Here is a 64,856-nt window from a genome sequence, read left to right on the forward strand (position 1 = left end):
GTGTTTTAGCTGAGTTCGTTATACTGGATGTTCAGTGCTGGACTGACCATAGGGCATAGCGGGCAACTGCCCGCTGGGCCGACCCTTTCATCTTTTATGGGCCGGTGTCTGTCTTTTTTTTTTTTTTTTCCTGGCCTCTAGTTGTTGCGGACAACTTGCCCGCGCCGCCCCACGCGACGCCTCGTAAAAGTTGGTGGATTGGCCAATTGGTAATAATACACTCTGGGCTGGACCAATAGCCAGAGGTCTGATGCACCCGCCAGTTGTTTGTGAATCTCAGTAAACAGACAGACGAGCTTAACAAAATGGAGAACAAAAAACGGAAAGGAGAAGCGGAGAAAATTCGACTAAAAAAGAAACTGGCCCTTCAGGCTGATGCTGGCACATGTGTTAAAATCTCACAGTTGTTTGGTAGTGAAGGTTCAAGTAAAATCCATTTAGGAAGTGATGGAGCCTCAGCCCAGCGACAGGTTGGAGAAGAAAAGAGGGAGGAGGAGGAGAAACCCGAGCCGGTGTTGTGCCATAAATTGACTCGCTGCCAAAAAATGATTAGCCACCGCGGGATCGCGCACGGTTAGGTAATTGCATTTCTAGACAAAATTCCCCAGGATTTCGCCCTAAAACTCAGCATATCTAGCAATATGGACATTCAGAAAGCAAAGATAACCTCTTCCGGTACTTAAACAGATGTTTATCGCGGACATTAGTGTGGCAGTGTTTGTGGCACCCTGCGCGGGAGCACGAGGACGTGCTTGTGGAAAGAGGGAGGAAGATGTGGCAGTGTGAGCATCCACGATGACCCGATAGATTGTGTGCCCTGGCTACTTGGCCACGGAGATGTTGCTTTGGCTGACTGGTTAGAGCGTATGACTTTCACCCGGGAGTCTGGGGATCGAATCCCGCCCGGGCACTCGTTTCTGCACCTTGCCACATTAGTTTTTCCAGTTCGGAAGTTGTTTTAAGTGTTGCTATTTGTCTTAAACGTTCACAATGAGGATATATTAATCCTTTTTGCAATATTTGCGATTGAAAGATGGTTTGTGCCACAAACTTTGTGGTAAGAACTGGCTTTCTTTATGTTGCAGCCTTGATACTAAAAAAATAAATAAACAATGTAAAATGGCACCCTGTATTGAATGTAAACGTTGTATAAATGGAAATAAACAATTCTCCAGCGATTAAATTTTTTCCCCTTCCTTTCTTTAGTCCACTTGACATGGAGCCACAGTTAACTAGTTTGGGGCACATTTTTACTTGAAAAAAAGTATTTAAAATGATCAAGCTTTGGCTTTACAATGACACTGTGTAGGTTACTATCTATACATTATGTTGCTCTATTTAAAAGTAAGATAAAAGCACTTCAGCACATAAAGTTAAGATTGTCACTTGCCAAATAGACTACACCCTCCCGTTTACCTATAAGAAATGCCTCAAAATATCTTTAAATTCTTTATTGATGATTTAATTGTAGACAACTAAAATGGCATTTTACTTGCCAAAAAGTGATTGAATCGCTAAGATGGAGGCTAAAATTGACCAAATAAGGGTTTTATGTATTATCTGTTGACGTTACTGTACTCATACTGTCTACTGTATCATCATAAACACCCCAAAAATGGCACAAAAAAAAAAAAGATAATTTCCCTTGCCAAAAATTGATTACAGTGTCCTGGTCACCTGTAAAGGGTTACATTTACCTAAATATTACTTTATTTATTATCTCTTGATGTTATTAGTGCCATCACAGGATGCCGGTGTCTTTCACATTCATAAACACCTCAAAAATGGCAACAAATGATCATTTCCCTTGCCAAAAATTGATTACAGTGTCCTGGTCACGTGTAAAGGGTTAAATTGACCTAAATATTACCTTATTTATTATCTCTTGATGTTATTAGTGCCATCACAGGATGCCGGTGTCTTTCACATTCATAAACACCTCAAAAATGGCAACAAATGATCATTTCACTTGCCAAAAATTGATTACAGTGTCCTGGTCACCTGTAAAGGGTTAAATTGACCTAAATATTACCTTATTTATTATCTCTTGATGTTATTAGTGCCATCACAGGATGCTGGGTGTCTTCCACATTCATAAACACAGAGTCCTGGTCACCCATAAAGGCTTAAATTGGCATGAATATTACTTCATTTATTATGATGCTGGGTGTGTTCCACAATCATATTCGAATAAACATGAAAATATTCTGTCCGAATATCTGTTTCTTGTTATAAATATAACAGCTAGAAGGATTTACAGTTAAAATAGGAGAAACACGTGACTCCCCAGGAAGGGTCGTAACACCACTCGCCTCATGCACATAAGTGAACAAAACAAAGCAGCATGGAGACACTCCGTCTCCAACCACCTCTCAGGCAGCAGCCTGCACTCCCAAGTTCTACACGTCACCAGAACATAAACAACCGCAACACAATAAAAGCAGTGTTATACAAAATGGAAGGCCTGTAGTGTTTATTCTCTTACAGTAACAACTTATCAATTTTTTGGAGGAATTTATTTGAGAATTTTTTGGTTTTTATTAATTGTACAATAGAAAAGTAATCGCTAGATTAATCATCTAAATAGTCATTAGAATAGTCGACTATTCAATAAAATAATCGTCAGAATAATCATTTTAAAAATAATCAGTTACCCCCAACCCTACTTTTTAGAATACCAGGATAGGAAGGATGGTGTAGGTTTACATTTATTAGATTGATACATAAATACTACCAATAAGAAAGTGTACGTTGGTGTGTGTCAGAAACAGCATAAGGCTTAATGTCTTTTCCAAAAAAAAACAGGTGATGGGCCGGTCTCCAGTCAAAATGCCCGGGCTGAATTTTTGTCCCAGTCCAGCCCTGTGGATGTTAAACATGTTTTTTTTGCCGCGTCAGTCTACGGTGTTTTACTTCTGATTGACTAGATGCCATCGTGAATCTCCTCCGTGTTGTGAATCATGCGCTTGCCAAATTCAGCACGTCTGTTTATAAGAATGTTCTCGTTAAGAGAAAAACGGCACAAACCCATAACTGTTCCTCATTCAAAAAAGGACAACTCCGCGGTGAAAAATATACAGACGAGCTGTGTCCAGGTGAATATAACGCGGCATAGTTGTACGCTTTCAATTTTTAAATACAGGAGAAATTCAGAAAAAGTCATTTTTTTACTATTAAAAGGCTGTTTTACTGTCTAACGCTGTAAAACGCCTCACAACACATTTTTATCATGTTTCTTAAACAGTATTACACAAAATAAACATTTTTCACATTTCTCTAGCTAATTTAAACACTCCCGACTCAAAGTAAAAACCTCATGAGCTTCTTACTTAGAGCTTTTTAATAGTAAAAAAATTAGAATTTTTTTCTGAATATCTCCTGTGGCGGGCTATTTTGTAGAACGTAACCCTCAAAATAAATGATCACTGTATATTGTTAATTAATTCAAATAATATAATATTGATTTAGTGTTGTAGTGTGTGTGCTGCTTTATTTTATATGTGTACTTATTTCAGTCTATTTGTGTTTCTTATGCAGAAAAAAAACAAGCAACGATGGACAACTACATGGGGAACAAGACACTCACCCCCCAGCAATTCATACCACTTACAAACTCTATTCTAAACATGCTGGTAAAAGACATGAGGCCACTATCCATGGTGGAAGGAGCAGGCTTCCAGCTAATGCTAAAAAATTATTCTGGACTGATATTTTGCACTGTTTAGCTCATTTTATACTGCTGACTGTGTTCATGTGCAATAAAATAGATTGCAGTCAACTGCACAATTCTCTTATGTTTTTTTTTCTTAACTGAAATGCATCCATCACTTGTATAGGTTAAATAGCTAAACAATAACAAACCGATTAATCGATTAATCGAAAAAATAATCGACAGATTAATCGATTATGAAAATAATCGTTAGTTGCAGCACTAGTTAGTTTTTTGTCTCACTGCAGATATAAAAACTAACTCTGCATCAGTCAGACGCAGCAAAGCTCACCGTCTGTATGAGCGTGAGCATCGGAAAGCTGATAAAATCGGCTGTAAAATAATTAAAACAAAAGTAGAAATGTTCCTTTGCTTTTTAGTCCACATCCAGAAGGCTGGAGCCGTGTTTCACTGACAGGCTGTCAGACTAAAGCCCTGATGAGCTCAGCTGGGACAAACTGGTCTGATGTTTAGGTAAGTGAAGATCTGCTTCTCCAAGGCCTTGAGATGCTAGTAAAAAATAATTTAGCCAGCTTGCTAATGTTACTTTTCTTCTCCTCTAAGGAACACAGAACGTTCAGATGTTGAAGCTTCACGTCACCTACTGAGGAAGGAGACCCACCAGTAAAGAGACGGTCTGGACCAGACCAAAGTGAGTGATGACACACTTCAGCCACCCTCATCATTAAGAACACCTCACCCCCTGAATCACTCCGACTGATGACAGCAGAGTGATTTATTTGATGTTTTACTTGTTTAGTCTGTTTAGAAATTGTTGAATTACATTATTTTCTGTAAACAACCATCTGATCTGGATGTGTACAGAATAACTTTCCCCAAATTCAGCAGCAGCTGGCCTACAAAAACAGCTGCAGCATGTAGTAAGTCTGTCTGCACTGCTCTCTAATGAGCTTTCTTTCATAAGGAGTCATCTGTATAATTTTAGTGTCACTAATTTATTACATTTGTAAGAATATGAAGTCACTGCAGCAAAGTGAACTTTTGAACAAACGTGACCATAAACATGAAAGCTAAAGAAACAACTTTCCTAAAGCTGCTTGTAAACAAAATATGTCACTAAAGTTATTGTCCATCATTGCAGAATATGGCGATGACATCATGGAACTGGTCTTTGGAAAAGTTTTCCCTGAACCAACTCCGTTTCTAGATGAGGTAGAGAAGATCTGCATCTCACCAACCCTCTGGTCTCAGTATTCAGACAACAGAGGTCTCCCACTGTTATCCAGGACCAGTTTGAAGCCCACATACTGCCCCTCCCTCATCATCAGGAAACATCAATCCGTATCCTGAGGACAACAGAAGACGGCAGGAGGACAGGAACTCTGAGACCTAGATACCACCAGCACAGAGACACAAAGCACCTGTGTGCACAACGCCTGTTTAACTACTAAAACCTGTTTATTATATTGTTCTACTTATTTGCTGTGAGGTTAATACTTAGAAAATTTGTATATTAATGTAAACAATTTAAAAAATCACTGATTGTATGTTTTCTTTTAGATGTAATTGTCCAAACTCAGCCTTGTAGACATTTATTGCATCCTGTAGGTAAATACACAGAACAGGCTCAGATCCAGGATGACCCAGCATGCTCTTCTTCCAATCTGGCTGTTAGGGATTGTATCAATAACTCAATGCCTACTGATGTTTTCACCTAACAGTATTTATTTAGAATGCAGGTAAGATTTAACTATATTTGTTAGCAAAGCAGACTGATCTTGGGAATTTCACTGCAGCACTGATGTCCACCTCTGTGTACACATCAGAGAGAATTACCACTTTACAGCAAAACACATATTTAATAAAGATTTAGGCTACGCATTGCAGACAATAAAAACAAAGTTCTAAGCATTAGAATTATAATGATCACATTAAAGAACACTTGGAGGAATGTTATTTATTTTTGACTAGAATCTCAAATCTTTAAATTAAAATATAACTGCTTTTTATCCATTTTCAGCCATTAAGACACCCAATATAAAAAAAGACTACTTATAAAATTATTTATAATTATATGTATGTATATATATAGATAGAGATTTTAATAAAATATATTCTTTTAATGGTGTTTTAATGAGCTGTATCATTTTTTAAAACTTTTTTATAGAAATAAATAAGCAAGCAGTATTCCTTGTGTATGTGTATGTACAGTCTATGGCCGTGACGGATGTGTGTGTGTGTGTGTGTGTGTGCGCGCGCGCGCACGTGCCTGCTCGCTTGTCCCTCCGTCGTCCGTGACGGGTGTGTGTGAGCGACTACAGACAAATGCATGAGAGAGTTAGCAGCCTTGAAACAGATTGATGAACTACTCTCCCCACATGTTTTAAAAATGCTTATCTGCTATGCTAAATCTGCTATACTAAATAATGATTTCTCTTTAGAACTACAAAGTCCGACTGGGGGAGGAGAGTACAGGTCTGTACAATGGAGGGGGGTGGAGTTTACAGCTCCTCCTCCAGTTTAAAGAGACAGTACCCAAAAACGGCTCGTTCTCAAGACTCTCCTCAGAACAGGGGTAGATGAGGGTCTGTAGAGCAACAATAATGAGGAAATCAGACCAAAGAACTGCAGTTCCACTGTATTTAGACCCCAACTGAAGGATTTAGATGTAAAAAGTAATAACTTAAAAGCATGTTATGTCTCCTCTAATGTGGGGATTCATCCCAATCACATGCAGTTCCTGTGCATCATGTTTGAAGGGAAAGCCAATGAGAAATTGGTTCTCCCACTCGGATTGGCCATAGCTCCCCGCACCTTTTCCAAATGTGTGGAAGTTGAGTATCCGCATTCGATTGGGCTCTGGTAGCAAGTTCTCAGGTCCATGCAGAGGCTCACATTTCCAAAGATCTTTCTCATGTGTGAGCCCTGGGCTTTCTCCGTAAATTACAAGAAGAGCTTCCTAGATCCGAGCCAGAGGGTTTCCTTCCTTGGACTAGAAATATGCTCTCAGTCGGCAAGAGCATGCTTCTCGGATCACGGGATAGCCACATTTTGCAGCAACATGACCCACTTCCAGCTGGGAGCCAATCCAACACTCCTCACAGCTTTAGAGCTGTTGAGCATAATGGCTTCCACTAGAGCCATGGTGCCTCTTGGTTGGTTATAGGTGGGGTGCGACACTTCCAGCATTGGGTAGGCTCTCCCTCATGTCATCTTCACCAGAAGTTGACCATTGACCTGCATAGTGGCTCTTCTCTTAAGTGGTGCTTCATTTAATGACATTTGCTCAGTTGCTAGATGGGCTGCACCCCACACTTTTGTGGAATTATACCGTCTGGCCACACAAGGGCGTGATGTCTGTAATGGAAAAAATGGCTGCCGAGGTGCTGACACACAGCTTGACGGGTCCTGTGTGTTTTCTGGAAAAGTCATCTAAAAAGTAATCTAAAAGTGTAAAGGACCTTGGATTGTACTATCAAAGTCCTGCTCTGTGGTGTGGATAACTCTCTATCTTCTGTTGACCTCAGCATGTCCAAGAAAAATTAGCAGTCAAACCCTGTAACCAGCCAGATGGAGTCAGCATGTCAGCAAGATACTGGACTATGGCCATGCCAGGCCACCCCAAGATGAACAGGAACAAGCCTTCACAGGTAGACTGCTTCTTGGTGTTTTTAATCTCATGCTGATGCTTCTCTTGGCTGGGGATGTTGAACTAAACCCTTGGCCTCAACCTTTAACTGGATTAGCCCCATGGCTAGCCGGACCAGTGCTGACTGGGCCACAACCTCTGCAAGTGGTATTGGCAACACTTGGTAAGATTTTAGCAAGTCTCGGGGTTAACTACCACTTTTATGCAGATGATTGCCAGATCTACCTTCAAATCAACCAACAGCACTCATTTTCTATAATGTCAGAATGCCTCTCCCAGGTCAGATCCTGGCTTTCTCAAAACTGCCTAAAGTTAAATGACAGCAAATCAGATGCCATACTTTTTAGCCCCACTAACATGAATGGTGCTTTAAATGTCTCAACTCTCCCACTCAATCTCAAATCACGTGCCACTAGCCTAGGTGTGAAACTGGACTCTGACCTTTCAATGTCTTCACAGGTCAACGCTACTGTCAAGTCCTGCTTTTTCCAACTCCGCCGCATCACTCGTCTTACGTCAATCCTCAAACGCCCGGATCTTGAGTCAGTCATTCAGGCTTTTATTACTTCACGTCTGGATTACGCAAATTCTGTCCTGATTGGGATTAATGCTTCAGCCTTAAGCAAACTGCAGAAGGTTCAAAATGCTGCGGCCAGATTTTTAACCAACACCGACAGACGCAGATTTACACTGGCTCCCAGTCAAATTTAGGATAAACTTCAAGGTCTTGTTATATGTTTACAAGGCTTTGTACTGCCCATCCCCATCCTATCTGACGGACCTGCTGACGCCACATGTTCCCACCCGTGCCCTTCGGTCAGCAGATCATCTGCTGCTTGTTGTTCCAAAGGTTCGGTACAAATCACGGGGGGAGCGTGCCTTCTCTTATGCAGCCCCAAAACTCTGGAACTCTCTGCCCCTCCGTGTGCGTCTGGCTCCCTCTGTTAGCAGTTTCAAGTCGGCCCTGAAAACACACTTCTTTAGCATTGCCTTCCCTCCGTGACACTTTTCATGACAATCTAGCACCGGATTTTAGTTTTTAATTCCATTTTTATGATTTAGTGGCTCACTTTTGGCACCTCGCACCATCTGGTATTTTATTTCATTTTATTTGTGCCATTTCAAATGTTTTTATCATTGGTTGCATTATTTTATTTTATAGTGCTGTTAACTGTTCTCCTATTTTATTGTTTTTAGTAGGAATTTTTATCTCCGGCTATTTATGCTTTGTTCTTATGTATTTTGCCTGTTCTTATTGTGTTTCTTGGTCAAGCGTTTGGCTTTTTATGTACAGCACTTTGGTTAGCTGCCATGCTATTTTGAAATGGTGCTTTATAAATAAATATGGTATGGTATGGTATGGTTTGGTACCAGCTAGGCCTCCACTTCCACTAGCTGGAACTCTACCTCTGCTTTCGGGTTATTTACATCTACTAGCCGGGCAATCACCATTGCCAGCTGGGCCACAGCCTCTGTTGGCTGGGTCTTCACCTTTGTTGGCTGGACTACAACTTCTGCTAGCTGGACCAGCACCCTGTTTGGCTGGACCTCCACCTCTGCTGCCTGGGCCCTCACCTTTGCTGCATGGGTCTCCACCGCTGTTGCATGGGCCTCCACTTCAGCTGCATAGGCTTCCACCGCTATTAAGTGGGCCTTCACCGCTGCTGTGTGGGTCCCCGCCTCAGCTGTATGGGCCTCCACCTCAGCTGCATGGTCCTCCACCACTACTGCATAGGCCTCCACTGCCGCTGCATGGGCTTTCGCCTCAGCTGCATGGGCCTCCACCTCAGCTGCATGGGCCCCCACCTCAGCTGCATGGGCCCCCACCTCAGCTGCATGGACCTCCACCACTACTGCATGGGCCTCCACCACTGCTGCATGGGCCTCCACCACTGCTGCATGGGCCTCCACCTCAGCTGCATGGGCCCTCACCACTGCTGCATGGGCCTCTACCAACACCAGCTAGACCCCAACCACCACCAGCTGGGCCTCAACCAATACCAGCTGGACCCCAATCACCACCAGCTGGACCCCACCCATTATTCGCTAGACCCCAACCAACATCAGCTAGCCCCCAACTAATACCAGCTGGCCCCAAACCACCACCTGCTGGACCTCAACCAACACCAGCTGGACCCCAACCATCACCAGCTAGACCCCAAGTACAGCAAGCTGGGCCCCAACTACCACCAGACGGACTTCATTCATTGCCAGCCGGGCCTCAATCAACATCTAGAAGGAATGCATTATTTAATAGGCACTGTATCACCAAAATAACTACTCTTGCCACCTATTGTGATGGTAGTAGACAGACATTCCCAAAAGGACACAGGAATCCAGTCCTCAAACAGCACAGGATCACCAAAATATTCTGCACTCTAAACCAGGCTAAGGTAGTCTGGGACCCGCAATCAAGGGTAAAAGGTTTATTAGGCGGACATTTGAACATTCGTAGTATGAGACCAAAACGTGAACAGTTGGAGCATCTATTGTGCAACTCCAATATTGACTTCCTCGGCCTGTCGGAAACATGGCTGAACTGTTCTTCCCCAGAAGTTATAGTAAAAATGCCTAATTATAATGTGTTTAGGAAGGATAGAGGGAGTGGGAGGGGTGGGGGTGTATTAATTTATATTAGAAATTCTCTCAAGTGCATAAAGATTGAATGGCCAAGTGACATAAATCTGGAATGTGTAGGTGTAGAAATATCACTTTCTGAAACAATGTCTTTTATTGTTGTGTGTGTATACAGAAAGCCCACAGCAAATAATTCTTTTTATGATCAACTTAAACTTCTTCTTAATCATTGTGCCAAAACCAAGGAAATAGTTTTATTAGGTGATTTTAATATTAAATGGGATGTAAAGAAAGAACGTTCAAACCTTAAACAAATAACCGATTACTTTAGTCTAACACAAATTATAAAAAACCCAACCAAAATAACAAATCACTCAGAAACTTTAATAGACCTTTTATTTACAAATCGGGCTGAGCGGATCACTCAAACATAAAACCTCATCACAGGCCTCTCTGATCATAACATTGTCCTTTTTTCTCACAAATTAAGCAAAAAGCGATTTAACTCTGTAAATTTTAAGAACTAAAAATTGATTCCAAAGCATCTACATCATAACCTTGAGGATATTTTAAATGAAGTTAAATGGTCCGAACTACTCTTTGGAAATGATGTTGAACTTAATACTCATTTATTCAACTCCAAAATTACAGGAGTAATGGAACCTTGTTTAAAAAAAAGAAAAGGAAAAAAGAGGAGAAACCATCTGCCCTGGCTAAATAATCATTGTAAAACATGTATGAAAGAAAGAGATATTCTAATCAAAACTTCTTTAAAAACTGGTCTTGCCACTGACGGGCACAAATTCACCTGTTTGAGAAATTAAACTAATAGTGCATTACGTAAAGCCAAAGCAAATTTCTTCTTTGACTTTATTAAAGACGCAAATGGTAATGGCAAAATCATCTGGCAAAATATACGTAAATTATTGGGTAAAGAAAAAATAAGGGACAGTGACAGACCAGAAATAACAGTTAATAATAAACGTCTAATTGATCCAAAGGAAATAGCAAATGAATTCAATACATTTTTTACTACTTCTGTTAATGAAATAACAAAAATGTTTAGTACTTCTGAAATAGATTGTAAGTCCCCTGACTTTGGACAGCCGATTTTTAATATAGATCAAATCACTGATCTGGAAGTGGCCAACATAATTCAATCAATTAAATCTTCCAAAGCCAAAGATGTATATGGTCTTGACACACACTTCCTGAAAATTCATAAAGACACTCTGGTGTGCCCAGTAACACACTTAATAAATGTATCCATCAGAATGGCAACAGTTCCATCAAGCTGGAAGGTGGCTAAAGTCTCACCAATTTTTAAATCAGGAAACAAAACAGTCATTTCCAACTATCGTCCCATCAGTATTCTCCCCATTGTGTCCAAGATTGCAGAAAAATGGATAGCTAAAATGCTGAATAAACACATCAGCAACCATTTTCTCTTGCACCCCATGTAGTTTGGGTTTCGGCAATATCATTCTACTGAGACGGCAAACTGTGTTTTTGTAGAGACAGTGAAATCCTTGCTTGATAAAACCACCTGTGCTGGCGCAGTCTTTTTGGATTTAAAGAAGGCATTCGATACAGTGAACCATCAAACACTTCTGACCAAACTGACTCATTATAATTTCTCAGAAAATGCATTAGCCTGGTTTAGATCTTACTTGTCTAACAGAGGGCAGTCTGTGTGTGCTGGGGACATGTCATCATACCTTCACTGTCCAGCAGGGGTCCCACAGGGCTCTATCTTAGGACGAGTGTTGTTTTCTTTATATGTAAATGACCTGCCGAAAGTGTGTAAAAATGTACACTTCCAAATGTATGCGGATGATGCGGTTATTTTTACACCTTCTAAAAGTACACCAGAAGCATCATCTATTCTCACATTAGCCTTGGAGAACATACAGCTTTGGCTCCATCAGTCATGCCTGTTACTGAAAAAAAAACAGTTGCAATGATATTCACAAAAAAATCCATAAATCTGGAGCGGTCCAACGTGTTCTTGGGGGAGGTAGAGCTGGACCTGGTGCAAGAGTTCAAGTACCTTGGAATCACCCTGAATCCGACACTATCCTTTAAAAAACATATTAAACATACAGTGAACACAATTAAATTCAATATAAGTAACTTTAAACAAATTAGATCTTCAATGACTACAATTTCAGCTACAATGTTTTTGCACTCCATGATTTTCTCTCATATAGACTACTGCATCACAACCTGGTCATTCACTGGGGACACTCTTTTAAAACCAATAGAAATATTATTCAAAAAGTCTATAAAAATCTTGGATCAAAAGCCTTTGTCAAATCACCATTGTAATATTCTGGCAAAGTACAACATGCTTAATTAAAATTTTTTTTATTACGTTCAAAAATAGTTGTTTAATCAACAGAGCACTTAATGGACTAGCTCCACCTCCACTTTCCGCATACATAAAATTAAGACCAGACAAAGGCTATGGTACTAGAGCCTCCACTAGAGGAGACCTTCAGACCCCCTACAGGAAAACAACGTTTGGACAAATGGTACTGTCTGTTAGAGGGAGTCAATTTTGGAACAACATCCCAGCGAATATCAGAGAGTTTCCCACTTATAGCACCTTTAAAAAGCACCTCAAACTACATCTTAAAGGTTCCCAGACATGTTTGCATCTTTAGTTATTCTTATTTTTTTGTTTGTCTATTTTAATGGAACGTTTATATCTGACTGTTTTTAAATTGTATAGTGTTACTTTTTTTACTTAGTTATCTTGTTGACGGACTACAGATGCAAATTAGCAACTTGCTATAATCTAGCCCATTTACGATCGATACAATGTATTTGATTGTTTATTAATGTGCATTGTCCTGAATAAAGAATTGAATTGAAATGTGTAATGTCCAGAAATGGTCAGTTTTTCATGTACAGTTTGACCCCTTCAGTATCTGGTCTACATGGAGACAGGAGTCTACATGTGTTGCCTTTAATCTGCCAGATCCTGCCATTCCATCAGCTGGAGTCTGGGCCTCTCTGCAGCTCAGAACACATGATAACATATTGTCAACAAACTGTTCCCCTCTCAAGGTCCTTCTGTGCCAAGTCTGCCTGGTTCTCTAGGCCGGACTGGACTAATATAAGAGTGACGGTTTTCAACTCATATGAGTTAATCATTTGTGAAATAATAATGTCTTCATTAATCTGTGCTTAAAGCAATGAGGTTGATTGATCTGTGCTTGAATTACTGAAAGTTTGAAATTAATTATTACATTGAATGATTTATTTATATGGTAATCAGTAATGTTTGATATGACAAGGCAATCATCACCCGCACTCAGACACAAGGACAAATTAAAGTTAAGTTAAACTCATGACACATAGATATTTCTTTACCCCAAATCAGAGCATCCGTATCTCAAAGAAGGCGTGATGTTCTGAGATTCTTGGTAATATCCCTTAACATGGCACGTTCCGATTAGACAAGAATTCATAATATGAGAATATTAAAACAGAGCTCACGAGACGGTGACTCCGTTCTAGAGAAAAGCTACGGAATGGCCGTCCGGAGCGAAACCTCTTTAACCCAGAGCATTTTTGGCAAGCTGTCAAGCCCTGCTAAAAGCTGCCTACCGCTGACACAGCAAACAGTTCCTGCTGAACAAAGCTGCTCCGACTCCCTAAGAGTCCTGACACAAACGGTTCCATCCCTCTGTTGTGACCCGGAAACATCTCTGGACTGGAGAGTCGGCGCTGCGGTTATTCTACAAACCTTTGTGCCCAGAGGTCATCCGACCTCCCTGACCTTCGGATCCACGAAGAGGGTCTTCCAAAGAGTGAGGTAGACACAACATGATCGCATCTGATGTGGCTTTGATAAGAATCAACTTCCTAGTTAATGCAAACCAAATTCTTTCCTTTTTCACCCAGAACTCAGTTCTTCTAGATACGAAAGTTCTGATAACCTCACATTCACATATGGTCACCATACATCACATTCCATCCACCTAGATCCATCCATCACAGTCAATATTAGTTAACTTGTTGTGTTTTTAATTGTTTGGAAAATAAATTCTTACTTTTTATTAACTTGACTCTCTTCTCGAATCAACACGAAGTGTTCTACAATCCCTGAATAAACAAAGAATTCTAAATCTTCTGGTTAAACATTAAAGACCAATCAGACTGGATTTCCATATTATATTCAAATTCAATTCATATTCAAAATACTTTGTTAATCCCAGAGGGAAATTGATTGCAGTAGTAGCTCAGAATAATAATAATAATCAAGTCATCAAAGAGTTGTTGTATATTACAATGGCTGTTGGCAGGAAGGATCTCCAGTAGCGGTCAGTGTTGCAGCGAAACTGAAGAAGCCTCTGACTGAAGACACTCTTCTGTTGTCGGACAGTCTTGTGAAGAGAATGTTCAGGGTTGTCCATCATTTTCTTGATTCTCTGGAGAATCCTTCTTTGCATTATCTCCTCCAGTGGTTCCACAGTCATCCCCAGAACAGAACCAGCCTTTTATATTAGGCTGTTGAGCCTTTTCAGGTCCCTGCTTCTGATGGAAATTCACATCGCATTGGTCAAAGTGTAGAGTAGTATATTAAGCTTTAAAAGCACCCAAATACATACCTAATTACCCTCTCTACATGTCCCATAGTACCTTCGTTGTACCTCGTTCCTCTCCTTCAGGGAACAGTGGTTATATGCATAACCTAATGATTCTGCTCCACCTGCAGCAGGTGTTTGTTAATTGTTGCTGTTTGAACTTTGCCTGTTTGAGCTGGATCTTTTACCCATTGTAATTTATTTGCTGCAAACATATAATAAAGACTTGTCATCTCTCTTTGTGTGTGTGTGGGGGGGGGGGGGGACAACACACCCATATAATTGGTTTTAGGGTTAGGAATGTAGTAACATTTAAGTCACAAAAATGAATGGAAGTAAATGACGGATCCTCACAGGTATAAATTTACCAATGTGTGTGTGTGTGTGTGTGTGTGTGTGTGTGTGTTCACAAGCATGTTGTGAACACCGTTTTTGTTCCTCCAACCCTCCCATCTGTGCCTGTCAATCAAGAAGCTCAGGAGTAGCTGGCTGTTTCTGAACTGGTAACCAGCAACATATGAACTTCTCGTCTGCAGGAGACACGACTGAGAGACCAAACCAGGTCAGGTTATTGTCTTTTCAGATTACGTATGAATCAAACTAACCTCTGAGCTCCTTTAAATGCATTTTTTAACATCACTGCATGTTTCTATTTCAGGCTCTGGCTCAGGGAGACGTCGGGAACTGAAATACAAACAACTGAAGCAGCAAAAGAAAATATATCACAAGTAAACGACTAGAAACAACCATCTAAGTGTGGGAAAACTACATAAGATGTCTAATTAGGGCATTTGTGTGCTTTTCTAGTGTCTTATGAACGGATTCTGTCCATTGAAAATTTAAGTGAAGTTTCAAACCCATGGAAAGGAATTACTATGAACCGCTGTTTGGTGGTGGCACTGGCTGTTCTACTGGTGAGCTCAGGAGTTAATGAAGTACACGGTGAGTGCTGGCTGTCATCAGTCTCTTTGTTCTCAGACGCAAAAACAGATGCATCTAAAAATACATATAATATTGAGAGAAACCTCTTGTGTCATTGTGTGAAACTCATGAACAGAGAGTGGACTGGTGCAGGCCTTTATTTCTGGTAATTTGATTATTGATACAGATTTGAAAATCCTAAATTCAGTTTCTCAGAAAATTTGAACAGTCGTGGTGTCTCACTCTAATCAGCTATTTAACTTCAAACACCTACAACTGGTCCCAGTCTGGGTCAGTAGGCTACACAATCATGGCGGCGCCTGTTGACTGGACAGATGTCCAGACGACAGTCACTGACAATGTCCACAAGGAAGGGATGCCACAGAAGGTCATTGGTAAGGAACTCTGCTGTTCACAGATTGCTGCAACCAATCACATGGAAGAAAACGCTGCACCAGGAAGAAGCCGATTGAGATGATGGTCAACACCTGAGCTTACCTGGGCTAAAGAGACAAAGTCCTGGGCTGTTGCTCAGTGGTCCAAAGTCTTCTTAAAGTCTGCAGGTCATTTGGAATTCAAGGTCCCAGAATGTGGAGGAGGTGTGGGCTGATGCACACTCGTGCAAAAGGAGACCCGACCAAGAGTCGATGCGTACAAATAAACACATTTGAAGACATTTCTGTTTAAAATCTCCTTTTTAGTGATTTCTTGTAATAGTCAAATTTTCTGAGACACTGGATTTTATATTTTATTGTCTGTAGCCAAAATAATCAAAATTAGGGGGAAAAAAAAGGCTTGAAATGTTTCAATTGTCATGTTGTGGTGTAGATGTCCAACCCACAACATACAGAATCAGCTTGAGACGAGGAAAGTGTTTAAATAAGAATTTATTAAAAGGGAAACCAAGGAAGCAGCTTGAAACGTAGCCGAGTTATTTCATAAAGGGAGCCGGTGCGGGAAATCTGTGGACAGATGGGAGTTAGATCCAATTCGAGGGGAAAAACAAGGAATCTGAATTGTGCGGAGGACTCACAGTCTGGAGAGAGGGGAAAGTAGCTCGAGGGAGGAGTGGTCCAGTCTGGGCTGAGAGGAGATTCCTGAGACTGAGATCCAGAAGGGGAGACGTGGAGGGAGCCGAGTTTGCTGAGATCCAGGTAGCTAGGTGGGCAGCTGGAGGTGGTTCTGGCCAGGGAGAAGCTGAGAGACAAGCAGGTTGGAGTTCCAGAGAATAGCCAGTCGGGGATGAAGGTGGAGGTTTGATCTGGTGAACGAGAGAGCAGGAAGGGTAAAATGCAAAATCCAAAATACATCTAAAATCTCAAAAGGTCCTAAGAGCTCAAAAATACTGTGAAGAGGTGGCTTAGAAGGTACCCGGGTAGAGTAATCATCCAGCGAAGTGTAGGAGTCTCTCAGCTGCTTAAATACCCCTGGCCAGCTGATGAGCAGATCTGCTGCAGCTTGGTCAACCTCCACATGTCCACCTGCAGAGGGAAAACTCAAAAGACAGGGAGTGACAGCAGGAATACACCTCAGACCGTGACATCAATCTATGTCATGAATTTAATATGTGAGGTTGTTTTCTGAAATGGGCGGTTAAACTGATTGAATTTATTCACAAATCTTCTGTGTAGTAACTGTAATCTCATGCTGCCAGACTGTGCAGTGCCAAACACTCATTTCTACTTCTGTTGTTATTATTGCACTGGATTACTTTATTGTGTTCAACTATATTTGATTCTGCACAGCTGAACTTTTACCTCCCAGAATAGTTTTTTGTTTGTTTGTTTTATGATTTTTTTTAGAAGCTCTGGATTATCTGGTGGAGGAGTCTGGAATTGTTCCGTTGTACAACAGTCTGCAGAGTGGCTCTTTACCACGGGTAGGCTCCGCCTCTGAATCATTCATTCATTTAAAGCTGCATCATTTAAAATGTTCAGTAACACGAACCCTGCAAGCCTTTGTAAAACATATTTACCCCTCGTGGATTTCTTGAGTTTTTGCTTTATTGTCTCCCTGACAAGGTTTCAGATCAGCACACAAATGTCAGTACCAGACAAAGAAAACCCAAATGATGATTCCCTTTATCACCGGAGAAAATCTAACCAAACCTGAAACGTGTGAAAAAGTAAATGTACCCTTGTTAAACCCAGAATAATCTGTGATTAAACAAATCAATACGTGAATCAAAAAGAAGCAGAAACAGAAGAAATCAGTGAGGAATAAAATAAAACACTTTTTAACGGCACTGATTTTCTTTACTTAGCTTTGCTGAGTCATGTTTATCTCAGGAGGTCACGGGCTGCATTTGTTTTCTTTTACCAGAGCTGTTGACTCACGCTTTAAAATAATGTAAATGATGGTTATGCTGGATTACATGAGATTATTACAGGATGTTACAGCTGACAGGGTTGAAGCTCTCATTTTACAGGAATTCATCTTTAGATTTATAAAAATATCAGAAAGCTTTCTGATGTGAATCAAGTTTATCTTTAGAAGACATCGCTACTGCCGCAGTTACTGTTGATTTAAATGTTAATGAATGATTTTCTCCTTCATGTGAAAATGTGTTTTTGCACACCAAGACATTTTAGTGCCACAGCATTGGTTCTTCGTTAATAATCTCCCTTTGTAAGTGCACGTTGTTTTTCCTGTTGACAGATTTCCTTATGGGACAGTCTGGTGAGCTGGTGGGGATCTGAGGAAGTTGGAGCAATAAGAAGACGGAGAAAGCCAATGGGCCACAAAGTCATCCTGAAACCAAAATCTAAAGAATAAAAGCACAAAATACACCTAAAAGATGACTAATCAGATCTCATCAGCTGTTTCTGACTCCTGACTAAAACATCACATTTAATCATTAAGTTATTTTTATTCTGCTTCATGTTTCGGTTCAATCGTCAAGAGCTCAGTTTGATTTATCTGACAGGAAAATGAACACAGAAAAACACTGTAATGAAAAACCTTGGATTGAGTGGTTTTAAAATTCTTTTATTGATCTTGTAATAATCAATGAAGGACTGAAGCTATCATTTAAAGAGAGTATGTTGCATCATTTCTGTGAAAATAAAGTCTAAAACGATCTTTCTAAGATGTCCCAGTAAGAAAATGTATGAATACTGCATGCTACAGATTACTGACATTAAAGTAGAAATGTGACAATTATGGAGGTTTAAAACCACACAAGTAAATAAAGTGAATATTCTGCAGAAGGGAGTCGGCGTTAGCGACATCCACACTCTTTGGCGATGATGTCGGGTTTAATGGAGAAAATGCTGCCAACATTGTCCCAGCCCAAGACCTCCAGGGAGTCGTAGGCCACGGGCACACAACATGGCTCCCGCACGCCCGCGCCGTTGCTCTGGGTGTGTTGCAAAAGCAGAACGGCGTGGTTGACGACGTTGGACTGCAGAGGGAATGAACACAGGCCTTGGCAGTTGTTTATGTTGGCCCTTTGTGGGCTCAGAAGATGCCTCTCAAAAGACACTATGAGACTCTGCAGCCCACAGTTTGGCCCCCCCTGGGACCCGCTGGAGCCTGCTCTGGTGGCCCGCAGCCTCTTCTGCATGTTGTAGGCATGGGTCACCGTCTGCAGGGCCTTCAGCAGAAGAAAGGCGTGGTACTGACTCCCACCTGTTCAGAGCAGAACAGAGAAGAATCAGGAATTGTTTGAAAGCATAAATATGCTCGTCATGTTCTACTCACCATCTGCTGCAGGTTCCTTCCTCTGGAAACCACTGAGATCTTTGAGCCTTTCCAGCTTCTCGGCAGTTCTCCTAGGGACTTTTTCCTGCGTCATCAACTCCATTATTTCCATCTCCCTATTTTCCAACTTCTGCCTCAGCTCCTCCAGCAGAGCCGGGGACAGAGCCAGCTGCTGCTGGTGAACGGGAAAGTTGGAGCTCCAGCTGTTGAAGGAGATGATGGTGGGAGCAGAAGAGTTGATGATCCCTGCCAACAGGGTCTCGCTGGAAGTCGGGCCGAGAGTCAGGGGCGGCAGAGACTGTAAGGAGTCCAGTTTAAAGAGCAGGGCCTCAGCGTGGCCCTGGGGCAGGACATCAGCCAGGAAACGCCTCAGCTCACACAGGAAGGAGGTCTGAGAAGACTGACCTGAACCACGTGACTGCCTGAAACAGGAACAGAGGTTATCCAGGATCACATTAACAAAACCTCACAGGAGAAACATGAAAGCGACCTAGCATCTGTTCCTTGTTCTGATGTGAGAGGCAGAAGTGGAGTCACAAGGACGTTATTCCCCGAGTTTCCACCAGTAAGGAGGTCTTTTAGGGTTTGTTCTGCAATGAGAATAAACATGAGAAGGTGCCTGTGATATGAGACGATGACAACAGAAAAAAAGGATCTCCTACTCATGTCAGGTGATTTTGTCTGAGCAGAAATCCTCCATTTCTGCTCCACACTGCCCTCTGGTGGTGTCCCTGTTAGTAGGATGTATTGTGTTCCTTCTGAAATGCACACAGACTAGAAAAAAAAAAACAGAAATTAGAAGACATCAGCAGTTCAAATACAATGTTTTCACCAGGTGTTATTGCTACCTGTGTGTTGGGCTGCAGAGACCGGCTACTGAATGTGACTTCCAGGTTTCCAACTGTTAAAGGGGTTTCAAAGGCTAAGATCAGCAACGGATTCAGGAAAAATGACTGCGGAAGGTCAAAGTTCAACATTATGCCTTCTTGATCCTCTTCTTCTGACACAAGAACTGAAGGAGGAGAAAAAGAGACGATGCATAAGAATAAAATAGATAAATGTTAAAACATGTTATTTCTAATTAATTAATTGCCCCATGGGGACCAATAAAGTTTTCTGATTCTGATTCTGATTCTAGTCTGTAATAAATACCTGCAGCTGGGTTCAGAACCTTCAGAATTTCTCTCTTGTTGCTTCTCGTTTCTTCTACAAGTTCCGATAGGAGCGACGAGCTGGATGTCCCGCAGAGCCCAAACAGAACTAAACTGCTGTTTGTGAGTTCTCCATCCTCTCCCACTGCTTCACGCAGCATTGCAACGGTGTCGTCCAAGATGCAAGGTGCACGGCGCGGGACTGCAACAGCTGGGTTTGCTGAACAGAAATACACCCAAAAAGAAACATGCAGTCATGCTGAAATATCCTAACTCCAAAATGGACAACACAATAACGCCTTTGAAAAAGGTGCAACAATCACAGGAAACAGCCTGACCTGTTACCATGGAGCTGTGAGGCTGGATCAGTCCGCCCCAGAGCTGCAGCATGGCACCAAACTGGCTCCAGAACAGCAGAAACATAACGGCAGAATGCATGCTTCGCTGTCTGCAACGAGGGAGCACCTGCGTTGTCAGACTTTCTCCTGTCAGTTGTTCTGTACAGCTTCAACTCTGAAGGAAACCTTCTGCACCCTCCCACCTCCCCTGCAGGGCAGGACATGTTGTTGATGAGACTTGCTGACCTTCGTCTCATCGAGAGAGAAAATATAATTCATGTCCAAGCACGAAACAAACTGCTTTCTGAAGAAAGATGGAGGATTTTTTAATCGGTCATGGCAGCAGATTCAAGTTAAACGCAATAGGTGAAAAACTTAACATAATGTAGGTAAGAAAAGATAAATACTCAAACACAAATATGTGGCTTTTAAAAATGTTTGGAGCCAGTTTTCAATGATAAATTATATTAAAGCAGTTTAAAAGCTCATTACGGGTTTCAAACCCTATGGTGTTGCAGCGCACCAGGCTAAAGACCAAAGGTGACAGATCATCTGCTGCTGTGGCCCCAGACTCTGGACCTCTCTCCCCGTGAGCCTGAGATCAGTGGACTCAGTGGTCTCCTTTAAAAAGCAGCTGAAGACTCACCTGTTCAGGCTGGCTTTGGTGTGAGCTTCATCACCATCCTCTCCGTATTCTGCTCTTTCTACTAACTCTACCCTTCCCGGGATGCACGGATTCATTTTCCCTTTCCTCGCATCAGTTTTATAATTTTTAAAATCCTTTTTCTTCTAAGTTTTGAAAAGTTTGTTCTTTTGAAGTGCCTCATGGTTTAATACCTAGAAAGGTGCTATATAAAAGATCATTTCTTCTTCTTTTATACCAGACTTGTTTTGTTGTTATTAAAATTCTGATCGTTTGCAGAGCATATTGATCATTGCTAGCCCTCCCACTGTCTTTATGGGTGACCCCGTGAGGAAAGTTGACCATTGAGCAGGATTGATGGTATCCCTTGAGGTCCAAATGGCAGGGGTGAGGTGGTGCTCACTCCTCACCCCGTCACATGGATCCAATGGATAAACCATCAACCCTGCTCAATGGTCAACTTTCCTCACGGGGTCACCCATAAAGACAGTGGGAGGGTTGTACAAAATAATTCAAATGAGGTTTTAGAGATATAGGTTTTAAATGGAGTCCCAATTGAACAAGTACATGAAACTAAATTCCTCGGTGTGATTATTGATAGTAAACTCAGTTGGAAACCACATATCGAATATATCAAACGGCAAGCGTCTAAATCTATTGCTATACTTTATAAAACTAGTGATGTACTAAATAAAAAAGCCTTGTTTTTGATTTATAGCTCTTTAGTTATGCCTTATTTGTCTTACTGTGCAGAAGTTTGGGGAAATGCAGGTAAAACGTGTGTTGAGACTGTATTTAAATTACAAAAAAAGGCGATTAGAATGGTTAATAAATTGGGATACCTCGAACCAACCCATAATCTATTTAGTCAAACTAAAACGCTAAAATTAGGAGATATTATTCAAGTAAAAATCTTAGAGATTCTTCATAAAGTAGTTAATAATAATATCCCAAATTGCATAAAAGTTTATTTCAAACCAAGAGATGATCATTATAATCTCAGAGGTGTATTTATGTTTAAATGTGTAAAAGCCAGAACTAATGTGAAATCAAGATGTGTTTCCGTTGTTGGTGTGAAATTGTGGAATGAGTTAGATGATGATTTGAAGAAATGTACTTCTTTACTAAAGTTTAAAGCAGGTGTAAAGTGTCACATATTTACAGGGTATGAAAAGTATGTATAGACATGAATGAATTTTCATTGTGGTTATTTATATTGGGGAAAATAAAAGAAATGTATACCGGTTATGTATCTTAGGTGGAAAATAGGGTAGGCTAAAATAAGCTTTGCTTCTGCCTGTTCCTTTGTTGGTTTAAATTCAAGTTGTTAATATTGTTTTGTTTGAAAAGAAAAATGTTAATGCTATAAAACTAAATAAAGACCGAAAGAAAGAAAGAGATCAGTTTCCAACTCAATGATCCACCATTATCGTGTTCAATCTTTATAGTATTTGTCGTGTTATCAGTTAATAACCTAATAATCCAGCTGCTCCTTTATGAGTTCTCATGGCCAAACTATAACAAGCTCCATTGTATTTGGCTCTGTGTGAATTTTAAGCCTTTAATGTCGTTTTGATACATTTCCTTCTGAAGACGTTCCTGAAAGCAACAGTATCATCTGAGCTTCTCCCCTAACCATAAGGCTGTTTTCTGGCAGCAGACTCGCTTCCATAACCGTCCTCCCTTCCCGTTCTCACAGCTCCAGCCGTGTTTTGCAGACAGTCAAGGTCTGAGGAGCAGAGCAGCTGTGGATCCCAGGAGATAAAAATGAAAACACTGCATCTATTCTAGCAAGGAATGGCAAGAATGACGATTAAAGCGTTCCAAATAAAAAACTGATATAATGTATAGTCTGATGTCACATCAACTTCCAGAGAGTTGATAACAGAGGGAGCTTTTAGGTTTACTGGGAAGTTTCCTTTTAGATGATTCTTATTCAAGAATAAGCCGTTTTACTCCTTTGAAGATGTTAGTCAACTATGCAGCACGTTTTAATCACCAGAAAAACAAAGTCTGAACAATAATACAGGGATTTACAGTTCAATGGTGGAAACAAAACCCAGTGCACACTGCTCCCAACTAGTGGTCGGCATTTGAATTGTACCCAAAGAAAAGAAAATCCACTCATCTTTGCACGCAAATTCTTCCAAATATTTGATACGCGGCTTTTAAATATCGATATATTGCAGGAAAAATATCGCCATATATTCCCAAATCAATATTTTCTTACATCCCTAGTAAACATTAAAGGTTAATGTGTTAGTTTTTAAATAAAGCAGCATTTTCCTCTAACGCTAAATAACAAACTGAACAGCAAAATATTTTTATATTATATGAAACATTTTATTAATAAACATAAAATGCAGAAAACACTCATTTCATTTGTTTCCTTATAACATCTTAGGATAAAAGCACCAACATCAAACAGTAACAAGGTGTTTGTTTGTTTTCCTTTTAATGAAAAAAACAAAAACAATAAAACTGAAACCAGGGACTTTTGGAAAGTAGGTTTGCCATTATTGCACCTCAAACCTGCCCTGGCTCCACCAATCACAGATCACCACACAAACAGCCCCTCCCCCACCCCCCACAAACCAAACAAGAGTTAAAGGGATCTGATAAGGGACACCGAACCTCCGGCTTTAGTGACAGAATCAGAGAGGAAGTGCTGCGTAAAGCTCCTGGACCTGAAGAGGGCTGAAGAGGTATGTGCCAGTAGAGCCAGTCTGAAGGGTTCTCATCCTTTTCCCTTAAAACTCACAGACGGGAGGTCATGAACCTGAGTTGGGTTTCTAAAAGGACTTCGTCATCATAAATAGGTTTTATAGAAATAGATTTATTGAAAGGTTCCTGAGTTATGACCTTTGGCAGCATTTAGAGTAAACAGCCTCCACTGCAGAGCTCACAGCTTAACAAATGTACCAGGTGTGGTGTGCTGGTGAACTTCCAATCCAAACAATACCCCCAAAGGACCCTTTGGACCAATCCAACCACTAAACTCATTATTTGTCCTTTTCCACAAACTAATCTTACTTGCACATACACCCTGTGGCCTCTTCAGGTGAGGACAACGCCTTAGGCTGCACCATTCTGGGTTGTTTATTTTTAAATTGTAAGTCGCTTTGGATAAAAGCATCTCCTAAATGAAATGAATAAACATAAACGATAAGACCCAGCAGCAAAACAGGAGAACAGAATGAACCAATAGCTGCGGTTTCCTTTTATTTCTATTTAACGTGAATGAGAGCACCGCGCTGTCTGTCTGAATAGCAATAGTATTAAAACCCGACGGGAACAAAAACAAGTAACTGCGATCGTATCAAACACCGAGGATAGGAAAAGCAACAAGAATTACAAAATACCTCTAACGAGTGCTGGTAACAAATAGACCAAAAACCACTTTCTTCTCTTCACTTAACACTCACAGACGAAGAAAGCGTTCGGGTTTGAGAGGGAGTGCACGTGACAGGAGGTTTTTACAGTAAAGCTTTCAATATTATTCTAAAAATCTCTTTAAGATATTAAACACCGACAAGTGGAGGAGAGGAGAAAGCACCACATAAGTGTATTTCCACTATCAACAGTTACTCTTATTCACACAGTTACACCACGACGAGCTTCAGTGTTCCAGCAGACAATGACGTCGTTTTTATGCACCAGTAGAAATTTAGTTTGTAAAAACTGAGCTTTGCATTGAAAGAAAAGCACCATTTTCATGTAAATAACAATAAAAAAACTGGTTAGTAGAACAAACTAAAACTCAAAAGATTTGAAAAGACCTGATTCAAGAGATAAAAGCTCTGGTGCTGGACTCTTGTGTGTGTGTTCGCGACTCAGCACCAGTGTGTGTGTTAAAAAAAATAAAAATAAATCGACAGCTTCTGAGATTTTAGTCCCGGTTCTGAATCCACGACGTGGATTTCCACCTATTAAGGTCCCGAGGTGGCAATGCTTTTGCTCTGCTTGGCTTCAAGCCTCCTGTTTAACAGGCTGGATTTAAGGGTCACGACACGAGCACCAAAACGCCCCCCATCACTTCTTATATATTTATACACACACATATATATATATATTTATTTATTTACTTATATAGATGAACTGTCTTTAGATACATACTTTATATACCTTTGATTATGATTGAGAAGTAAAACATAACAGGAAATGTACACAAACGGTGTGTGACGTTAGGAGACCGACCTCTACATCGACAGAAGCTCTCGCTCTTATTTACCAGGCAGCTACAGGAGAGAGCGTCTAGACCTACAACAGGCAGAGACCGGAGCACGTTAGACACGAGGAACTCCACAAACTCCGGCCCTAAAGGAGTCCCTATGAACAGCACCAAGTATTCTATCTGGTTTCTGATGTTCGTCATAAAATAAATACGATCAGGCACAGTCCTAACTTAGCACCGTGGTTTTCAGACTGTGAGTCAAGTGTACACACACACACACACACACACACTATTGCATTCTACCAAGTCAACACAATTCAGAATAAAAACAAAAAAGCTGAAAAAAATAATACAAAAGGCAGATGAAAAGTCTGACGGCATAAATAATATCAATCTAAATAATCCACAACTATACAGAGGATTCACATTCACAGTACAACCAACATCGTTTACAAAAACAAAAATCATGAACAAGCAAACACAGAGGTGTGACACCAGTCCAGTAGTTTGTTATGGTGACATGCGTTTTCCCAGTGTCACAATTTGCATGTCCGATTGTGTGTGTGTGTGTGTGTGTGTGTGTGTGTGTGTGTGTGTGTGTGTGTGTGGTTGGAATAATAAAGACACAAATGTTTGGGCCTGTGTTCTCAGACAGACATAAATAGGACATAATTCAGCTTATGACAAGTTTAAAAGTCGTGCTGTGAGAGAATCCAGATAGTAGTGTGATAAAGAAGAAGGCTGTAATAAATAGTTTTCCAGCTGTTTACCAACAGCTGTGGCTCTTTAACAACGAAAAGCTGACTCATCTGGTGGATTCCATTAGATTTTACTTATGAAGATTATACCTAGCGTTCCACTGGCACCCCCGCAAACATCTTAGCCTGGTTTTCAAACTCGGGCTGATTTCAAAACATTAATGCCACAATGTGGCAGACTGTTTTTTGTTTTACTCAAAATTTGAACACAATTCTGCATGATGCAGCTCCCATTTGTGTTAAATGAGTTTGTATTATTGTAAAATATCAGAAACTCATGAGTTTCCCGCCGTCTTAACGTCAGGAAACTGGGTCCATAATAAAGGGTGCCAGTGAAGCAGCCAGGACTCATGTCAGACACCAGAGTGGCTTTGCCTTATTTTCCAGTGTGAAGTCGACCAACGTTCCTCATCTTGTTTTCTGCACATTTTTGTGCTGCAATGTGAGGGAGGGAGGGAGGGAGGGAGGGAGGGAGAGATGGGAGGGCTGCATGATGCCTGAGCAGAGTTCACTGGACTGACTCTGTTGTGTTTCAGTGTCTACACACACACACACACACACACACACACACACACACACACACACACACACGCGCGCACACACACACACGCGCATGCGCACACACACGCTATCAGGACTAATTGGAAACGATTCATTATTATATCAAGAGTACCAGTAAATTCTGCTTAATAGTGGTGATTAGTGTGTGTGTGTGTGTGTGTGTGTGTGTTTGTGTGTGCGTGCGTCATGTGTCCCAGAACAGAAGCCGGTCTTGGAGGCAGTTGGGTAGTGCAGATGGTCTGAAGCACCATAGAATAGCCTTGGTCCACACCTGGACATTTGCATAGTTTATTTGAAGTAGAGGTAGATTTCATCAATTACCTGCAACATTCAAACATAAAGAAACAAGCTGTCAGTGACTGTAGCGTATGGCATTTTCACACCTGGTCTGGCCAGGTCTTGGTGTGGTCGGCCCGCCCACACGCAGCCAGGTTTGGGTCACACCATCACATCTGTGGTTCACATCCTTCTCAGGAATGTGGACGTCTCCGAGCATGAAGTCGGGGAAAAAAGACATGCAGAAAAGTCTGTGTTGTCCTCCTCACGTAAGTAAACTAAGGCGGCCATGAGCAGTGTTGCTTTTGGAGATGCTGACATGAAGCACACGGCTTCCTACTGTCTCGCTGAGCAGCACTGCACCTCATGCTGCTGCAGCAGGTCCAAGCTGCAGTCAGAGGAGATGTTTACCCCACTGCACCCAGACTGATAACCAATTGTGCATTTGGGAAGCCGCTGCTGGCTGATTTTGCACACCAGAGACTTCCTCTAGTAGGTAGGCGTGAATTTCAGCCAGCCAATCAGTTGGAAGGGATGTGTTGGGTTAGCATCGCACAAAGCAGATCGCCAGAGAGCAGGTCCGGGAAAAAAATGGTCAGTTGAGCATGGAAAACACACAGATTGAACCCAGATGTGAACACAATTAACCTACCGGGGCTCGGCCGGGCCGACCCAGATGTGAGGGCACCACTACGGACTTTAACACAACAAGCACTAAATGAGACAACCAGGAGAAACCCTGGAATGATTCAAAAACTCATCATCTGACCAGGATGGAGTTGGGTCTTCTTACCTTGCTCATTTAGAACAACAGCTTGTAGAAGCAGAGGAAAAACTGTCTCCCTATCTTCATCTATCCATCCTCTGATTGACCTCTGCCCTTCCCTTCCCTTCCCCTCTCCACCCCACCCCCCTTTCCCCCCATATCCTATCTAGGTCGGGAGCCAGGGAGCTGGGAGGTGGTGTGGGTACCATGCATGCTCTGAGTCCTCCACATGCTCCCACCACCACCCGAGCTGCTGGCTGGAGGTGGAGGGGGCAGCCGAGGCGAGTAGTGCACTGCAAATGGACGAGACGAGGAGGAGGACAGAGAAGAGGGGTGTGAGGCAGCAGCAGCAGCAGCAGGGGTAGAGACAGAAACTGAAGAGGATGAGGAAGAGATGGACAGTGTGAGGGACAGTTGTACTCTCTGGTGATGTAGAGAGGACTGGGACAGGCGGGGGGAGAGGAGGGAGTCTGAGCGGGAGGATGCTGGGGTGTCAGAGTGCGTGGGTGCAGATGGGGTGGAGGTGACGCTGTGCAGAGGGGGAGGAGGGGGCAGCGTGAGCGTGGGAGGAGAGGGGCTGTGAAGGACCGACTGTGTGCGGCTGTGTTGGGCCTGGAACAGGGGGAGGGGGGAGGTGACGGAGGTCAGGCGCGTGGAGGCTGGCTGGGAGGTGGCGTGTTGCTGGGTTTGGGAAGAGGTAGAGGAAGAGGAGGAGAGACTGAGCAGTGAGCTGAGGCCTCCAGAGGTGGGCAGCGTAGCCCCAAACTGATGAGAGGACACTGAGGGAACCACGTGGTGAAATATACCTGCAAATCATACAGCAGAAACGGACGGAGGGGGAGGGGGGTGGAGGAGTGGAGACAGAGAGCAGATAAAAGTAGCAAAGAGAACCAGAAGAGGGGGACAAAGAGAGAAGCAGAGACTGAGCTGAGTTGTGCACAGCGCCAAGCAAGTCTGAGACAAGCACACAGAAAGCAAACAGAGTCAGTCCACCGTTACCTCAGAAACCAAAATAAAAATAATAATAATAATAATAACTACCATTAAACGCAGCAGAGACTTCATCTCTTAATGTTTTAGCTGAACGGTGAAATGACTCTGACATCAACTCAGAACAGACACATCCTGGGAAAATGACAAACACCAGATCAATCAGTGTTTTGGGAAGAATGTCTATATTTTAGTGTGACTACAACATTTTCCCAGGGTGTTATCAAGCAGCCGGTCCATGTCAGAAGCATGGCAGCAGAGTGTGTCCATGGGGCGGACGAGACAAGCAAAACTGGGCCTCCACTTACCTCGCTGTATCAAACCACCCCAGAAGAAGACCTCATTCTAAGCTAACATCCGAATCATTCACCAGCTGATGATGCTCACCTCCTGCTGCTCCCCCCGCCAGTCCAGGAGACGAGAAACTTCCCAGGGTCGAGTGTCCGTTGACGAGCCTAGACGTCCCGCTCACGCTGGACACACCAGTCTGGGCCCCAAACAGGGACTGCAAGACTGAGGTCCCCCCAAGAGGGAACTGAGAGCCCAGGTACGGTCCCACAGATGGCCCGGTGGTAGAAGAAACTGCTACAGGACTGCCCCCCACCTTCCCACTCAGAATGCCCCCCCCACTGCTGGCGGCAGCAGAAATGAAGAGATTCTGACTGGCCATGCTGCTGCTGGTTTTCAGCTCCCAGTCACGAGAAGCCTTCTGCTTTAGGAGGGCTTGGCGTTGGTCGGATCCAGGTCCCCCCAGGACTCCACCAGCACCCCCGCTTCCAACTCGCGCCCCCATCTCCTGGCCGAGGAAAGGATTGGGGGTCACGTAGCTGGAAGAGTCCCCGTCGCTCCCTTTCCTCCCTAGCTGTTTGTGGTCTGAGTCCGAGTCCGTGCCCCGACTGGACCCCCCCGTGCTGAACGGAGAGCCCCCCTGTCTCAGGTCAGCGTTGGGCTGTTTGGGATCAGAAATGGGTGAAAAGGTGGATTTCCACTTGCTGGTGGAGGACAAGGAGGAGGAGGAGGAGGAGGCCTCACTTCCTGTGCTGTTCCCGCTGCTGCTACCTGATTTTCTGCCTAGAGACAGAAACATTCATCAAGTAAAACTGCAGGAATGAACCTCGTTTAGTCTTGTTTACGGTTGTTGTTTTCTTACCTCGTTCAATATCACCCAGTCTACCGTGGCCGTCTCTGCTCCCCAAAGATATAGTGGCTATTTTTCTTTCAATTCTAAACAAAAACGCGTTTTAAAAATAAAACGGTGTTAAATTCAAATACGAGTGAACAACAATCAGAAGATGCGTCTGACTAAAGAAAAACATCAAAGTTTAGCAGTTGAAGCGAGAAACCTTTTTGTTTTTAATAGGAAACATTTTCTAACTCCACATAAAAACTCCCAGGAACGAGTCAGACACACTTATTTACCGAGAACTCGAGCTGTCGGCGGGATACCCCGAGTCCTCGTCATCAGAACTTGGGGCTGTGGAGTACCGGCCCGTGCCGTTGAGCTCTAGGGGGCGCTCTCGTTTCAAAACCGGGGGTTGATCCAGGTCAGGACCATTGGGGCTGTGGTTTGATTGTTCTGGGGAGGAGATGGCAGAGATCTCCAGAGGCTGGTTGATGTTGTTTACCTGTTGAAGGACATAAAACCACTAGATGACACTTCAGTTTAAACTCTGAAGCTTTTATCTTTTATGTTAGTGACACGTTTACGTATCAGTGATCCGTAGAATCAATAACCAGCCATCACGTTCCCATGTGACCCACCATGGAGTTGATGTTGAGTGGAGATCCTGAGGAGTGGCTGCTGGAGCCAAGTCCAGGGAATGACCTCCTCTTGGGGGACGTAGTAGCCATGACAGCCCCTGTTGAGCTGCGCTTCCTCCTGCCTCGCTTGCGCCCCTCCTGAGCACCGAGCGAGTGCACAGATGACACGTGTGTGGGAGTGTGCGCGTGCTGCGTGCCCGGAGACGGGTGGTGGTGGTTCACGTGGTTGTTGTGATAGCCCTGCTTGGCGGAGTTGCCGGTGTGATGGTGGAGGCGTGATCCTCCGGCCACGCTGCCTGATGAAGAGGAAGACGAAGATGAAGAGGAGGAGAACATCCTCCTCTGCAGTTCATTGTCTTGATGCTCCGTGTCTGATTCCCCACCTTGGCGGTCTGCTCCATCTTCTGGAAGAATCCTGGGAGGTCCGTCGGCATACTGGAGCACCCCCCCGGTGCTCAGAGAGGGGCTCTGAATGGGACCTCCTCGTCCCATTGGTCCCATCAAGGGACTGTTGCCGTTAGTGGGAGGGGATGAAGAAGCACCGTTATGGTCCTCAGGATAGGGACCTCCATTCATTAGCCCTGAGCTGCATGGATATCCTACAGGAATGGACAGAGACAAAAAAAGATCAGGAAACTGCCACATGAATGAGACAATACTCAATAATATTAATATTTACCATTGGTCTGTCCTGCCACAGGACTCGGAGTACTTCTCTGAAAGGATAAAAACAAACAACAATAAAATTTAAAAACACTAAATACCCCGCATTAGAAATTATAATCAAAAACAACACACAGTAATTGTTTCTAAACAAATGTGGGTTCATTACACAGGAGGCAGGACAGTTGTGTAGAAGAAACTCACAAGTCTCTCAGCTCGGCTGGGCAGCACCACACTGGCCAGTGGGATGCTGACTGGTAGAACTGGTAGCTTACTGGGATGGACCGTGCTCAGAGGGATGCTGATTGGAAGGCTTGTGATGCTGTCCCCCTGAACCGATGGACTCCTGTCCTTAGCACCCTGGAGGGGAGGATAGAGAGCAGAAATATTCAGATTCAAATCAGCGTAGCTAAGAGGATTTTCAATTCCAAACGTTTAAAAAAAGCTACTGAGGACTGAAAATAAGATGAAAGAAATATGAATATAAATGTGTGTGTGAGCGCTAACCACCCACAACAGAACCTGAAGTCACGATGACTCCTGGTGCTGCTGTTTGGAAAATATTTCCACACAAAAAAATCTTATTATGCGTTGTTTTCTTTCACAACAGCAACCCACTCAGTAGCAACAAAATGATGTTGTGGAAGGAAATGGAACCATTTTAAACTCACCCGCTCCAAAATCTTAGGATTAGTCTGAACGTCAGCTGCACTGGGAGAGGAGCAGTTTTGTTTAACTCCAACTGCAGAGTTCACAGCTCCCAGTTCCCTAAAAAACAAAAACAGTCGTCTAACTTTCTGCAAGGCAGCTTAAATAATATTTACAACCATTAACATGTTTATAATGTTAATTACGCCTTTCGGAGACTAACCTGTGATTGGTCAGCCCTGGACCCCTCAGGTGAGCGGAGGCACCAGTGTCTTGGTTAAGGTGCCTTCGCAAGGCAATCTTGGCGGGAGAAAAGCGTGTGTAGTCAGGAAGCGCGTGGAAAGAGCTTTGCTGCCGCTGTCGTGCATCAGTGCTGGCAGGAACAATGTCGTGGTCTGGAGACATGGGCAGGTAGCGGGAAAACTCCACCTTTGTGTTTGCCCGGTCGAAACAGGGTGAGCTGGTGCCATTTATAGCAAGCTCTGGGCTAATGCCATTGAGAGTTGGGGCAGACAACAGGGCGAGCTTTGAGGAGTCCAGATCAGTGGAGGCGCGCGACTCCAGGGTCTTCCTGTAGGGGGAGCCCTCACGAGGACTGTAGGATTTGAGCTGAAGCAGCTCATGCTCCCTCTGACTCTTTTCCAGCTCTACGATGCTGATCTGAAAGCAGACACCAGGGGAAGCCGTTACACGGGGCAAAACTGACCATGACATGATTTGCAGCTGAACAGATCTAAAAAGAAATCTGCATTTCAGCAAAAGTTTGGTTACCAGGACAAAAGCATGTTTTAACGTGACAGCAAGGCTCCAGTACAGATGGAATAATTTAAACAAATGCAGAAACAAATGAGGGAAACAGGGAGACATTTAACATTAAAACACATCAATTACATAAATGAAGTGTACCTGCAGCTCCAAACAATGTTTCTGTTTCTCAGAGATCTGCCGGCGCAAGGCCTGCTTCTCCTTTAACAAACTCTCCAGACACAAAGAGCCCCAATCCAGTTTCAGCTCCTCACATCGAGACTTGAGCTGAAAATCAACCAGAACGCTCATTTAGTGATGTTTGTCTCTGACCAGGTGGAGGCAGCTAGAGCAGGACCAAACAGTTCAACACCAACAGTCTGTCCCCCGTCAGGCAAAGCTAAGCTGGAACAGGAACTGGCTCCGAGGGCTCACCAGCAGCAGGCTGTGGTCTCTCAACAAGGCCATGTCTCTCTCAAGCTGCTTCGTCTGCTCCTTCAGCTGACAGTTGTGAGCTGATATCTCCTTCTGGGCCTGAAGAAGGTCCTCCACAGTCAGGGCTTTTACTCCAAGCTATTCTCACACACACACACACACACACACGGACAGGAATTTTAAATATTTTACACTGGTTCACACACACAGAACCATATGTTCTTACACTGGGTTATAATCATGACAGCACAACAGTAAACATGGCGTCTACCTCAGAAACCCAAGTCAGGAACCGGTTCCACATAAGAGAACTTTTAACAGAACAACTCTGGAAAATGCTCCAGTTATAAAAGTTCAAAAATACACAACTAATCCTAAAATAAAGTGATCCGCAGGCCAAGATGGAATTATAAATGACTTAGAAAACAACAGAAGTGTATACAGAAGCTTTACCGTTGAATTTGCATGAATTAAACAACCAGTGAGGAGCCGCTAACACTGCATCAGCAAGAGTCATTTCAAAGGGAATTTGGGACAATTCAATTGTAATAAATAACAACAGTTTGGTATTGAAGTAATCAAAGCCTTAAATAGTTATCCCGTACAACTTAAGACTGGTTCATGCTTCTCCGTCAGCTCCAACTGGGAGAGACACGCGCGCAGGGACGGAGATGTTTTGCCCTCATACTTCTCCGTCTCCTGGGGGAGTGTTGCAAAGCAACTCCCCGCCAGGACAACAGAGGGCGTAGCGTTGTTCTGTGGTATCCTGTCATGTATCTGGTCCAAGATGGTGTGTTTATATTGTGTTTTTTTGTATACAAGACCTTTTAACACAGACAAATTTGTCTCTCATTCTCCTCCACCTCGTTATGCGCTCCCCACCTCTAAACCCACGTTTCCTGTCATTTCCGTCCACAAATAAAATGCTTGCTGCGCATCTTTTCACTCCTCCAGTCACGGGGGAATTAAACGTTCATGTTTTTAGAGTTTTTCGCGAGGTATTCTTCAAGCTTCTCCGTGTCTGCCGCTAGTTATCCTTGGCTCTCTATGTTTTTGAGGGCGCAATGGCGGCGGTGTAGACGACAGCGGCGTCCTGACCAATCACAAGCTTGCGTTGTCCATCTCGACGGACGGATGTTTAGAAAAGAGAGCTCGACTCCGTACGTCCTTGCGGAGCTCTCCAGCAGGCCCGCAAGGACGGATAATGGCGTTGCGTGTCTCCGCACTGATGCAGACGGAGACTCATGAATCAGGCTTAAGACAGAATTCTTCCAGGTTTTGATAACAGGGCAAAATCGAAGACAGTGGGGATGGCGCTCGCGCGGGTGCACGCTGCGAGCTGCTCGTCCTCTTTATGCAGTGGTACCTTGCTTTTTACTGGCTTTTATTGGCGTTTTATTGGCTTTTATGCATTTTTGTTGTCTCTAATGACTTTTTTGAATGGTGTGGATTCTCTGCTGAGGTCCTGGATCTTTACGGCCTCATTGATGCCCTCATTCTGTCCACAAAGTAAACACCCAAACGTCTCCACTACAAGAGTGGTTCTATGTTTTGCTGCTGGAGATAAAGTGTGTGTAAATGGAGAGTGGGGAAAAATTTAAAGACAAAATCTGCCATGCAAGATGAAAGAAGTGAAGGTGGAGAAAAAAATGATACAAATGGCTCCATAAGTATGGTCTTTTCTCAACAATGTGTACAGGTGTCCCAATTTGACAGTCAACTTGTAAATGCACAATGTAGTGATTTGTCTGTCTTGTATGTGTGTGTGTGTGTGCGTGTTTAAACAAAAAAAAGATTAAGCCGTGGCCTTCAATTACTTTCCGTGAAGTGCCATTTATTATTCTATTTTACCCAATCAGTCATTGTTAGTTTTGAATATTTATTTTTATAGCCAGAAAGAATGTCGAGCCCCGAATACTCATCGTTCTTCGCAGTGATGGGTGCCTCCGCAGCTATGGTGTTCAGCGCCTTGGGAGCAGCCTATGGCACAGCGAAGAGCGGCACAGGTATCGCTGCAATATCTGTGATGAGGCCGGAGCTCATCATGAAGTCTATTATCCCTGTGGTCATGGCTGGTATTATAGCCATCTACGGCCTGGTGGTAGCTGTGCTGATCGCCAACAACATCTCGGACAAGATTACTCTATACAAAAGTTTCCTCCACCTCGGAGCTGGACTGAGCGTGGGCCTCAGTGGGCTGGCAGCAGGCTTCGCCATCGGCATTGTGGGCGATGCAGGCGTGAAGGGTACAGCTCAGCAGCCGCAGCTTTTTGTGGGCATGATTCTCTGGTGACTTATGATCGAGCTGCGCTGCTGAGGCTTCGTCCTCCCGTTGATGTAGCGGGTTGCGCGCGCTGGGAACCTCACGGATGGCGCTGCTGGTTGGACTGCCCGTGTGCTCTCTCCCCCCAAGCAGTGATGTGTTGGCCCTCTGTCCGCCCCAGCTCGAGAAGGAAGCATCAGAGAAGATGGGGAAAGAGAGGTGGCCGGCGCGTGAGACGTCGGGCTGGATCCCTGAAGAAGCGGCTGGTCCGATTCGGCCCAGCTTCTGACCCGGTGTTTCCAAGACGTCTGATGGATTACTCTGCGCCCTGCCTAGGGAACTTGGCCGGCTCTGAGGGTGAACTGGCACTGGGCCACGGCCAATCGGCTCGAGGACCTCGCCAGACTGGTGTTTGCTGGGAGAATCTACGCTCGGTTACGGGCTCAGAGTTAAAGGAGACTGGGCCCGTGCGCGATCTCGGTGCTGCAGCCCCACCGCATACCCGGTTTGGTCTAGTCAATGCCAGGTCTGTGCTGAACAAAACTTTTATTCTTTGTGACTTTTTTATTCAGCATGACTTGGGTTATCTCTGCATCTGTGAGTCATGGATCCCGTTTGGTGACTCAAGCGCCCTACTCGAGCTCGTACCACCTGGCTGCTCCTGTTTTAATATCCCCAGATCACGGGGCAGAGGTGGAGGGCTGGTTGTTGTTTTTAAATTCAGCTTTCCTTGTAAACAGCGTACACCCACCATGTCATTTTCTTTATTTGAACTGTGCTTATTTGAACTGTGCATCTCCCCCCGCCTGCTCGTTGTGCTGATTTATCGCCCTCCAAAGACTGACTCTAACTTCCTTTATGATTTATGTGATCTTGTGGCAGACTGCATCCTAAAATATGACTATGTCCTATTTTTGGTGATTTTAACATCCATATCTGCTGTCCTGATAATGTGCTTGCTAAAGGTTTTTTGAATTTGCTAGATTCATTCAATTTGACTCAATGGGTATCATCCCCAACTTATGCCAGGGGTCACACCCTGGACCTGGTTCTCTCTTTTGGTCTCCCTGTCATGAACCTTGTGACTTTGCCTCCTGTGTTCTCTGACCACTCCCTCAATACTCTGTGATGTTACGTTGCCATGTCCTGTCCCTGTGTGTGAAGCTCCAGCTACTAGGTTCAGAGCCCTGGATGCAGAAACAATTTCAAAGTTTGTGGACTGTATGTCTGTAAGGTTAGAGACCTTTAACCCAGATCCATCTAACATTGATCACTATTCACAACACTTTGATTTACTTTGTAATCAGGTCCTGGACGTGGTTGCCCCTCTCAAACTTTGCAAGTCTAGGCCTAGGAGGGAGCCTTGGCTCTCTGATGTCACACGGGCTTGCAGGCGGGCGTGTAGATCCTCTGAGAGAAAGTGGAAAAAGGATGGCCTACAGGTCTCGCGTGAGTTGTTCAGAGCATCTCTGGTTGCTTATCAGGACGCTGTGAGGGCTGCTAGAACTGCATATTTTGCAGACATCATCGAAACAAACTCCAAGAATCCCAGGATTCTCTACAAAACACTAAACTCTGTTCTGGTGTATCAGGAGCCTAGCTCCATGTCTCCTACAGCTGCAGGAAACTTTGAAGATTTTCACAGATTCTTTGTAGATAAAGTATCAGGCATCAGAGCAGCTATTTCTGGTAACTCTATTGACCCTGTTCCAGTTCCTCCATCACCACCCACCCTGAGCTCCCTCAATACTGTTTCATACTCTGAGCTGAATAAGCTTGTTGCGAGGCAGAAGCCATCTGGCTCTCCACTTGACGTTCTGCCGCCTCGTCTCTGGAAGGCTGCCTTTCCGTGTCTTGGCCCTTCACTTGGTCAGATTATCAATGGGAGCCTCAGCACAGGTGTTGTCCCAGCTGCTTTGAAAGCAGCAGTTATTTGGCCGACCCTGAAGAAACTTGGTGCTGATGTCTCTGTGATCGCAAATTACAGGCCTATCTCTACCCTGCTTTTTACATCGAAACTGCTCGAGAAAGTCGTTTATCAGCAGCTGGTCTCACATTTAGCTGACTCTGATCTGTTTGAGGTTTTTCAATCAGGGTTCAGGTCTGGCCATAGCACAGAGTCTGCTCTACTGAGGGTCCTAAATGACATCTATCTATCACTAGATCAGGGAACATCTGTGGTGCTTCTGTTGTTAGACCTGACAGCAGCCTTTGACACAGTCGACCACACGATTCTACTCGATCACTTGGAACGATGGGTTGGGATCAAAGGGTCAGCTCTGGATTGGTTTAGATCGTATCTCCACAACAGGACATTCTTCGTTAAACTGGGTGATGTTTTTTCATCTTGGGAGGGGCTCCGCTGGGGTGTCCCGCAGGGATCGATCCTTGGTCCTCTTTTGTTTGCCATTTATCTGCTTCCTCTGGGGTCAATCTTTCGTAAACATGGCCTATCATTCCATCTCTATGCTGACGATTGCCAGATTTACTCTCCATTGTGTCAGGAGAAAGGTCACTCTATCCAGTCCTTTGTGTCCTGTGTTAACGAGGTGAAGTCTTGGCTAACGGCCAACATTCTACATCTGAATGAGGGAAAGACAGAGCTCATTGTTTTTCACCCCAACAGCAGGAATGTGGGTCGTTATGTTGATCTTGGCCCTCTTTCTCCATACTCAAAACCAGTTGTTACCAGTTTGGGGGTGAAACTTGATGCTGGACTTAAATTTGATGCTCACATCAATTCTGTGATCCGGTCCAGTTTCTTTCACCTGAGACGCCTTTCAAAAATCAAGCATATGCTGTCGAGAGCCCACCTGGAGCGGGTGCTGCATGCCTTTGTAATTTCTAGGCTTGATAACTGCAACTCTCTATATGCAGGGTTGTGTCAGTCATCACTGCGTCGCCTACAGGTTGTGCAGAACAGCGCAGCCAGGTTCCTGACTGGGACCAGGAAACGGGACCACATCAGTCCGGTTCTGGCCTCCCTGCACTGGCTTCCGGTTTGCTATCGTTCACAATTCAAAATCCTCGTCTTTGTTTATCATTTCTTCCAGGGTGGTGCTCCCCCCTATCTAGCCACACTCCTGAACATACATTCCCCATCACGCGCTCTGCGCTCCTCTGACCAAGGCCTGCTCGCTGTCCCTCGTTCTAGGTGTTGTACCCGCGGGGACCGGGCTTTCTCAGTCCTAGCACCGTCACTCTGGAACCAGTTGCCACCCTCAGTTAGGCTGTCCCCCTCTCTGCCAGTCTTTAAGAGTCACCTAAAAACACACCTCCTCCGCTTGGCGTTTCCAGAACATGTTTGATTTTGGCCCTCTTTTATGTTGAATTTATTTCACAGTTTTCATTGGTTCACTCTATCCATTGTTTTACACATTTGTCCTGTACCAGAATGTTTCATCTATTTTGTAATTTGTATTTTGTAATTTGAATTGCTTTTATTGTTGATTTATTAAATATATTTACCTTCTACTGTCCATGTTCAGCGCCTTGGGCTTCCTGACAGGGTTGCGGAAGGCGCTTTATAAATAAAGCTTTGATTGATTGATTGATTGAATTATTAGAGTTGTAGCAACACGTCGATTACATTGACGACTTGATACTAAAAAGCATACATATTTGAGATTTTCTGGTTTTAGTTAATCGTTCAACCAAAAAATAATCCTCAGATTAATATTCTAATTAGTCATTAGAATATTCAATAAAATAATCACCCGAATAATCATTTGAAAAATAACCTTTTACCCCCAGCACTAATAATGATCCTCTGCAGAACCCAAATAATATTTATTTTATATTTCATCATGTTAAGGAACAAGTTCCAACATCTAATCTGTGCATAAAAAACAAACCAACAGAACTGTGACACATAGAAGTAAAAACTGATGTTGTACCTCGTCTAGTTTGATTTGGAATAGACCTTTGATCTTGTCTTTGTGAGACTGGCAGACCGAATGCAGCTGCTCCGCCTGGCCGGACAAGTCCCGGTGTTTTTGCTGGAGACAGAGTGAAGGGAAGAATAAGAACAAGGAGGAACAGAGAACCAGCTATAAACACAATACAGATGATTTAATGTTGCAAATGCACCATAAACCTGCGCTGTAGTTGCATTTGTGTGTGATTCACTCATTACCTTCTCCTGCTCTAAAAGCTGCTGCAGGCTGGTGCGATACTGAGGAGTCTTCATATAGGCCAAAAACTGGAGGTACTGGACTTTGATGTTATCTAGAAAATATTCATTGATCCAGACAGCAGAGGAGTAAAAGACAGAGGGTGGATGTTTGTTAGATGATTGGGTGAAATATGGCTTTCTAAGAAAGATTTTCAGATTCTGAAACTAAAGAAGTTTTCCAACATTTTGTGGTATAAAATAAAGACAGAGCTAACTTTAACGTCCATCTGGAGTCATTCACATACTCACATACATACTCACTCACATACTCATATACATACATACTCACTCACATACATACATACTCACATACATACATACATACATACATACATACTCATATACATACATACTCACATACATACTCGTATACATACATACTCATACACATACTCACATACATACTCACAAACATACATACATACTCATACACATACTCACATACATACTCGTATACATACATACTCATACACATACTCACATACATACATACATACTCATATACATACATACTCACATACATACTCACATACATACATACTCATACACATACTCACATACATACTCGTATACATACATACTCATACACATACTCACATACATACTCGTATACATACATACTCATACACATACTCACATACATACATACATACTCAAACACATACTCACTCGTATACATACATACTCATACACATACTCACATACATACATACATACATACATACATATATACATACATACTCACATACATACATACTCATACACATACTCACATACATACTCGTATACATACATACTCATACACATACTCACATACATACTCGTATACATACATACTCATACACATACTCACATACATACTCACTCACACACACACACACACACACACACACACACACACGCACGCACGCACTCACACACATACATACTCACACACACACACACACACACGCACGCACGCACTCACACACATACATACTCACTCACACACACACACACACACACACACACGCACGCACGCACTCACACACATACATACTCACTCACATACCTGCATGCATGCATACTCACTCACACACACACACACACACACACACACACACACACACACACACACACACACACACACACACACACACACACACACACACACACACACACACACACACACACACACACACACACACACACACACACACACACACACACACACACACACACACACACACACACACACACACACCCTGTTTTAGATTTTTGCAGATGGCTTTAACAGGTAGAAAAGTTGGGGAGATCCATTCCAGTATGAATGATCTCCCCATCACTTTTGAAGTAAAACAAGACAGTGCAGCTTCACTGGCTTACCGAGGAGCTGCTGCAGACCAGGAGGAGTCGGGCTCAGCAGCAGTTGACTGGAATTATATTGCTGAGCCTTGAGAGGTAGCTGGTAAAAGGGACTCTGAGGTGGTCTGTTTGCATCTGTGCACAAGAAGAATCTCATTTTTATCGATCAGTTTAGAAGAAGGATACATTTAGTGTTGAGGAGTGTGTTTTAGCTCCCTGACCCTGAGGTGGCACTGCAGAAAGGGTCTTTGCGTGCAGCAGATCTAACGCGCTCTGATTCTTCTTGTTCTTCTCAGCAGCAGTGGTGGCTTTCTTGGGCCGACCGCGTTTCTTGTTGTTTATTTTGCGACCTTTGGACAACAGCCGGGCTCGCCGAGGCTTTGCAGTGGGCTTGACCACCGTCACCAAGCTAGGATGTTCCTCTTCACCACACGAGTCCTGCTGCTGGATTAAAAAATAAAACATCATCCATTTAAATGTGTTTTGCCCTTTTCATGTTCATGTTTATAATGGTACTGCACATTAAGCTAATTCAAAGCTGCATCTGGTCATTAAAACAGTTTCCTGTCGGGTCTATCAAATTCATGTCAAACCTTGTTTTGCTCTTTAGGTTTTGTAGGAGTGGTGCTATTGCTTTTACTGTCCTTCGTGTCTTTCTGCTGACGCCGTCTAGCTGCCTCTTGCTCCTCCTAATTCAGGAGAAACAAAATGAACAACTTTGTAACAAAAGATGCAACAAAAGTGACAAGAGTCTATAAATGTATTTACAACAACGTCACTTACCCTGAGTTTAGGATTTTTTAGACTAGCAAAATAGTTTTCAAGCTGAAAGACAAGAAAAATACTTTTAATAACTCACCAATTACAGTGTTTATTAAATCTTAAACATTAAAAATGCAACCCACAGACAAAATGAGCTTTATTAGAGTCATAATATCCCAATGAGTGACCTTGTGAACGTGTCTTCCTGTTTACTTCCAGGGCCAACTACTCACTAACACAATTATGTAATAATGCCAGCTTCTCTCTTGAGTTCAGTCTCCTGTTTGTCTATAAAATCCATTAGATTGCTCTGCTTTGTTAAGCTCTCCTCTCAATTTTCCACCTAGATTTTCCACATTTTCATTAATTACAGGAGCAATAAAAAAAACAAAGTTCAGGTGCTTACTATGGTGCGATCTATGGTATGAAGGTAGTAAGAAACCGGCTTTCCAGTCCAGGATACAGAGCCTCTTAATGGAGACAGTTCCACAACACGCATTATTGTGCCTATATCTGTAGAACGAAGAGAATCATTACATAAATAAAGTAAAAACACACACAGACTCTATTCATATTAGATACTTACCACTCAAGTTTCGACTGTTGATTCTAAAATTTAAAGGTGCAAAAGGTTTAGAGGACACAATTTTCCCCCCTGAGGAAAAAGAAAAACACCAACAGGTCATTCGAATACATTTTGTTGTTTGTCGGAAGAACAAAAACTTGAAAAACTGTAACTAGAGCTCTGATTTATTTGGGTACCAACCTTCCTTCATATTAGCAAAACGTTCCTTCAGCTGGTGATCTACCTCTGGACCAAAGGCAAAGTTATTCACGAAAATAATACTGAAAAACAGACAAAGAATCACATATTTATATCCTTGGGTCAAAAACATACATACTACACACACAATCATAGATTCAGCTTCCATGTTCATTCTAAAACTTTTATTCAGTACAATTAAATGAGTACAACTATTATTCCTGTCTCCCCAGTGAATATTCAGCTTTTATTTATGTGTAGATATTTGCAATAAATGTAAATATTGTGTTTGAGGCGCTCACTGAAACCAGGTTTAGAACATCACCTTGTGTTAGCAATCCTATCTTTCCATTCTTCAGACAGAAAATCACCTCTCTCCAGCTGGAAATAACAGCAGTTTAATTACGGTAATAAAAAACTAAACATTTTGGGAAACAACCAATAAAAAACCAAGCAGTTAAAATCTTTAGAGCAGAGAACTGAACTCACCGTGTACTCCCCGTGTTTCTTCCCATACCACTTCATCCACTTTTTAAACTCTTTGTCCATGGTCTGAAAGGGAACAGGAGCTCCTTTAAATGAGTCCGACACAATGAGGTAAAGTCTTCGTTGATGTGAAAGCTAATCACATTTCAATCACCCTTTTAAAGAGGCCATGCATCTTGTACATTTGCTAATACTGACACCTCCTAATAACACTAAGCAACATATCTAAAGGTAAACATTTTACATTTCAGGGGTTTTCCTGCATTCAAATTTACGTGGCGGCCGCCTCCAGCTAATTTTGTGCCGCCCCAGCCTCATTTCACTCTGCCCCCAGCTATATGGATGTTATTTTAACTGCAGTTGCAGCGTTGCACCACTATAGGCTCAAGGCTATACAGTGCAGTCTCTGCGATAAACTATTTATAGATGTAGCACTCGTGCGGCATCTTTCTGTCTGGTTTCAGTCACTCTTTATGAGAATCAGAGACAGGAGAGGAGTTTCCTCTTGTTTATCTTTTCTTATCTTTGTTCTAGCGTATATGTCACGTGTTGTCATCTGACCATTTAGGCCTAGTCCACACGTAGCCGGGGTTTTTTGAAAACGAATATCCGCCCCGCCAAAAACTTGCATCCACACCACCGCATTTTAAAAACAAACTCTGTCCACACGTACCCGGATAAATACGTTGTTAAGGACATGCCAGACCTGTAGGCGTCAGTACTTCCCCCGTTCTTAACCTCGTCCTTCGTCTGTGGTCTTCCGCATGGAGCAGTAATTCCGCTTGCAAACACAAACAAGCAAAAAGCGCTTGGACAATAAATAAAGCGAGCACAGCTCTGAGGGCATCCGTGCTGTCGGCTAGTGTAAACACAGGTCGCACACAGATGTCAGCATTTTGTTGTCGCGGAAAGTGACGTTGCGGACCTTAAAACTCCGATTTTGTCTGTCCACACGCAGACACCCAAAACGGAGGAAACGCAGATCTTCACTTTGGCCGGAGTTTTTAAAAAGATCCGTTTTCGTGTGAAAAAACTCTGTTTTCGTGTGGATGACAGGCCAAAACGTAGAAAAATATCTACGTTTTGGCAGATCCCCGGCTACGTGTGGACAGGGCCTTAGTCACACGCTGTAGAGATGGAGCAGAGCGGTGCTCACTGTGAATATGATGAGTTTCAACATCTCGCAGTAGTTTTGAGCCAAATGCAAGTAGAACAAAATCACCACTAAATAACATGGTTTTCTGTCAAGAACAGATTTACCTCCTTTTAGCCTTAGTTTTTCCTCAGACGCTCATTTATTTTGGAGTTCAGAGTAAATGCAACCAGTAGTTGACCCCGTTAAAACCTAACAACATAAATACTTTATTTCTGATTGTAAATGACCACCAGTGTGCTACAGCCTGACTATAACACAAACCCAAGTAAATGGATCTGGGTACTGGAAGATTTAAGCACACTGGAGGAGAAACATGTGATGAGATCATTTCATAATATTGTAACATTTCTGCTGCATTCAAGAGTCAGATCAGCATTTTACCTTTAGCGGTGGTTTATTAAAGCATTCAAGCTACCAGCTGGGATTAAGATGCATTTATCTGCAGCTGCAGCTCTTTCTACACATTTAATCAGACCACACCAATAACTTCTTAATGATGACTGCAGTATGTGACAGCCCCATCTAATGGACAACTTTTGTGTCTGCATGTACCTGTGGTTATTGTCCATTTATCGTTATCGAGGTGAAATCCTCAATAATATTAATTTGAGGCCATATTGTCCAGCCTTACTTTAATGTGAATGACATGCCAAACCGTAGTAAAATATCCTGGTTTTGAGGGAAACCCGTCTACGGGTGTACAGGGTCTGTTTTAACATGGCCAAAATTAGGTTTTTGCTGTGACCTACGGTGTGGTTACCTCTGCATACGTAGCTGGAATGTCTGCTTTCTCCACGCCGTAGTAGTGTTTACAGTTGGTTGCTGCTGCAACCTGCAGCACCACCTGCCCCACTCCTGCAAACGTCAACATTAACATATCAGCAGGTAAAAATCCAATTAAATTTAAACCAACATCCTCTCTCTCCTCTCTGTAACTTGGTGCATCCTGCAAATCTTTGTTGAGTTAACAGTATTTATATAAAGGTCTTTATTCGCTGTAAAAAAATAAAAAATAAACTAACCACTGCCAAGGTCAACAAAAGTGTCATCCTCCATCATTTCCATCTCGTCAATGATCTGAGCCACCAGGTCGAATGAGGTTTCTCCATAAACCTCAGGGGAGAAGGGCTCATAGTTGTTGAGTTTCTCGGGGTCGGTCACTGAGTGGTTGTACACCTGCTGCAAGATGTGTCTCAGCAGCCCGTTGGAAGGACGCTTGTTTAACTTCATTGGCTGGGTGGTCCCCTTCCACTGCAATGGATAAATCAATTTTAAAGCCTCCCTACCACCTGGCATTGGACAATAAACAGATATAATTAATAAGCATGGGTAAACTATAAGTATGGATTTAAATAAAGATTATTTAGTGGTCACATCTAAGAATAAACAAAGACATATGCAGATTAAACATTTTCCACATTTGACCTGATGGTTTCACACCACCCACAGAACAGTGAGGACATTCCGACACGTGAACTCACCAACTGGTGGATGCTGTCAATGGCCCTGTTGTATTTGTCACAAAGTCTCTGCATACTCTCAAAACTAAAGGAAAAAACACAAACTACAATCAGAATGTATACAGGCACCACCGGAGAGCAGATCATCAGAGGATTAAACCATTCATCATCATACGCTCCTTAACCACAAGCCCCTTTGGTCTGTACATTTAGGAGACATATCATGCTTTTAAGTTCTTCCATTCTGCAACCAAATCATTCAGCTGTGGTCCAAATATAACAGAACAGCAGTTCTTGGGTCTGATTTCCTCAACACTGTTGCTCTGCTCCTTTACCCCTGTTCTGAGGAGAGTCTGAAAATGAGCCATTTTGGTTCTGTCTCTAAATCTGAAGGAAGAGCTGCAAACCCCTCCCCCCTCCACAGAGCAGAGTTCACTCCCCACCCCAGTTGTACGTTTTAGTAGTTTTATAGAGAAATGGTTGTTTAGCATAGCAGAAAAGTTATATTTTCATTTTTAAAACATGTGGGAAGATTTGTCCACCCAGCTGTGTCTCAGTTCTACCAACTCTCTCATGCATTAAGACCGAGACAAACACAAGTGAGAGACAGTTCAGAGAGGCATGTGGCAAATGACCGGACATTCAGCTTTTTTCTAAATGAACTACAAAGAAGAAGCTCTGTGTATAGCTAGAAGTCCATCACCATATTTGGCAGATGTCTTGATGAAAGAGAACCACATGTAATAGAAAATTGAGAAAACTAAACAGGTTAAAATATGAGACCAAAATCTCATTCTAGAAATTTTAATTATTAACCAAAGTGACAATTTTTGTTTTTTTTTGCACACCTGGAGACTTAAACTACACAACACGTTGCATTTAAAGACTAAAAACGTGGATTTTTCATTATATGTCTCCTTTAATAAAAAGTTGCTAAAAGATTTTTATTTTCAAAATGAAGTTTAGAAAAGTCATACATTTGTCAAAATCTGCATCATAAAACTCTTAAATGTTCAAACGGGTGTTATGATCACCACTAACTACTCAATCACCCAACGCCTCTGTCAGTGTTCCCCAGGGCAGCTGTGGCTATACTGTAGCTCATCATAAGCTCACACAGCGTGTTTCAGTAAACTCACTTTTCATCATTTGTGATTTTCATACTGTTCTGTAATGCTGCACATGGGGACTGTGCCAAGCATGGTGCCAAAGTTGGTGAGAAGATATCAGTGATGTCATGAACACATCTCCGAACCCGTGGGCAAAAGACGCACGGAGAAGTCTGCGGTGTCTCCCTCAAATTACGGGCAGCAAGTTTCACTTTTGTTAACAGAATCCGCTGAGATGATAAACTGTCTGACTGATATTGCATTCTGCTCTGCTGTATATGTCCTCCCACTGGGCAGCTCAAGCCTTGAAGCGGTGTATGTGTGTGTGTGTGTGTGTGTGTGTGTGTGGGGGGGGGGGGGGGGTGTCACTGACAGCTTCTATCAGAGGCATGTTTCTTCCTCAGTATCCAAAATGACAATGAATAGCAGGAATGCAGGACTTCTCTGCTAATCGGAGGCTCTCCCTAATGGTAGAGGTTTGAATTTCAACTGGCCAGTCAGTCAGCAGTGGGTGTGTTGGACCAGTACTGAAAAAATGACCAGTTACGTGCGGAAAAAAATCAAGGCTATGCTGATGTGAACACTCTTTACCCAGTCCAGGTATTATAGAGCCGATGCTAGTGTGGAAGCCCTATAGGATACCTCATTGGAAAAACTGTTGAAACCTCAGCTTGTAAAAGCATTAGAAACATGAAAAGTATGATGTTTATGTTTATGTATTAACAGACGCTTTTGTCCAAAACAACGTACTAGTGATAATGAAGCCAGCAGGTTGCCCTTGAGGCTAACAACAAACACTAATCAGTCAATCCGAGGTGGCAGTGAGGCAGCATAATGAATCAACAAGGGAAGTGAACAAGGAGTGGACAGTAGAGTGGGGGACAGGTGCAGGGAGGTTGCTAGTTTAGAAGATGTTCTCTGTAGAGCTGGGTCTTCAGGAGTTTCTTGAAAATTGATAACGAAGCCCCTGTTCTAGTAGTACTTGGTAGGTCATTCCTAATCTGTGGAACGATACATGAAAAGAGTCTGAATTGTCCTGAGCGTGGTGTAGGCACTGCTAGCTGACAATCCTTTGATGACCGGAGCGACCCAGCCTTGATGTAAGCCTTTACAGGAGGATTCAGGTAGATCAGAGCCATACCATCCAGGACTTTGTATGCTAGTGCTAGCCATTTGAATTTGACGCGGTAGCCAATGGAGCTCAATGAACAGAGGGTTGACATGTGCTCTTTTAGGCTGATTGAAGACCAGGCACACCACTGTATTCTGGACCATTTGAAGACCATTTAGTAGGGTATTGCAGTAGACGAGGCGGGAGATGACAGTAGATTGCACCAGGAGCTGGGTGGCATATTGTGTTAGGTACGGTCTGATCTTTGGTATGTTGTACAGCGCTAAAAGGCATGAACAGGAGACCGAGGCAACGTGATCTTTAAAAGTCAGCTGGTCATCAATCACTACACAAGTTTCGAACTGCCTTTGAAGAAGCCAAGACGGGGAATCATTTATGATTGAGATGCTGTGTCGTATGGATGGTTTCGCTGGGATAACAAGTAATTTGGTTTTTAGAGGTTGAGTTGGAGATGGTGAGATTTCAACCATCATGTTGATGTATATTCAGAATCTACGATTAATGGCAATTATTTATTTTTTATCAATTGACAGCCCTAGATTAGGCAGAGTTTTACTTGCAATCACGGTAGTCAATTTTTTTCTCTTTACAATTGGAAACTGTTCTATTTCGTCTAGTCTTAGCCCTTAAGCTAGCTGCTATTGGAAGGATGATCTCCGCATCAGCCAATCATGAAGAGCTTAAATGTACGCCCACCAATAGTGGGCCCCCTCGTGGTATATAACCGCAGTGACCCCACTGCTCACCTCCTTTTTCTCTTCATGCCAAGCTTGAGAGCTTTATTAAAGAGCAAATATTATCCCAAAAGAGCAAAATTATCCGAAGACGACTTACCAGCCATGTCCAGCGACGCCAGACCCTGCCCGACCTGCCAGACGGGCTCCATTTCCAGCGGCGACCTGCACGCTAAGTGTGAGGTCTGTCTCGGGGCTCACCACGCTGGCCTGGCCTTGACCCCGCAGGCCTCGTGCCCGTTCTGTGCCGCTCTGCCCGTGGCGGAGAAGATTCGCCGGGTCGAGTACTTCACTCCCGCCGCCGCCGAAGAATTTCCGGTGGATGACTCCTACCCGCTGGACAAGGCTTTGGTTTTCTTCGACGCCGGTCAGGAGCCGGCTGGCTTCAACCGGCTGGATGACGTCACCGACAGCGAAAACTACGATGAGGCGGCATCCCTCCTAGACATAACGGAGGTCGACGAGCTTCGCTCAGCGGGTCCTTCTGCTCCAGTGGCTTCTCGCTCCTCCCTGCCAGCAGTAAGAGCACTGCTCCAGGAGCTGCCCGCCATCATTTCTGCAGCAGCAGCCCGCAAGGGGCTAGCTGTGCCAGAACCGGCCCTGCCTGAAGCAGATGATTTGGCGGGAATTTTCGGGGCAACTCAGACACGCTGTCCAGACCCTATCTGGCCGCGCTTCCCCGCTGCTATGAGCTGCTGGTCTGCCGCCTTCTCCGAGCCTGCCAAGCTCAAGGCGCCTGTCTCCACGTATGCGCCCATCACCAAGGTCGAGGGGTTTTCCGACCAAGGCTGGCCGTCCGTTCCTCCACTAGAGCTGGATTTGGCCTCGCTGTTCGGCGCCAAGAACCACCTCGCTGGCCCGCGAGCTGTTCCCGCTTCAAAACATGACCAGCTGCTGACGCGGCTCACCGACCGCGCACATCAGTGTGCCTTTCAGACCGGCGCTGCAGGGAATAACATCGCCCTTCTTGCCTTCGGCGTCTCCAAGATGATGGAGGAGCTGGAAGCTCCCGAGGAGTCGAAAGCAGTCATAACTAAGACTGCTGATGCTATCCTCAATCTGTGTGCTGCTGTGCTCACCGGGTCTGCTCGCATCGCTGCCTGGCAGACCCTCATCCAGCGAGCGATCTGGCTGAAGGCCCTGCCCTCCATTCCGGAACATCTGCAAAGGGAGATGCTGGATGGCCCCATCACCACCGATGTTCTGTTTGGTCCCCATCTTAGGGGCGTCATTGAGAGGGCTCAGAAGACGGCCGAACTATCGGCTACGGTGCGAGACCTGGTCCACCCTCGGTCAGCCTCGCACTCCGGCCGTTCAGCCAGAGGATGGGACGAACGGCGCGGAAGCTTCAGACGTCCAGCTGCACCGCCCGCTCCACGGAGCCGGCCTCCCGCTTCGGCTCCACATCAGCGGGACCAGCGAGATGGCGGACAACGGTTCCGGCGGGGCCAGCAGACGCCGTCTTGGCAGTCCCAGGTGCAGGAGCCTCGCCGAAAGCAGCCACGGAAGTGACTCTTTGGGGGGAATGTGTGTGTTACTGATTGTTCTGATGTTGTTGGTTTTGAAATAAAACCCAAAAAACGTCACTCAAAGAGTACAATCCTACAGTCCTCCGCAGAATCCTCTGCCGAGTTTTCACACATGTTCCCCACACCAAGCACTGCTGCACGCACACATGTTCCTGCAGGTAGTCCTAATACACGGCCAGCCGTAAGGGTGCGCTCCATTTGCGCTCTGGCCCCAGCATCCGGCCAGGCCCAACTCTTCCCGCTCTCCCCACGCCGTTGGGTGGGGCGGGATGTCATGTCGCTGTCTCGACCACGCGCGGCTCCATCCGCTAGCACTCTGTCGCCCCCGTTCACAGGCCCGGCTCCCACTCGTCCTTCACTCTCGGACTCCACGCTCCGCGGTGTGGACCAGTCTGTTCCAGCTGTTTCGCACTCGCCCTTTCGAGCGCAGCCCTCCATGGGTCGCCCCCAGTTCTCTGGTACGGGCGACGGCGGTAAGGGCGCATGCACAACCCTCAGACGTTGTTCACGTGACCGCGCACACGCGTCCACTGTCGGAACGCGCGCACGAGCAAATGGATTTCGGACACCATTCATTGCGGTCACACACTTCATTTTCAGGCCACTCCACCTCCCTTCAACGGGATCGTGGAGACGACGTTCACATCGCAAGTACAGTCTCAGGCGCTAGAGCTGGAGCTGCGGGAACTTCTGTCCAAAGACGCTATTTCCCGAGTCCCTCGCGGACAAGAACTCTCGGGTTTCTACTCCCGCTACTTCGTAGTACCGAAGAAGTCGGGAGGAATGAGGCCGATTCTCGACCTGTCCCTGTTCAACTGCTCCATAGCAGTAATGCATTTCCGCATGTTAACGATGAGACAAGTCCTGGAATATGTGCGCCCCGGGGATTGGTTCACGTCAATCGACCTGAAAGACGCATACTTCCACATACCAGAAGTTCCAAACCACCGGAAGTTTCTGCGTTTTTCGTTCAAGGGAGTTCAATATCAGTTCAATCGCCTCCCTTTCAGCTACTCGCTAGCCCCGCGCACCTTCTCCAAATGTCTGGAGACCGCGCTGCAGCCACTGCGCACGGAGGGAATGAGGGTCTTATTTTACCTGGACGATCTTCTCCTGTGCGCTCGGTCCAAGGACGAGGCGTCACAGCAAACCAGGAGGTTGACAGGGCATCTGTCAACCCTAGGGTTTTCTATAAACTGGGAAAAGAGCTCCATCCTTCAATCCCAGTCGAATGTGTATCTCGGGGTGGAGTTGGACGCCTCCCTAATGAGAGCACGTTTGTCGCCTGCAAGAGCGGCAGATCTCTCCACGGTGATCTCCCGTGTTCAACCCCGCAAGATCGTGAGAGCCCGGTTAGTCATGAAACTCCTGGGCATGATGTCCGCAGCCCATTCAGTGGTGCCGCTAGGTTTGCTGCGCACGAGGCGCTTGCAACGCTGGTTCGTCCGTCTCCGGGTACACCCGATACGTCAGAAGAGACGTATGTTGAGGATTCCCCCTTCAGTGGGCGGGGACCTCGCTCACTGGGGGAACCCCTGCATCCTCTCACGCGGGGTTCCCATCGGACGTCCTGCGTCACACGTATCTGTGTTTACGGATGCGTCACTGCATATATAATGTATATATGTGTGTATGTATTAGGGCTGTAGCGACGCCTCGATGACGTCGACGGCTCGATTCAAAAAATTTGTCGACGTCAGATCCGGTAGTCGACGCACCGCGCCCACTTGTTGCATCTCCAGGAGTTTGTAAATAGAAGAGGAATCTGCATGTTTTTCCTCTAGTTCACCCTCTTCTCCGCCTTCACTAACATCTCCGCCAAATACCGAAGACCCGGAACAATGTCCGTCCACTACTAGATTTCTTTCCTGTTTTGCCCGCCTTCATCTCCCGGCAACGGACAACAACTTCCGGGGTCAGATGCGCTGCTCCGTCTCTATAGCAGATGTAGAACATCACCGGGAGCGTTTCTCCCTTCATTAAGGAGCTTCTTTCAGACATTAGGAGAGCTGTTTTGGTGGTAGCAGTCTCTCCTCCGTGCTGGTCTGTTTGCCGCTGGGTGTTTTTGGTTTATTTAAACTTGGTAACTTCAACTTAACGTTGGTAAAGCTACTGTTAGCATTTTCGCTAACATCTTCTTGCGTTGGGATAAGCTGTTACGTTTTGGTTTAGAGTTAATCTTTTTTTGTGGCGTAGATCTCCCTTTTATTACATTTAGAGTGTTGTGGGTTTTTGGTTTCGTTTAAGATATCACCTTGAGTTTGGTTTAACCACCCAGTTTAGAGTTGGACCTTTGGAGATTCTTATTTTGCTCCAGAACCCTGTAATCTTTGCCCAGTTGGACATCCCTACTTATTTGTACTTTTGTTTTAATTCCCCACAGGCAGAATTAGTTTTATTATTCCCAACCTGTGGATGGAAAGGTTTATGTTTTTTTGTAGTTGTAAATAAACCTGATCATCATTTTAACTTTTAAATCCCGTTATTGTCCCTTCCTTTTTGCACACGAGCCAAACTCCCCAGGAAGAGTCGTAACACCACTCGCCTCACACACATAAGTGACCAAAACAAAGCAGTATGGAGACACTCCGTCTCTCCGACCACCTCTCAGGCAGCAGCCTGCACTCCCAAGTTCAACATGTCACCAGAACATAACCAACCAACACAATAAAAGCAGTGTTTTACAAAATAGAAGGCCTGTAGTGTTTATTCTCTTACAGTAACAATTTATCACTTTTTTTGAGGAATTTATTAGAGATTTTTTTGGTTTTTATTAACTGGGCAATAGAAAAATAATCATTAGATTAATTGTCTAAATAGTCATTAGAATAGTCGACTATTCGATAAAATAATCGTCAGAATAATCGTTTTAAAAATAATCGTTTACCCCCAGCCCTAGTATGTATGTGTATATATATACATATATATATATATATATACATATATATATACATATAAATATATACATATATATATATATATATATATATATATATACATATATATATATATATATATATATATATATATACACATATATATATATATACACATATATATATATATATAAAACTGTATAACTCAATAGGAAAGCTATGGATCTGTTTGGCATTCATTAAAAGTCTGGATATTGTAAGTACATTCTGGAACATTACATGCAAGCTCCAATATTTTTCTTTGTTGGTTTTCTCATGTCCAATCAAGGACCTTAGCAGAAGCTTGGGCTAGCACTAGCAGTAGCTCTGGCTAGCATTGTTCTATGATTAGCATTCCCACCATCCATCCATCCATTTTCTGAACCCGCTTGTCCACGTAGGGCCGTGGGGGGCTGGTGCCTATCTCCAGCAGTCAACAGGCAAGGAGGCGGGGTACACCCTGGACAGAGAGCCAGCCCATCGTAGGGCAACACAGAGACACACAGGACAAACAATCACGCACACACACACACTCACACCTAAGGAACATTTGGACAGACCAATCAACCTAACAGTCATGTTTTTTTTTTTTTTTGGACTGTGGGAGGAAGCCGGAGTACCCGGAGAGAAACCACGCATGCACAGGGAGAACATGCAAACTCCATGCAGAAAGATCCCAGGCTGGGAAGCGAACCCAGGACCTTCTTGCTGCAAGGCAACAGCTCTAACCACTGCGCAGCCCAGCATTCCCACCATAAACATTTATGTATTGCTGATGCTGAAGTGGTTGGGAAATGCACATTTAAGGGTGTCTGTCTATGCTTATGACACGTTAATCTACAATTCTCAGAATGAATCATTTCTCACATTATAAGAAAGCAGGTCAGAGGCCGCACAGACTTTACGTATGCTACATTAGACACATCAAGCTGCCTTTATTCAACATCAACAAGGTAAATGTGGATTTAAAATCTAGAGCCCCTTTAAAAGAGCTCTAGACTTTACATAAAATCACAGTAAAACTCAGTTTAAAAACTCACCTCTTGGTGTCATAGTCAATGAGTACATAATTTTCCATCGCCAATTTGAGGTCTGGGATTTCCTCACACACCCACCTATTAAAAATAAATAAATAAAATAAAAAACAAGTTCATCACCGTACCAGGAATTTGCCAAAAATGATGAGAATGTGGGAGTTTAGGAGAGGGCTGAGCTCGAAGGCGGTGAGCTCACTTACCGAATGGTCTCAATGATTTCATGAGCAGCATCATGGTGTTTATCCTTAAAAGAGAGAAAGAGTCACTATGAAACCCTCAGTATGACACATCACTTAGTCTGACACACACAAGTCAACAGCATCACAAATTATGGGCACCTAAATCACCGCAAGCTGTAATCAGACTCTATATAAAAGAGTAAACAAAAATAAAGTCAACAACTGCACAAAACACAAACACACTGAGTTAATGACAGCTTTGCACACAACTACAGAGAAGACTGTTATGTCTAATTCATCCTCTAACTGCTGTAACATGACTGCCTACAAAACAACAGGAGACATGAATGCAAACATGAGTTTGCCTGAAACCTTTTAGATTACGCAGAAATTCGGTTTCTCCGAAGCTGCATCAGGTCTTTACAGAAAACTTCTAATCACACCAGAATTTGTCTGTAAATGGCCTTTACTTGTTTAGCACCATCTTGGGGATCTACAGCCTCCCAAGGCGCTTCACAACACAATCGGTCATCCACCCATTCACACACACACACACATTCACACGCTGGTGGAGGTGAGCTACCATGAAGCCACAGCACTAGCGCCACCGGTCCCTCCGACCACCACCAGCAGGCAAGGGGGGTTAAGTGTCTTGTAGGGCTGGGCGAGTGGCCTAAAATTAATATCACGATATATTGAGGATTTCACTTCGATAACGATAAGTGGACGATAACTACAGGTATGCGCAGAAATAAAAGTTGTCCACTAGATGGGGCTGTCACATGTATCGCGTTGAGTCACATTTTTACATGACTCAAGGCGATACAGCTTCTTAAAGGAACATGAATGTTGCCAACCTACACACATCTTTTAGATTTTTTATTATCAGATTTATTGACATGGGAAAAATTATCAAAATTTTTTACTCTTATCGTGATAATGATAAATTTTCTATTTATTGCCAAGCCCTAGTGACTTGCACAAGGACACAACAGCAGCTTTCACTGGTAGGAGCTTGGATCGAACCTGCAACTTTCTGATTACTGAACAACCCACTCTACCTCCTGAGCTACTGCTGCCCCCTATCTGGATCTGAATGAAAAGTAAACACATGTAATAAGGAAACCAGTCTGTAGCACATGCAATGTGGGAAACTCATCACAGCGGTCATAGACTGACTGAATATCTTGTTTTTGAATGCAACTTTGTAATATATGAATTTAAAGTACTGGTAGTGATGCACCGATGTGAAATTTTTGGGCCGATACCGATATTAAGATCACTGTTATGGCAGATAACCGATATTTGCCTTTAACGATATACTGACGTTAATGCTTCTAAAATCAGCAGATTTTGTATTGAATAAAAATTATTAAAGCTGAATTTACATTATTGTGTACACATTAATGAAATCAATGAAGTGAGGCACTGTCTCTTTAAATATGCTGTTGCTGGAGGTGCCTCTCAGGAGTTTTGTATAAATGTGAGAGGCAGGCCCAACAATTCTGTCAGTTTGGTGAGCTCCACAAACACGTAAGTGTTTGACACTTTAACATGCAACTTTAACATGCAAATGTAAGTTTAAAACTGTTATTCTTATGATGTCCTCAGCTTCCCAAATGTTTTAAGCCAGCTGCATGTTATGGCAGAGTGGCTAAAGTTTTGATAAAGTTTGCATCCCTTGGCAAGCGAAACGAGGTATGTTAGCATGAAAAGAAGACTTTGTATGTATTATGATTTACTGAATACTGGTAGTTTCAACAATCGTGTTGTAATTGCTTGCTCTTTTGTAGCTTTCACTGTGTTTTATGGTCCTTTAAAGTCCTCATTGTACTCACAATATTGTGTGACAAACTAAGTGAAGAATGGAAATAAACAAGTCTTCACCCGTCGAAACTCTCTCGCTGCATATTGTTTGGATGTCAAGGGGCTGCTACACACACAACACACATTCATGATTTCCAATCACTGTCACATGACTATACAAATACACATCACCCCCCTCACCCTCTGAAACAGGCAAACAAATGGTGACAAGATGGAAAAAATATTGGTTAATAATATCAGCCTGGTTCTTTTTATCGGAGCGATACCGATATGTTAAAAAATTACTGACATCAGCCAATACCGCTATTGATACTGATATATTGTCCATCCCTAATTTAAAGAGACATCGGGGCTAGTTTTATACTTAATTGTTTTATGGAGTCTTAATTAATTTGATGCTAGCTCCAGGTGTATTTTTGCAGAAAGGCTTTAGGTCATATAGACATGGGATTACGTCCCAACTCCCATAAACTTAAAAATCCCTGTGGAGCTAATCTTTATGTCAAATATGTGCTTTCTTTAATTTTGCTGGAGGTGTTTGAACAACATGGTTTATCTTTAAAGGTCTGACTTTCAGCTCTACTCATGTCTGGACATCTACAGTGTGTGCATGACCACTAAGAGCATGATCATCAATGCTGTCCATCTGCTGAATGATACACTAAATCATCTCTGAGTTCAATTTAAGCAAAAAAATAATTATTTTTTCTGCACCTACATATGTTTAGATAGTATTCTCAGCAGGAGCAGAATGGTTCTGTTGGAGTTAACAGAACTCAGGTTTCACCAGGCCAGCCTGAACCCGATGCCTGGGCTGACCCACTGACCCACTTTCTGTCTCCTGTTCCTGTACATCGCCAAGGAGAATTGGGTGGGAAGAAAAAAGAAAAAAATAAAGAAAACAATGCAGAACAAGTGAAGAAAAGAGCACAAACTACAAACCGAAGAAAACAAGGGGCCGGAGAAAGCAGGGAAACCAGTTATTTGACAGTTTTGTTTTCTTTTAAAGCCTGGAACAGGAACCACAGCTAACCGCTCATAGCCTAGACTTCCCCGCTCAAAATCGCCCGCCACAATTATGCAAAACTTCCACCTCAGCTAAAACACAATATCAACATCAAACGGCTCCACCTTCTACTTCTTCTTCTTCTGGCATAGGTAGCAGTAGCTAAAACAGCAGAGGCTAAAAGACTTCTTGACAAACACAAGCTACATATTATATGAAATGTTTTGAAGCTATATAAAGTGTGCAACTGTACAAAAGAGACAGTGAAACCAAGCAAAAGGGGGGAGATCACCTGCACACACAAAGACGGCACACAGCAACAACCAGTGCAGAGCTGCTGCTAAAAATAAACTCCGCCTGACATGCCAGAGTGAGACTGTAGCTCCGACTGATGCACGTACAACTCCGCCTGCACGCACACACACACACACACACACACACACGCACACGCACACACACGCGCACACACACACGCACACACACGCGCGCGTGCGTCAATCTCCTGTCACATCAGTGTGACACAGTGGGTGTGGGGGCTTTACACTCCCCCACTTTGAATGACTAAGACGAGATCTACCCTGACTTAACAGAAAATACTACTGATCATTTTTGGAAACAAAGATCATGCTAGCTTATCTCTTCAGACGTTTAAAGGTAAACAACCCGATGAGTTATCTTGACATTTAAGCACAGGAGACCAGAAGTCTCACAAGAAGAACTCAACTGGCTTCAGAGGAAACTGTTAAAATTACCAGGTTGCTTTTAGTTAGCAAGAAACCTCAATACACTGTGAGCTTGACAGTATCTAAAAGGCTTTTTTTAAATTGTATGATTCTTGTATATGTAAGGACCTAGAAGCAGATGGACTTCATATGGAAGCATTTACAGATGCACGTGTGTGTGTGTGTGTGGGGGGGGGGGGGGGGGTTAAAGAGACAGACTAAAGACAGGACAAACCAGATCAATAAACCAAGGAAAGCATTTTTCATGGGCTTGGTTGTAATGGCACGCCTTGTTCTCCAACAGACGGTGCAAGCAACATGCACATCAACACAGAGACAGCAACGCGTTCATGCTCTGTGGGTGAGATAACCAATTTCAAGCTCTGTGGGTGTAGAGAAAGATAATCTGAGCAAAGGAGGAGCTGCTGTTACCAGCAGCAGGCACTTCAACTCACGTTAAACTTGACCATAAATGTGGCTGGAAAAAATATATATTTTAGCAAAGACATTGGCTCAGGTGTTTGCAATCTATTAATGCAAGCATAGCAGCACAGAAACAGTCTGATGGCTTGCTCCCTGCAGATTTGACCATATGGACAAGTGAGGAGGGAGAAGAGAGAGGAAGTCTTTCCCTTTGAAAACAGGAGGAGAGCACCATGTTAATGTGCTCCTTACTTCAGACACCACATGCATCGCCTGCTTCCAATTCAATAAAAACAGGAATGGTACATTCAGCTAGAACACAGTAATGTCTGGCACATTTCGCCTTTTATTCACCTTTAAACCCCATAAGAACAAAAAGCACATGAGTCACCTAAGCTGTAGGTGACTAGGAAACTCACTCAGGACATACCAGACAAAACGATGTAACCGAAAGAACCAGATTGACGAAACAGGAGTTTAATGCAGGTGGAGAGAGGTACTACAAAGATACCCTACTCACAAATTCTGAGAAATCATTTTTTTAATGTTTTTGTTCAGTCAGTGCTGCACCACAGTTACTATAAATGAGACCCAGTTTAAAGCATCACTATGAAAAACCACATAACTTGCAAACTGCTTTGCTTTCTATGTCTATTCGTTGGCTTCCTCTCTAACACCAGCATGCTGCAGACAACTTCACAGAACCGATAGAAAAGGCTTCTCCTCTGTCTAGGCAAAGGCTAGGCATGACTAGTGCTGCACAAACATGGCCAGATCAGGTATCAGCCATGTGTTTGGAGTATAAAATACCAAACGGCTCAGCTGTTTTCACTCATGGGGATAATACTGAATGACTGAACACTAGAAGAACGTGAGGAATGCGAATCTGTTGACCTCCCATCGCGGAGGGAAACAGACAGAGTCAAACACACGGAGGGGTGACAACACACCGTTTATAGGACCGATCCCCCAAATGAGCGTTTTATCCAACACCCCAGTGGGCTGAGAACTGCTCCTGCATGCAGGAACCAATAGTACGCCATGTACACAATGCTGTGTATGCTATAGTTGTTTTCAACTGACATACTGAGGGAGAACAAATAAAAATCAAATCACTTTCAGCATTTAAACACGAATATACTTAATGCACAGGAATATTTAACATAGCCAGACGTCTGATTACGACCCTGAGATCTTATTACTCTCGGTATGATTTAGCGAACCGTTCAGTTTCTTCCTAAATAAATGCTCGTGTTAGCACAAAAGCAATCCGTGACTGTCACCGTCGAGACCACCTCGTACGACCCAAATCACCCCCTTCTTCCCCGGAGGAGCGTGTCACCTCTTCTGCTGCTGCTGCTAACCCGTGTTAGCCACGAGCTAACAAAGGCAAAAGCGTAAAAATGTCACAGCGGAGTGTCGGAAGTCAACACTTACGTATACTGGTAACGGCCAGGGGTAGCCGGCGGGTTCTGCTCCAACTGGCGATTTGAGCTTGAGCTCCAGCTTTTCTCCCATTCTCCACTTGACGGCGGCTTGGCTCTGATGGATGGCTGTTACTAATGCTCTGTTAGCGAGCGACTTACAACGTGAACATTTAGTCAGAAAATTAACCTCGAAAGCGTGCAAAATGAAGAGACTTCGACGCTTGTCACGTGGTAAAGACACACACAGCGCGGCCGGGTGTGTACAAGTCTCTGACTCGGTCTTGTATTTTGAATAAAATTTTTATGTTCACTGGCAATAACATCGAGTCCGTATCGCCGCCATCTTGCCCGGCATGAATAAATATGGCAGGAGGCCACTGGCACAGAGGACTGTGATCACTGGGTTAAGGCAGGCCATTGTATCACATAAACAACCACACACCTTGCTTTTTTGTGGACGTTAAAATCTACACTAGCGTTTAAGAAATAGTCTAAAATAAGCGAGAAGGAACTGGCGAGATTAACGTTAGGCATGAAATTAAAAATCAAAAGATTATTTGCAGTGCCCATCCCTAACTGTATTTATGTTGCTGTTGTTGGAGGATCTGGGTGTTTGTTTTCTGTGTGACCTGAAAAAAAAGAAACTATTTAAAATAATTATATGTGGTTATTATGTTCTTCTGCTCAGTAGGTGGAAGTAAAAGTTATTGTTAATGTTAATAAGCACCAGAGTTTAGAAGTGGTACTGGCAAGGCACTAGTTCCGCAGCTATTTGAGCGCTCATGATTATAACATCTTATTAAAATATACTTTATACATAGTATCTGTATGTAGACAATTATGTAATTTTGTCATCACACCTGTGCACTACTGTGATCACCCAGCCTCCTAAAGAGGAATGATGGCATCTTTTGGTACGTTCTTTCTGTGTTTGGCTTCTCATTCTATTTTTCGCAAACGAAACTGTCAGCAAGGTAAAGAGAAACCTTTCCTGTGTTTTAAAAAAGAACCAAAAAAGATGGCACCTGCAGTGTTTGCTTGTTGCAGTAGCCACCTTGTCCATCTGGAGTGACACAATACCCTGAATCAAACAGAACCAACAAAGTGTCTGAGATTCCACTTTAATAAGAGAAGCGTTTGATTGCGTCCATATAGCGTTCAGAGTGAAGGAGTATAAAAACAGTTTAATTGTTCATAATAAGAGTCTCAAAAATACACAAATGCCTCAAAATATTTAGATTTTATGAAATGTTAATTGTTGTTACCTGTCAAACTTAGCCAATTCAAACCACTTCCCACAAGTCCTAATACACATTGGTAAGTATCTGTGTTCCTTGTAATCATATTTACTTATCTTTGTAATAAGTAAAATTGGTTAATAACAGTTCTAAAAATAATATAAAACAGCTTAGGTTGAGATGTGTTGCAAATGAAAAGCGTTGATTGCTGAAATAGATTTCATAATTAAAGAAACTTGCATCTCGTTTATAGCGCCTCGTGATTTTTATCTTGAGAGGCGCTATAGAAGATATTTTCCTCTTCTTTTACTTGTAATGTAAATATTATTAGATCCAATTTTAATATCACTTTCTTTATATTAAATGAAATCCCACTAAATTAGAACAGATATCCAAAATATCTGCACATATTAGTATTAATATTGACTAATTGTTCATAGCTCTAATCACTGATATCTTAAAGGACTTTAGTTACATATGAATACTGATATGCTGGGTAATATTTTCAATTTCACTTACGGATATGTTGTTTTAAATATACAGAAAACTTTCTCAGATTTGTAATTTCACTACAAATGAAGCCTTAGGAAGATTAATTTTGTTTCAAATGTCTGAATTATTATCTGTACTCAGAACAAATTATATTCAGGATAGCCTACATGGTAACTGCCACAGAAAACAACTGAACTAGAAAGCATGTCTGCTTGAACGCTCCAATCGTTAAATAAGAAATCGGCTTGCCGTACAGCGTGGGTCAGCGGCACTGCACGAGCGAAACACCCGTCCCGGATCGCGTGAGAGACGTGACATCACAAATCCCTTTTTTCAAGTGAAATACCCGAATGACCCATTTACGTAGAAGCGGATAATTACGGAACATAGAAGTCTTGTTCCAAACTTTGACAACAGGATTGAATGACTTTGAATCCACCATTAAAACCCTTTTGTTGTTGTTGTTAAATAAGTCTGTGTTGCATTTTAAGCATTCATGTATGTATTTTATAGCAAACCTGTTTATTAATTTACAAGTTGTGTTCTTTCCACAGATTTCTAAGAATGCAGACTTCCACATCATTAAGTTTCATTTAGCATTTTTACCCTTAACATTTAGTTTTATATGGAACAGTGCAAACATTTTCAACCACCCTCAAGTTCACTGATGTTCTTGTGATTCTGTTATTTGATCAGTGATTCATCGGGTTTTCTGAAGCTCTTTAAATTATTCCTATGGACACGGCTGCTTTTTCACAGATTCTCAGTCCAGTTCTCAACCTGGATAGGGTATGATGGATTATAATATATATTTAAAAAATAAGATAATAGAGGACAAAAGAAAAAAAATCTTAGGACTGACATTGTTCTAGGCAGATATAAGTGAAAAATTAAAATAGATCCAACAACAAACATGACTAGAGAGATGCATCATCATTTGTATCGAGCCACACGTTTTCAGCCAATCGTTTGGGAATTATGTTGTTGGTGCTTAAGTACAGTTTGGTGTCAGACTGTGTTTTATATGCGAGAATAAGAAGTTGAAGTCAGCTGTGTCTTTGTGACGGACTGCTAGTAACAAAGAGCCTCATTATCTTGTTGGTTATTTCTTATGTGTTCTGCTCTGTTTAAATGACAAAGTTTCATCCTGACTTTTTGATCATTTTTATGCCTGAATAATTCAGAACTAATTTAAAATGAATAAAATCTGGAATGAAAATCTGCCACAAGAACGTTTAAAAGTCTCAGTTTTGCATCACTACTCCCAACTCTAACGGAATGTAAAACAACCAACACGAGTTTTCAAATCTGCCTGACCAAAGAAAACCAGGATTTCTGGTGTGGGGTTGCTGCACCAGGTCAGGTCTAGAATGGTGGTGTCACTTCACCACCTGCATATAATGAATAACCCAGTTATTCCATTGATGGAAATTCTCTTCCCTGAAGACACAGACATATGAGATGACGATGCCTGGATTCATCAGGCTCAATCCGTGGAAGAGCATGACTCGTGGATTGGCCACCACAGAGTCCAGACCTGGACCTTATTTCTGTAGGATGTGCTGGAGGTGGTCAGACTCTCCCATCATCAGTTTCAGAACTGTTGAGAAAAAAAAAGTCTTGTGACGAAGCTCATCAAACACACTACAAATGCGTCCCCGCAATCAAAGCTAAAGGCAGTCCAAAACGAAATATGACCTTTTATTTTGGCCTGTCAATATGAATCTGTAATTCACAATGTGTTTGTGTAGATTCTCAGTCATCCAGGGCAGGAAAATCTGGAAGGTTTCATTGGACACAACTGGAATTTTCTTGGTTTCTCCTCTCAGAAGCTTCCTCAGCTCTAACTTGGGTTGGGAATAGGAGGCTAAGAAGTATTCAGTTGATTTCACCATGATCTGTTAAATGATTAAAGACAATTACCCTCACAGGTTTGAGATTTTCACTCTCAGAATCAAACCCCTGATAACTGTACACGACATATTAAAACACAGATTTCTGCTCAATCCATCAGTTAATAAATGCGATGCAAAATGTATAAAAATACAGCATGATGGTAGATCAGGCTGATTAATATTGAACTGTGTCGTCAAATGGTTTGATTTTCACTGTTCACATTCCTAATTACATCGTCTTTTTGTGTATTTGCACAACAGTCACCTCCTGCTCTGAATGCACCAGGGCTCAAAGAATGATTCAGATTACCAATCTAGAACAAAGCCAGTATTTGTTCAGCATTTAGTCATGTGGAGGCTGGATTTAAACTCCGATTACAGGTCACCTCCAAGTGTGTGACTGACACACAAACAATTCAAAACATTACTCAGAAAATTCAGTATACCTGTTTAGGAAAGACTTCATATTTGAGGGAAATGAAACATTTGTGCCAAAACGAGTTTCCCTTCTGTAGAAAACTGAATCAAGCAGGATAACTTTTGTTCCAAAAATAAAAGTCAAAGCAAGTTTCACAGGTGCTGAAGATTAAAGAGTTGGTTTGTAGTGGCGAGACCAACAAAAACAACCCAAAATAATCAGTTTACAGCCGCAAAGATGCATTAAAAGCCTGACTGGAGCAGAACTGAACTTCCTGCAGCTCAACCTGGAGCTGCGAGTCTTTTTTTTGCTCTGCTTTGCCTAATGTTAAGAGCCTGGAGAAGCTGTGCCACCGGCTCTTTCACACAACTAACAAAATCCATTTGTCATGCTGCATTAGCCACCTTTGTCCCAAAACTGAGTCGTTGAGTTCATCATTTTCACACACTGGTATCTCGCAGGAGATCTCAGCCAGCTTTAACCACAGACACAGCATTTTACTGATGCTTTTAAAAATGTAACTGCATGAGGTAACGTGTGCAAGCCTGACAAAGCTGCAAACAATGCCAGGAATCCCACGTGAGAGGGGAGCCGTTAGTCGGTCAACATGAATCGGACAGCTTTCTAACAGTGCAATGAAAACTAAACACATGAAGTAGTTATGTCTAGCAGTGATCTTCAATATTTGAGTGACTTCACACATCAGAGCAGCTGGATCCATCAATTGTAATTAGATCCAAATGAAACTCCGTCTTACAGGCGTGGAGATGTCCACCTCTATTGCTGTGTGTGTAAACCTGTCTCTGCTATATGTTGAGGAGTTGGCAGACGGCCATAGTGAACCTGCTGACCAGGCCCTCACCCCTCCCTACCCTGCTCCAGGAGCTGAGGCCAGCTTTGGGATGTGATCCAGCACAACAAGGCTCCAGCACAGCCAAGCCCCGGCCCAGCCAGCTGAAACACAAGTCGCTGCAGATTTCTGGGATCTGTGTCAGGTTACACCGAGCACCGTCCTTCTGAAGAATATTCTGCACATGCTGCCTTTTCAAGGACTTACTACTTGGATCAAGAACAAAAAGGAGGACTTGGCAACTAAAGTAGGCTTTTGAGCTGTAAAAATAGTCTGATCACTCAAAACACATAAAACCTGAAGGCTTCTGGTTGCGGCTCCACGAAAACAGATCCTTGTCAGGACTTTAGAACATAAGGCAACTCAGTCCAGAAGAAAAACAGCCTCTCATTTGTCTGATGCGTTCCAAAACAGCAAAAAGAGGACACAGGGACACTGCTGCCATCTAGAGGATACAAGTGATACTACAGGCCTGTTTCAAACCTTTGAACCC

At 43.2% G+C, this 64,856-nt stretch overlaps 5 protein-coding genes and 1 long non-coding RNA gene across 10 annotated transcripts in view; 3 read left to right on the top strand and 3 right to left on the bottom strand.

Annotated features, from left to right (window-relative positions):
- The window catches only part of LOC139071546 (uncharacterized), a 7,429-nt gene extending 6,733 nt beyond the window's left edge, over positions 1–696 (bottom strand). The window contains exon 1 of the mRNA XM_070554106.1: positions 1–696. This exon is cut by the window's left edge and continues 1,370 nt beyond it. The gene's annotated coding sequence lies outside the window, so the exon portion shown is untranslated.
- Positions 697–3,388: 2,692 nt separating this feature from the next.
- On the top strand, positions 3,389–5,685 carry LOC139071547 (uncharacterized). The gene is made up of 3 exons (XR_011521400.1): positions 3,389–4,183; positions 4,274–4,361; positions 4,812–5,685. It is a non-coding gene; the product is annotated as an uncharacterized lncRNA (long non-coding RNA).
- A 9,235-nt stretch (positions 5,686–14,920) lies between these two features.
- Positions 14,921–18,500, top strand: LOC129152315 (uncharacterized). The gene is made up of 5 exons (XM_054729993.2): positions 14,921–15,053; positions 15,150–15,219; positions 15,299–15,433; positions 17,215–17,291; positions 18,071–18,500. Coding segments are annotated over exons 2-5 (330 nt in total). The 5' UTR covers positions 14,921–15,053; positions 15,150–15,218; the 3' UTR covers positions 18,188–18,500.
- On the bottom strand, positions 18,385–20,851 carry amh (anti-Mullerian hormone). The gene is made up of 7 exons (XM_015977279.3): positions 20,604–20,851; positions 20,267–20,485; positions 19,963–20,126; positions 19,777–19,888; positions 19,605–19,704; positions 19,115–19,536; positions 18,385–19,042 (listed from the first exon to the last, which is right to left on the bottom strand). Exons 1-7 carry the CDS (start codon positions 20,701–20,703, stop codon positions 18,633–18,635), a joined length of 1,527 nt encoding a protein of 508 aa, XP_015832765.1. The 5' UTR covers positions 20,704–20,851; the 3' UTR covers positions 18,385–18,632.
- Positions 20,852–26,900: 6,049 nt separating this feature from the next.
- dot1l (DOT1-like histone H3K79 methyltransferase) lies at positions 26,901–59,773 on the bottom strand. 5 transcript variants are annotated; one of them, XM_015977274.3, is made up of 29 exons: positions 59,481–59,773; positions 54,087–54,130; positions 53,890–53,964; positions 45,452–45,515; positions 44,993–45,221; positions 44,731–44,825; positions 42,818–42,880; positions 42,654–42,709; positions 42,332–42,411; positions 42,152–42,220; positions 41,972–42,078; positions 41,587–41,628; positions 41,397–41,492; positions 41,025–41,247; positions 40,825–40,938; positions 39,421–39,512; positions 39,182–39,283; positions 33,023–33,160; positions 32,750–32,875; positions 32,067–32,503; positions 31,867–31,963; positions 31,400–31,555; positions 31,212–31,248; positions 30,916–31,131; positions 30,533–30,828; positions 30,191–30,396; positions 29,922–29,995; positions 29,159–29,842; positions 27,880–28,587 (listed from the first exon to the last, which is right to left on the bottom strand). In XM_015977274.3, exons 1-29 carry the CDS (start codon positions 59,559–59,561, stop codon positions 27,944–27,946), a joined length of 4,743 nt encoding a protein of 1,580 aa, XP_015832760.3. In that variant the 5' UTR covers positions 59,562–59,773; the 3' UTR covers positions 27,880–27,943. The 5 variants fall into 5 exon arrangements, with proteins under 5 accessions (XP_015832761.3, XP_015832760.3, XP_015832759.3 ...); XM_015977275.3 differs by lacking the exon at positions 27,880–28,587 and adding an exon at positions 26,901–27,060 and having other exon boundaries at positions 30,533–31,131; XM_015977273.3 differs by having other exon boundaries at positions 30,533–31,131; positions 41,025–41,244.
- LOC107397321 (V-type proton ATPase 16 kDa proteolipid subunit c-like) lies at positions 34,829–35,545 on the top strand. Its single transcript, XM_015977276.3, has one exon. It carries the CDS (start codon positions 34,923–34,925, stop codon positions 35,313–35,315), a length of 393 nt encoding a protein of 130 aa, XP_015832762.3. The 5' UTR covers positions 34,829–34,922; the 3' UTR covers positions 35,316–35,545.
- Positions 59,774–64,856: the final 5,083 nt, after the last annotated feature.

Source organism: Nothobranchius furzeri, chromosome 8 (genome assembly GCF_043380555.1).
Source record: "Nothobranchius furzeri strain GRZ-AD chromosome 8, NfurGRZ-RIMD1, whole genome shotgun sequence".
Taxonomy (NCBI): domain Eukaryota; kingdom Metazoa; phylum Chordata; class Actinopteri; order Cyprinodontiformes; family Nothobranchiidae; genus Nothobranchius; species Nothobranchius furzeri.

What these genes read in the sequence shown, in the direction of transcription:
- LOC129152315 (XM_054729993.2), top strand. An exon ending in AGGAGTTAATGAAGTACACG is followed by an intron (nt 15,434 to 17,214) that starts GTGAGTGCTGGC and finishes GATTTTTTTTAG; the next exon opens with AAGCTCTGGATTATCTGGTG. An exon ending in AGAGTGGCTCTTTACCACGG is followed by an intron (nt 17,292 to 18,070) that starts GTAGGCTCCGCC and finishes TCCTGTTGACAG; the next exon opens with ATTTCCTTATGGGACAGTCT.
- amh (XM_015977279.3), bottom strand. Translation starts at nt 20,703, where the DNA reads ATGCATTCTGCCGTTATGTTTCTGCTGTTCTGGAGCCAGTTTGGTGCC. An exon ending in TCACAGCTCCATGGTAACAG is followed by an intron (nt 20,486 to 20,603) that starts GTCAGGCTGTTT and finishes ATTTCTGTTCAG; the next exon opens with CAAACCCAGCTGTTGCAGTC. An exon ending in GAACAAGGAACAGATGCTAG is followed by an intron (nt 19,537 to 19,604) that starts GTCGCTTTCATG and finishes TTCCTGTTTCAG; the next exon opens with GCAGTCACGTGGTTCAGGTC.
- LOC107397321 (XM_015977276.3), top strand. Translation starts at nt 34,923, where the DNA reads ATGTCGAGCCCCGAATACTCATCGTTCTTCGCAGTGATGGGTGCCTCC.
- dot1l (XM_015977272.3), bottom strand. Translation starts at nt 59,561, where the DNA reads ATGGGAGAAAAGCTGGAGCTCAAGCTCAAATCGCCAGTTGGAGCAGAA. An exon ending in GATAGGATTGCTAACACAAG is followed by an intron (nt 42,412 to 42,653) that starts GTGATGTTCTAA and finishes TCTGTTTTTCAG; the next exon opens with TATTATTTTCGTGAATAACT. An exon ending in GCCGACAGCTCGAGTTCTCG is followed by an intron (nt 29,996 to 30,190) that starts GTAAATAAGTGT and finishes GTTTTTGTTTAG; the next exon opens with AATTGAAAGAAAAATAGCCA.